This window comes from Triticum aestivum, chromosome 5B (assembly GCF_018294505.1).
Source record: "Triticum aestivum cultivar Chinese Spring chromosome 5B, IWGSC CS RefSeq v2.1, whole genome shotgun sequence".
Taxonomy (NCBI): domain Eukaryota; kingdom Viridiplantae; phylum Streptophyta; class Magnoliopsida; order Poales; family Poaceae; genus Triticum; species Triticum aestivum.
Window position 1 is genome coordinate 639,546,830 of NC_057807.1, and position 72,089 is coordinate 639,618,918.

A 72,089-nucleotide genomic window follows, 5' to 3' on the forward strand; every position below is an offset into this window, starting at 1 on the left:
GACCTTGTGAAACCTGTTTCTACATACTTAGCTATCTGCAACCTCAATTGCTTTCAATGTTTAGATCAGGCGGTTTAACTTAGTATAGGAAAAGTTAATAAAGCGGTATATACCATTAGTCCCCTTGTTGAACTGCCAGAACTCTTTAGCCATATGATGCCACTTCATAAAAATCCGGTTTAAGTATACTGCCTCCGGTTTAGCATTGTTCATACCAGCGCCTTCTTTTATCCAACGTGTTCTTGAACCGGAATCACCTATTTCTTGTAGATCTCACCATGGCCAAACAAGTATATGAGTGCAACTGGGTTCCTTCTCGTGTCACAGAAACTCAGTTGGATGATTTAGTCTCGATCGGCGCTTTAGACAGCAAAGAGACTATCCACTGGAGGGTTCCTGGTGATGAATGTCCTCCCACACCTCAAGAGGGAGAGGTTGTGATCTTTGCGGATCACTTAGCCCGGGGCTTCAAACCGCCCGGCTCTAAATTTTACCGGGATGTGTTAGCCAATTTCCAACTCCGCCCGCAAGATATTGGCCCCAATTCTGTTACCAACTTATGTCACTTCCAAGTGCTCTGTGAGGTATACCTTCAAGAGAAACCCACAGTTGAATTGTTCAGAGACTACTTCCACTTAAACCGCCGTACAGAATTCACTGATGGTCCCAATACCGAATTGGGCGGTATGGCAATTCAGAAAAGGAAAGAAATCACTTATCCCCATGCCAGACTACACAGTCACCCCAAGGAGTGGAATGCAACATGGTTTTACTGCAAAGATACTTCCCCTAATAATGAAAATCCTTTGCCTGGCTTTCGTCCGGAGCGGCTCAGCAATACACACCCCTTCCCACAAAGGTTAAGTGCCAAGGAGAGGAGTAAATACGCTTCGCAATTATCCAAGCTCCGAGCCTTCATGGCCAACGGTTTAACAGGAGTAGATCTCGCACACTGTTGGATATCATGGAGCATACTGCCTCTCAGCCGGCGCTCCGGTTTGATGTGCAAGTATACTGGCAGCGTTGATGACCCACTCCGACACACCAACATCCAGCTCTCCGATGATGAAGTCACAGAGGCTGTGAAGAAAATGCTGAATGAACCGAAGCACCTCTGCGCTCAAACCGGCCTGCCCCCTTTCCGTGCTACCAACAAACCGCCAGTTGTAAGATTTTGATTGTACTTTTTATTGAACCTGTTATTGCTATCTCTGTCTGACATCAATTGATGCTTACCCAGGGTGATAATCCGTTTTGGAGCAAGAAGCTTCCACAAGACAAACCAGAGAAAGCAGAACGGCCAATCCGGCCAAAGACCAAGGTCATCAAGAAGCCTGCTAAAAAGAGGAAAACCACTACTTCATCTGACCCGGCTGTTGATGATGATGTGGGTAACTCGGACCCTGAGGTAGAACTCGATTCACTAGGCTTACTTTTTACACGCCTTATTGATGATGATACTTGTCAGTACGACGCTAAAGCCAGTAATGCTGATGTCGCTGAGGTAATTATTCTCTCTTCCAATTCAGATCCTTTGCCCTTGCCAAAATTTTGCCAGGCAAACCGGAAAGTTAAATTTTCTCATCCTCTTGCTTATTTGGATCCCAAATTTCTTATGAACACTCAGCAACATGAAGCTCGCCGCACAACCCGGCACAGCGGCCAGGTAGTTACCTCCGCCGGTTTACCAAACAGTCCGGTTCGAAAACGCCGCTCCGAGGTCTCCGACCTTTTTATTAATTTATGTCCTAAAGCGGGTGTCACAACCCTAGAATATTGTTTGTAAATAGTTCCATCTTCATCCAGGCATCATATTTAAATTTCTGAAACATGAATTGAGGATTGTTGAAGCCTCAAAACTTTAATTAAAAGCAGGGCAAAAGAACCCTGGAAATTGCATTCAGTGTTTCCAAAATGGCCTTAATAATGTTGGTTATATTTGGCAAAGGTTTTTGCACCAAACCAAAAATAACGAGCATTTTGAGGAATATTTTGGGCACTGAATTTAAATCATTATTTTATTTGCATTTGGAATTATATTCATAACTTGTATAGAATATATTTCCAAATACCCTGAAACATTTTATGTGCTTTTGGAAAAGTCCATCAAGCAACATAAAAATATTCAGAGGAGTTACTGGCATTGTTTGAATTATTTTAAAATTCAAACAGTGGCAAAACAAATCTAACAAAATAAAACAGAACAGAAATAATAGAAAGAGAGAGAAGGACTACCTGGCGCTCACCTGGTAGCCGACCTGGCCCAGCAGCACGGCCCAGCCCATCTCCACTCCCCCCCCCCCTGTCGTCTTCCTCTGCCAGTAGGCAGAGGCGAGGTGTGGCGCGCGCCCGAGAGGCCTCGGCCACCTCCTGCTTCCCCTGGCCACCTCCTGCTTCCTCTCGTCGCCCTGGACCCCGTCCGCAACGCCATGCACCCTCCCAGGCCTCGCACTCTCCCCGTGCCTTCTCCCCCCTTCTCTGGCTCCCTCTCTCTTCCACCGAGCGGAGCCCCGTCGCCACCGACGCCGTTCGCCGCAGCCACAACCACCGCCTCGTCTCCCCGACGCCTCCCAAAGCTCTGCCTCGACCTACTCTTCCTCCCCACTGCTCCAAGCAACACCAGGAGCCTTGCAGTGACGCCATTGCCGCCATCTTCACCGACGGGCATCGAAGATCGCCGGCCCGATTCGCCATCTCCGTCGCCTCCCCGAGCACGCCGACCCTCTCTTCGAACTCACCGTGAGCCCCTGAGCATTTCCCCTCTGCCCCCCTGCTTGCTCCCGCCCTCTAGCCGTAGCCCCGAGGTCACCCGAGGCCGCCGTCCGCCATGGCCGGCAAGCCCGCGTTCCCGAGCCTCTCCTGTTCGCACCAGGGGCACTGACACGCTCCTGGCGCCTCCAGGAGGATGCCTCTCCACTCCGTTTGCTCGCTCGAGCGCTGCAGCCGCGTCCCTGCCCCAGCCCGAACTCCGGCCACCGCGGAAGTGCTCGCCGCCGTCGTCTCCGGCCACCGCGGAAGTGCTCGCCGCCGTCGTCTCCGGCCACCCCCCGGCCCCTCGTGCAGCCAGCTAGGTGCGGCCGTGTACGGGCTACCTTCTGGTGGCCTTCGCGCGTCCAGCCGCCGCCCGTAGCGCAACCCCGGTGAACATCCGCCGCGTCTCGGGTCGCCGCCGGCCGAACTCCGGTGGCCAGTGACATGGCGCTGTCATTAGCCACTAATGACGCACTAACCAACCCCCTAGGCCACTGACAGTGGGCCCCACCCCTGGTCAAACCCCAGTCAGCGCTAGGTTTGACCAGGATTAGGTCCTGTGTCACTGACGTGTGGCCCCCACACGTCAGGTTTGACCCGAGCCAGCCCAGTTGACCCTGCTGACGTCACAGTGACGTGGTGCTGACGCCATAATTCATTTCTGGATTTATTATTATTCAGGAAATTTCAGAAAATGCCCTAAACTTCAATAAATCATAGAAAATTAACCGTAACTCCAAATTAAATAATTTATATATGAAAAATTATCAGAAAAATTCAAGGAATCCATCTGTACCACTTTCATGCATGTTAGAACAACTTATAGCTGTTGTTTGCACAAATCAATTAAATGGCATTTGAATAATCACATATGTAGTTTAAATTTGAATCTTGTATTCAAACCAACTTCATTTAATCTGTTGCTAGATGCATTAGCCCAAAACACATTCATATTGCCATGTCATAGCATGCATCATATTGTGCATTGCATTGATCGTGTTTCTTCTGTGTTTGCCGGTGTTGTTCTCCCTCGGTAGACGTTGTACCGACGATGTGATCGTTGACACTGATGAAGACTCAATGTTATCTTCAGAAGTGCCAGGAAAGCAAAACCCCCTTGTTCATTCCGATAAAATCCCACTCTCTCGCTCCTGCTCTCTTTTACTGCATTAGGACAACACCGATTCATCTGTTACTTGCTGCGGTAGCTGAACCCCTTTATCCTTTGCATGACCTGTCATTGCCACAGTAAATAGATGAAACCCACTAGCATGAGTAGGAGTTGTTTGAGCCCTGCTGTGCCTACTCATTCATGCTTGTTTGTCATGCCTGCTACTGCTTAGAGTTGAGTCAGGTCTGATTCATCGGGGATGAATCAGAGGTGTGTGAACATGTCCTACTGTTAAGAGCTAAGTGTGTGAACACGATTCGGTAAAGGTAGCGGTGAGAGGCCATGTAGGAGTACATGGTGGGTTGTCTCATTGCAGCCGTCCTCAGGACTGAGTTCTGTGTTTGTGATCCATGATTCAGCTACTACCATGCATTGGGCCCGAAACCAATGGACCCTCTCGGCTTCTTAATCACCCTTGTCCTCTGTCCAGGAGTTGCAAGTAGTTTCTGGTGTTTGTAGTATGCTGGAGGCCGTGCGCAGCGCTGACCGGAGGGGTGGGCTGTGATGCGGTAGGCACGTGGCCGGGTAAACCGGGCGCCCGTTTGGTGTCACGGAACCCTGTTCACATCGTTTGGGGCTGTGAGCGAAACTCCGGCCGGATCTCCTCATGGATGGAACCCGAATAGGTGATAAACCTGGACTAGAGACTTGAGTGTTTAGGCAGGCCGTGGCCGACACCCACGTCGGGCTTCCGCTTGAAGGTTGTCGAGTACATGTCGTGTAAACGGCGGTAAGTGGTGAGAGCGTGTGTGAAGAAGTACACCCCTGCAGGGTTAATATGATCTATTCGAATAGCCGTGTCCGCGGAAAAGGACTTCTGGGTTGCTTATATCAGTTCATAGACAAGCGAAAGTGGATACTCTAAAATACGCAAGATAAGCGTGAGTGCTATGGATGGCGTTCTCATAGGGAGACGGGAGCGGTTCCATAGTGGTGTATTGGTTGGTGAACATGTGGACTCGTGTGCGCCACCTCAAAAGAGTTACTTGTAGTCGTAGTTTAGGTTAGCCACCGAGTCAAAGCTGGCTTGCTGCAGTTAAACTCCACCATCCCCCTTGTTGATAATGGTGCATATGTAGCTAGTTCTGATGTAAGTCTTGCTGGGTACATTTGTACTCACGTTTGCCTATTTTATGTTTTGTAGAGAGACGTCAGTCTCGCTAGTAGTTCCACGTGGGCTTCGACGTTTAGCTTGTTACCTCAGCTATGATCTTGTGCCTCGGCAGGATTTGGTAGATAGTCAGGCTTCTCAGCCTTTTTCATTTATAGATGTCTGTACTCAGACATGATAGCTTTCGCTTGTGCTTTGATTTGTATGCTCTGAATGTTGGGTCATGAGACCCATGTTTGTAATATCTCGCTCCTCGGAGCCTATTGATAAATTACTTGAGTCATAGAGTCATGTTGTGATGCCATGTTGTATTTGCACATATCGAGCATATTGTGTGTATGTTATTGAAATGCTTGGTATGTGTGGGATCTGACCATCTAGTTGTTTATCTTTAGTAGCCTCTCTTACCTGGAAATGTCTCCTAGTGTTTCCATCGAGCCATGGTAGCTCGCTACTGCTCCGGAACACTTAGGCTGGCCGGCATGTGTCCTTCTTCGTTCCTGTGTTTGTCCCTTCGGGGAAATGTCATGCGATGAATACCGGAGTCCTGTTAGCCTGCTACAGCCCGGTTCACCGGAGTCCTGCTAGCCCAGTGCTACAGCCTGGATTCACTCGCTGATGACCGACACGTTCGATGCTGGGTCATGGATGCCTGTCCCTGTAAGTCTGTGCCACTTTGGGTTTACGACTAGCCATGTCAGCCCGGGCTCCTTATCATATGGATGCTAGCGACACTGTCATATACGTGTGCCAAAAGGCGCAAACGGTCCCGGGCTAAGGTAAGGCGACACCCGTGGGAATACCGTGCGTGAGGCCGCAAAGTGATATGAGGTGTTACATGCTAGATCGATGTGGCATTGAGTCGGGGTCCTGACAGCGGGTTTCATCCATCAACCTCTTAATCCGTCTGACTCCGATTATCAGGTTACTTCTCATTCTTCTTCTGGTGAATCGTCGGCCACTCAGCCGCCACCACTGAAAATGGTTCTTGGGTAAGCTAGACTGAACATATGCTTCTGGTATACCACGTTATAACTTATGTTGTTTCTTGACTCTTTGTTTCTCTTTCAGGGCTAAACCTAAACCGAGCAAGAAAGCCCGCCTGGATAAAGCGGCCGAGGAAGACACTGCCCCTGAACAGGATAAAACACCAGATCTTGAAGCGTTCGTTCCTGAGGATATTCCCAATGATCCTCCTTTGCAAGATGATGCCATTACTGATAAAAGGCCTATCGATACCTCAGTCCCTGTTGACCAGCCTGCCAGCTCCGTCCGGATTGATAGATCCCGCAGTCCTTCAAAGCCTGCCGATAAACCGACCGCGCCAACACAAACCGGCGAGTCCAAGGATGATGACGTTGTAATTACCGGCGTAGGTCGCTTTGAACCAGGGAATCCTGTCGCTTTGGCCAAGCATACTATGGAAGAAGATTTTTCTGCCATGAACAAAGGCAAATGGGATGTTGATCTGGAAACATATGCTGCTCTGAGTGCCCGAGATCTTCATTCTGGTTACTTGAACCGGCTATATACTAGTCGTGACTGTGAAGCTGGCATGGTAAAGATGATGAGAGATAAATTTGAGGTAACTTCCTTGTGCTTCTTCTTTCTTTAATTACTGCCACTGTATTAATCCTCCTAGCCCCCAAGGGCCGGTTTGTAACCTTCTTCAAGCCGGGACTTGAATATAGTCCTCAATACTTTGAAATCCATCAATGTAGCCCCCAAGGGCCGGTTCAACTTAGTATAATTAAACCGGGACTCCAATAAATATTCTAACATCAGAACATAACTAAGCAAATAGCCATTAGCCCCCAAGTGCCAAGTTGAATAAATGTATTGAGCTTGGGACTTTGCGATTTAGTAATAGGTGAAAACTAAAGGTGCATTAGCCCCCAAGTATCAAGCTTATAACTTGTTATGTGGTTGGTACTTCAAATTCTTGTACCGTTTGTTGAAAGCCAAGCATTGTCTTTATGCAGGCTGAAGTGAGGATCAAAGAGGACCGGATTACTGATCTGCAGGAAATTTTGAAAACCCAACAAGCTGAAACCGACAAGGCAAGGGAAGAAATAACCAGCGCTTTGAGCATCACAGAACAGCTGAAGGAGGACTTCAAGAAGGAGCGGACTGATTAGGCCACTGAGAAGGCCGATTTAATAAAAAGAGCTGAAAACGCTGAAGCTGCCCTTAAACCGGTGGTAGATGAGCTGACCGCCGTAAAGCGGCAAGTACATTCTATGACCGCTGCTATCTTTGGTAAGCTCCTTTTGGTTTCCTGGACAACTCTGGCCTTCTTATAATAGATCCAGTTTGTGATCTTTCCTGTATTGTTGCAGGTACATGCATTGGTCACTTAGGGTTAGATGTTCGGAAGAAGTTGAAGGCTGCCTACACTTTAATTGAACAGCTGTATACCGGAGCGCAACGGATCATCACCACTGCATCTCATAACAATCCGGCACCCACTTTAATCCAAGACACTCTTAATAGTTTGTCAATGCTTCCTGCTTGGATTGAAGAACTGAAAAAATCTGCTGCTCGAACCGGAGCCATTAATGCCTTGATCCGGGCAAAAGCATGGGTGCCGGATTTTGATCCTGTTGAAGCAGCTCAAGGCTACCCCAGCTTGAAAGAAGATGGCTCAGAGTTCAATGAAGATGATTTGAGGGCGATAAACCATGCAGTACGCCCTCTGGCTTGTCAATTGGCTGAAGAGGCAGACTTGTCGCATTATCAAGCTCAGTACAATGATGAGAACAAACGAGTGCCTGCACCAACTCCTGAAGCGGAGAATCTGATTCCTCCAATCCGTAAGCATACTTACGCTCCTGATATTGAACCGTCTTCTCTGATCCATGAAGAAGCTGTCTTTCAAGCTTTAATGGGAATCGACTGGACCACTGTTGATTTCCAGCCAATGGATAGAGATGAGGAAGCTGAAGCGGCGCGGGACGACCCACAACCGTCAGACCGGTTTGATGAACAGACTTGAACCGGAAGCCGGTTTAAATAGCTGCTTTATCATGATCCGCCGGAACAACAATGATCTTATTTGGGCACCATGTTGCCATGTAATAGGATAGTCAATACTTTTGCCTTAAATATGCCTTCGTGCATAAGTACTGATGTTTTGCTTGAAATCCTCAATTTATATTTCCTGCAATCAGAAAATCTTGAACTGCGGTGGCGGTTATACCGCCAACCGGTTTATAACCTTGATATATATATATATATCAATGTATTTAAAACATATAATCAAATATGCGATACAAAATACCTGCCATCGCTGGGCATGAAGTTGGCTTAGCCAGGCTTGAAACGGAGTATTTATAAACCATTACCATCAAAGGTGAGAAAACAACTCCCATGTAAACCGTGCTGGGTCATTATGAGCCCCCCTGCTACTTCATGATGTTAACAGGAAAGTTAAACCGTTCATATTTCTCCGGAATACAAATGAACCGATTTCCGTCAGCTGAACCGGTAAAAAAAAGTGTTGTTGGTTTAAAGGAAACACAACAAAAATTGAAGAATAGTCATAAAAGAAATATGGCAGCAAAGGCAATGATAAAAACCGTTTGCAAAAACATGCTTTACTGAGCTGATCAGATGGTGTTACCACGGTCGAACAGGACCAAGCCCCCAATAGGAGTGACAATGGTTCAAGTTAGCCAGGTCCCCAAATGAAACCGTGGCATTTATGCCGATCAAAAGGCGTGGCAATGGTTCGGGTTCGACCAAGCCCCCAAGTGATTTTGTGGCCTTAGGCCGATCAAGAGGCGTGACTGGTTCAGACTTGACCATGTCCCCAAGTGATCTGGTGGCTTTCGCCTATCAAAAGGTGTCGCATTGGTTCGGACACGACCAAGGCCCCAAGTGATATCACAAAGCTTTTTTGAAAAGCAAATTTCAAGGGGTAAACTGAAGGCCGCTTTAAAACAGAACCACTCCATGTAACCACGCATGATATGAAAGGACAGAGACCCCGCTTTAGTTGAGGCTCCGGTTTTATTATATCAGTGATAATATATACAGTGTCATAATATGTACATAGATAGAGCCGATGGCTCAAGTGTAGTAAGGCCGAAGATGAGCTATATTCCACGGCCTGTTGGTCTCCTCCTCTGATGTGCGTGAGTCTTTATGCTCTCGAATATCAATCAGATAGTACGACCCGTTGTGCAGATTCTTGCTGACCACGAAAGGTCCCTCCCAAGGTGGGGATAACTTGTGCATATCCGTCTGATCTTGGATGAGCCGAAGCACCAAATCTCCTTCTTGAAAAGTTCTGGTTCTGACCCGGCGACTGTGATAGCGACGAAGATCTTGTTGATAAATCACCGAGCAGGCAGCCGCTATGTCACGCTCCTCATCTAATAGGTCCAAAGCATCTTGTCGTGCTATCTCATTGTCCGCTTCAACATAAGCCGTCACACGAGGCGAATCGTGCCGGATATCACTAGGGAGAACCGCCTTTGCTCTGTAGACCATAAAAAACGGTGTGTATCCTGTAGATCGGTTGGGCGTAGTGTTGACACTCCATAGCACAGATGGTAGCTCTTCAACCCAACATCCCGGTGTTCTCTGTAATGGAACCATAAGCCGAGGTTTGATGCCTCGGAAGATCTCTTGATTAGCTCGTTCTGCTTGCCCATTGGACTGGGGGTGAGCGACTGACGATACGTCAAGTCGGATGTGCTCACATTCACAGAATTCCTTCATAACGCCCTTGGATAAATTGGTACCATTGTCCGTAATGATGCTGTGTGGAAAACCAAACCGGAAAATCACCTTTTTAATGAACTGCACTGCTGTAGCTGCATCACACTTACTAACAGGCTCCGCTTCAACCCACTTGGTAAATTTATCGACTGCCACCAAAAGGTGGGTTTTCTTATCCTTGGACCTTTTAAAAGGTCCGACCATATCCAGCCCCCATGTTGCAAACAGCCAAGTAATTGGAATCATCCTCAATTCTTGAGCCGGCACATGAGCACGCCTTGAAAATTTCTGACAGCCATCACATCGTTTAACCAAGTCCTCCGCATCAGCATGAGCTGTCAACCAGTAGAAACCGTGACGAAATGCCTTAGCTACCAGAGACTTTGAACCAGCATGGTGACCACAATCCCCTTCATGGATTTTGCGTAAAATTTCACAACCTTCCTCAGGAGAGACGCAGCGTTGAAACCTTATGCATTTAGTATCACGAAGAAGATGCAGTAAGAAGCACTCAACTAGTTTCTTTCGTGGGATGAATACGGTGTGAGCGGAGACATAAGATTTGCACGAATAAGGGAAGAGGAGTACCTCTTTTTGCTGGCAGTGTTGTGTCCTCCTTCCATTTTTCTGATGATCTTCTTGTTGTTCGCCAGAAACCAGAAGTTGTGGAGGACGGTGCAGCCTTGGCAAACCCATGGCCAAGTTGTTGAGTGTGGTGCGGTGGCCGTCTGTCGGCGGCGGGGAAGCAGATCCGAGGCGGCGAACGACAGCGTAGCGGGAACAGTTCCGGTGCGGTGGACGGTTGCGACAGTGGAGCCACAGCAGTGAGGTGCACGACGGCATGGTCGGAGTGGTTCTAGTATGGCGCACGTCAGTGTCGGTGTCGTGGAGGCAGCTTTGCCTCGGCTTCAGCTGCTAAGTCCTTGAGGGCGTTGTGGTTGCGGTTGCGTTGGACGACAACGTCGGGGTACCGGCTCCAGCGTGATGGAGGAGGGCGGCGGTGGATTGGCCGCTATGGGGTGGAGGACGGAGGAGGTTGGGGTTTTGCGGCTGGTGGAGAGGGTGTTTTCGCGCCCACGGAGTATGAATGGGGAAACGGAGGGAGGCCGGGAACTAAGGGGGAACAATGTCTCGGTTTGAGACGCGCTTATTTGAAATTTGGGGAAAGTTACAAACTTTGCCCCCATCTAAAATTTCAGACATATTGCGGGTTGGGGGTAGGACAGTCATGTCAGGTGTCCCAAATGTGGGCGGGATAGATTTCGGCCGAGCGCATGGGTGTTTAGGCGCCCATGGCGTATGAATGCTTCTCGGATGCGGTTGAGACTGGCGTCTTGGTGAAGTTACAAACCTACCCCGGTTTAGACCTTTGGACATCGGGCCGATAGGCTACACGGGCCAGAGTCAGGACAGTAATTTCCTACCACCAAAAAATTAGTCTCACGCGGTTTCGAGTGACCAGAGGCCTATTTTGCGCTTCGTTCAATATTTGGGAGCAGAAGCATTAACGTTTTCGGTTCTCTTGAATTGAACTTTCAGGATTTGTCAAACTTCACAAATCTTTACTCTTGAAAATCCTAAAGCTATGATTATTTTGGAATGGAGGGGGTACATTTGAATGTACATTGTACAGGAGTATATATTAAAAAATATGCAACTTACCTCAGTTCATGCATGGTTCCAGATATGATCTCCTTGGTTGCAAAAAAAAGAGTTAGATATGCGTATGAATATATATAGCATGTTCAAACTCACAACAAAGATTGATGCCCCCTTTTACATCTGATTTACAAATACCATTATCTCGGGTTCAAATAGATGAATGCACTTCCTATGAATTCGAATCTTTGAAACCCCCTTTATGTTGAATTCGACATGTATTTTATTTCGTAGCTAGCAATTTGGGATGTATCCATGCAAGTGACAAATCTATAAAGTGCTTCACACTAACAACATGGAGTGCACTAATTAATGTTTATATATGAATTGCAAAAGCATCCATTGCCTGTATTTCAAACCGCTCTCACTCTATGGATCAATAATATGAAATAAACACATGCACATGCTTGAATTCAATAGAGTATGGGTGTCTGATAGACCGATTTTCGTCCATACGCAATTTTGCAAAATTCATGATCTCATCCAAAAATAATAATGCCATTTATATTTTAATTTAATGCGTAGAACCGCCTTTTACACGTAGATGCACTATGCCTCGCCCCGTTCTCACAAACACATTATCTATCTCTCTATCTAACGCATAAGTGCACACACTTCATATGCATCGGCATTTCTCTTTCACACATGCTCACAATCTCTCTCAGGGTGTCGGGGTGTCTCATGCACATGCTCTCTCTGTTTCTCTCTCTCTCTCTTTCTGACTACCATGTACCACTCTTTTCGCTAATCTCAGTTGGAAAACACTATTTCTCTCACATGCATATATACATATGCACGGTCTCTACTAGCCCTCAATAGGCACATATATGTGCCTACATGTCTCCCGCACGCACATTATCTTTAGTCCTCTCTCACACACATTCCCCCCCCCCCCCGACACACCTCTCTCTTAGTAGTTGGCAGATATGATTTCATCATATCATTCGGTAGGATATCCCTGGCTGTTAGGCTGGATGGTAATACGAGGCAAGGTTTTACCCTAGTTCGGATCGGACCCTTGCAGTTGAAGAAAGAGCCTACTCCTGGTACTATATATTAGTGATAGGGGTGTGTACAAAGTACACGTGAATACCAGGCATTGTGCGTGTGTGTATACTATCGACGAACTAGCCCCCAAGCTTGTATAACATACTAAGGGCCTAGGGTTACAAATCATATATAGTCGGCTTATCACCAGTGGGGATAGTGTCCTCCGCGACTCTAGTAGCTTCGTGTTGTACGCCGAGTCCTCCACATGGGTCTTTGTATAACACGTCTCGGTCCAACCTATATGTGGCGCAGGATGGAACCAACCCATGAGTATTCATGTTGACCCACCACAACTAGAAATGATGTGCCCACCACACCACACATGCAATCGGCCACTAAGAAAATAAGCATATACAATAGTACAACGGTATCTAGCTCACGACACGTCTCCATATTTTTTTGATGACACTGACGCACTTTGCATTTGATGCGTGCTCCGTATTTTGTTGACGACACTTACAGTCATTGTATTTTAAGCGAAAGCATGATATGGTCACTGGACTTCAGAATAAGCTCATCACGGTCACCACATACATTTTGTCGTGCTAACCAACATGTGGTTGGATGGTTAGAAGACAGTGGCTTCTCGATCCCACCAAGGTTAAAGTCTCGGTGCTCGCATTTATCTTGTGTTAATTTCAGTGTTTTCTGGCGATGTACGTTCAGTGGGAGGAGACGTTCCACTCGACTACGAGGCACCTATGGTGACTTCGTAAAATCTCAAGATCATATATGATGGCCCACTCTCTCGAAGGTGCTCATAGGGGTAGGGTTCGTGTGTGTGCGCTTATAGCGGTGAGTGCTTGCGCGTATATATGAGCCCTTGCGTTTGTACCATGTTAAACAAATACATGTCATGATTATACAGTCACTGGCTCACCCGTACAACTCCGTGTTTTGTTGATGACACAATCAATTGACCAGCCAAACGTTCCACGCAGCGCAACTAGTGTTGCACCATCAGGGCGCGTAACCGTGGGGACCTGTCAGCCCGTATATGAAAGAAAGAAATGGTAGTTTGAGTATGTACTGTGTTAATAAAATAGGAGTACATTTTAGGGTGATCATACGATCACTGGCTCACCATACAGCTCCGTAATTTGTTGATAACATGATCAATTGACCAGTCAAACGGTCCACATTCAGCAGCGCACATTACCATAGGGCCCACCCTTCAGCGCGTATATGAAGGACAGAAATGGTAATAAACTAGTGGTCGATGGGTATTCGAAGTCGTGAGACCTCTGGTTGGCAGTCACCGGCGGTTGGGGGGGGCTTTCATTGGGCGGTGGGGTGGGGATCCCCGAAGAAAAAGCTCGGCGCGGGGGGGGGGGGCTAGAGGGATGGCCAGTGGGGAGTAGTTTCGGGGAGGGCGGGCCGGCTGCGGGCGGCGGGGGCTGGCGGTTCGGCCGGTGGTGGCTGGCGGTTCAGGGGGGTGGAGTTTGATGATAAACTAGAGGCCCTTGATTTCGTATCCAACGGCTGGAAAATCTAATGACCAGAGATGAAAAAGTCAGTCGACTGACGTGTAGCCTCACCCCGCACGTACACATGCACGCACGCAAGACATGCACGCATGTAGGCGTGCAACACTGACACATACACATAACGTACACACGCATGCATGCTGGCGTGCAACACTGACACGTGCACATGCACTCACGAACACACACACGTACGCACCCATGCATGCAACACTGAAACGCACCCTTGCACGCATGCAACACTCGCACGCTTGCATGCACACATCACACGATGCAAGACACACGCTCAACCTATACGTGCATGCACCCTTTGTTAAGGACATGAATTGTTATGGGTATTAATCAATCTTATCTGTGATAAGCAGAACATTGATGTTTGCAGCGGTATTTATGAATCACAATGTATCGAACGGGCTATGAACATAGTTGGCTTAACTACATGAAAAAGATGATGTCACACTCAATGAACAATCATTGGTTTATGAAATGCCCGCTTCTGACCACCCTGGCCCACCAAAGGTTCCTCTGTTGTGCGCTGCCTGCGTTGGGTCACTGACATGCAGGCCATGCGCCCAAAGAGCCCACACGTCAGTGGAAGAACAACACGGTGGCCTAGGTCAGAGTCAAGGGCGTCACTCGCGGCACGCCCAGCTGAACACGCCTCCGTGCCGCATTCAAACGCCTCCATGAAACCCGCCCGTGTGGAAGCCGAGAAACCCACTCTGGACACACGACCGTTCATGACTGGGCCGGTGTTAAACACAACGCCGGACGAGTTCCTCCCATCCGCCGTCTATTTAATCTCCAATTTAAACGAGGCCAAACGCCGGCCAAGAATCGCACACCTCCGCCGCTCCCCTATCTCCTCCTCCATTTTGTCCTCTCTTACAATGGCTTACGAAGAGTAGTTATTCCGCATCTAAGCCGGCTGGGTAGCCCGCCAGATACGAGCTATGCAGCTCACTGATCCACCTCCCTCTCCTCGTCCGACGGAGCCAGTTGCCGCCCCAAGTTGGCGCGCGGTTCAGCAACTTGCCGCTCCAGGCCAGCTCGACGAGGAGCGGCGCATGGGCGCCGTTGCTGCCGTCCACGCTGCTGCCTCGTACCGCGTCTCCCATTTCTGTGGTCGAGACTCCCATGCCGGCGGGCACGCCATGCAAGCAGCAACAGAAGCCGGGTGCACGGAGAGCGACGAGTCGATGGCCAGCGCCTCCGTGTCCGCCGCCATCATCGAGGAGAAGTAGAACACGGGAGGCCGCCGCCGCTTGGGTCCCATGAAGGCTACCGCGGAGGCGACGCCGACGTACACAACAGGTGTCTTGCCGGATCCTTTTGTTGCGAGGACCTTCGTCGACCCCGCATGGGCTCCACGGAAGAGGGGAATGTTAGGATGAACTCGAGCCGGTTCCGGCCATGGCGAAGTAGTGGCCGGTGATGAACTCGAACCTGTGCCGGCCACCATCATCTTCGGCACCAGCCAATGATATTAGTTGGGCAGTGGGGAAGCAAGCCGTCCTTTGCGCTGAAGCATATACCTCCGGGGCTCCCGGCAGTCCGGAATCATGCTGCCGGACATGAGGAACACAAATCGATCGGCGGGCGACCATTTAGGACAGGTATTATATACTTGTGCTGTCCAGAACTAGCACCGCGTAGTTCATTTGAATGTAATGAAATTCGTCATGTTTGTGTGAAAATCCGGTATTTTATATGATTTCCGTCATTGTTTATATGAAATATCAGTTTGTCTATGTGTTTGCATGAATTTCGTCCGGTTGGTTGAGTTGCTGTCATAATGTGTGCGGCTACGGTTGGATGGCGTAATTTGCGAGTCGTCGGTCGGTCTGCGGGCGGCTCGGGTGGCGTTGTGGGATAGAAAAACATAGCTCGTGCGAGCTCGTCTCCAACGTGCGCGCTAGAGGATGCATGACAACATGAGAACCCGAGCCATTCCCCGTTCATCGATGGCAAAGGCACTGGTGGACAAAAGGGTCGCCAATATTTTGGCTACCCCAAGCAAGATCCAAACAGCCCCTCCCAACAGATTCAAATCCCTCTTTCGCCGCGGAATTTTGCCATGTGTTGTTTTCATGGACTAGCAAGATGCCCGTGCATTGCACGGAACATCAAGATGCATTTTTTTACAAACTCCCGCATGCATGCAAGGGATAATTAATGTCCTCCTTTGCTAGTACCACGAGGCAAACACCATTAATATTGCATCGATTAGTGTTAGTGGCCTTGTATATCTGCAAATTGTAATTTTGATAGTGGCCCCTTGTATATAAAAATGGAGGGAGAAATATGAGAGATAAGGAGAGGAGGAGTGGGGCGTGGTGGTGACTGGTGTTCGGACTGGGCGGAGGCATGCGGATGGACGGCGCATTATGTCTAGGTTTGTATCTCTCTCTCACACACCCACGTAGGTGGGGGACATGCACGAAGAGAAGAGGTGCACGCACGGCGCACGTACTCCCGTCTCTTTTCCAACCACACCCGTGCGGGTACACGGTGGAGCTCATTTCTGTACGAAAAAGGCAGCCCACATGGTAATTTGGCACGTGTACTGGTTGTCCACTTGGTGGAGGGAGGATCTTCTACCACGGGTGAACAAACAAATTGTGACTTGACGCGTTATGTTAAATTAAAAAAAGAGGCAAACCATGTGGGGCCTACCTTAGAGGCAAGGCTCTATACACTGGAGTACTTTTGATGTGTCCCGTCAACTCGCAGAATGAGGATAAGCTTGCTTAGTATGCCGTCTCCCCCGCCCACGGGAGCGGTGGCTCACAGGATGAGGTGAAGCTTACTACTACTGTACGCCTTTACGCCCGCTCCCTCGCCCACGCGCGTGATGGCTCGCAGCACGAGGAGGAAATTTTACTACTCCCTCTGTTTACTCCTCGTCCCTACTACGTACTTTGGTTAGTACTCCCTCCATTTACTTATACAAGGCCACTATAAAAAAATACATTTTGCATCTATACAAGGCCACAAATAGTAATCAAGACAAAAGATACTACTCCCTCCTTTCCAGTTTATGGCTCAATTTCAAAATCTCTCCAACCAAGGTAGATGGTGAGTGGTCGAATTAATTTCGTAGTTTGCACAAGTATAGTACGCTCGTTTTTCTCAAGAAGTTATGTTTACCGAGGCATTAATTAGAATGAATGCATGAATGACCACTAAATTTCCATGAACTTGTACATGCATTGGTTAGTTTCCTCTTGACACTGCTTGCGTCGGGTGATCTAACGCACCTCGAAATCCAACATGTAATGGTATTACTACTAGTATAGTAGAACGCTGTCAGGACCCCGACTCAATGTCACATCGATCTAGCCGGTAACACCTCATATCACTTTGCGGCCTCACGCACGGTATCCCCACGGGTGTCGCCTTACCTTTGCCCGGGACCGTTTGCGCATTTTGGCTCACGTATAAGATAGTGTCGCTAGCATCCATATGATAAAGAGCCCGGGCTGACATGGCTAGTCGTAAACCCAAAGTGGCACAGACTTACAGGGACAGGCATCCATGACCCAGCATCGAATGTGTCGGTCATCAGCAAGTGGGTCCGGGCTGTAGCACTGGGCTAGCAGGACTCCGGTAAACCGGGCTGTAGCGGCTAACAGGACTCCGGTACTCAATGCGTGACATTTCCCCGAAGGGACAGACACAGGAACGAAGAAGGACACATGCCGGCCAGCCTAAGTGTTCCAGAGCAGTAGCAAGCTACCGTGGCTCAGCGGTAACACTAGGAGACATTTCCCGGTAAGAGAGGCTACTAAAGATAAACAACTAGGTAGTCAGATCCCACACATACCAAGCATTTCAATAACATACACACAATATGCTCGATATGTGCAATACAACATGGCATCACAAAATGACTCTACGACTCAAGTAGTCTATTCAATAGGCTCCGAGGAGCGAGATATTACAACAGGGGTCTCATGACCCAACACTCAGAGCATACAAGTCAAAACACAAGCGGAAACTATCATGTCTGAGTACAGACCACTATAAATGAAAAAGGCTGAGAAGCCTGACTATATATCAGATCCTGCCGAGGGCACAAGATCGTAGCTGAGGTAACAAGCTAAACGTCGAAGACCACGCGGAAATACTAGTGAGACTGAAGTCTCTCTGCAAAAACATAAAATAGGCAAACGTGAGTACAAATGTACCCAGCAAGACTTACATCAGAACTATCTACATATGCATCATTATCAACAAAGGGATGGTGGGGGTTAACTGCAGCAAGCCAGCTTTGACTCGGTGGCTATCCTAAACTACGACTGCAATGTAACTCTTTGAGGTGGCGCACACGAGTCCACATATTCACCATATCAATACACCACTATGGAACCGCTCCCGTCTCCCTACGAGAACGCCATCCATAGCACTCACGCTTATCTTGCGTATTTTAGGGTATCCACTTTCACTTGTCTATGAACTGATATAAGCAACCCAGAAGTCCTTTCCGGTGGACACGGCTATTCGAATAGATTAGGTTAACCCTGCAGGGGTGTACTTCTTCACACACGCTCTCACCACTTACCGCCGTTTACACGACATGTACTCGGCAATCTTCAAGCGGAAGCCCAACGTGGGTGTCGGCCACGACCTACCTAATCACCTAAGTCTCTAGTCCAGGTTTATCGCCTATTCGGGTTCCATCCATGAGGAGATCCGGCCGGAGTTTCGCTCACAGCCCCAAACGATGTGTACAGGGTTCCGTGACACCAAACGGGCGCCCGGTTTACCCGGCCACGTGCCTACCGCATCACAGCCCACCCCTACGGTCAGCGCTGCGTACGGCCTCCAGCATACTACAAACACCAGAAACTACTTGCAACTCCTGGACAGAGGACAAGGGTGATCAAGAAGCCGAGAGGGTCCATTGGTTTCGGGCCCAATGCGTGGTAGTAGCTGAATCATGGATCACAAACGCAGAACTCAGTTCCTGAGGACGGCTGCAATGAGACAACCCACCATGTACTCCTACATGGCCTCTCACCGCTACCTTTACCAAATCGTGTTCACACACTTAGCTCACACATAGTAGGACATGTTCACACGCCTCTGATTCATCCCCGATGAATCAGTCCTGACTCAACTCTAAGCAGTAGCAGGCATGACAAACAAACATGAATGAGTAGGCACATCAGGGCTCAAACAACTCCTACTCATGCTAGTGGGTTTCATCTAATTACTGTGGAATGACAGGTCATGCAAAGGATAAAGGGGTTCAGCTACCGCAGCAAGTAACAAATATGTCGTTGTTGTCCTAATGCAGTAAAAGAGAGCAGGAGCGAGAGAGTGGGATTTTATCGGAATGAACAAGGGGGTTTTGCTTGCCTGGCACTTCTGAAGATAATATAGCTCTTCATCGGTGTCATCGATCACATCGGCGGTACACGTCTATCGAGAGGGGACAATTACCGGCAAATACAGAAAAACACGATCAATGCAATGCACAATATGATGCATGATCATGACATGGCAAAATGGATGTGTTTTGGGCTAATGCAACTAGCAACAGATTAAATGAAGTTGGTTTGAATATAAGATTCAAATTCAACTCCATATGTGATTATTCAAATGCCATTTAATTGATTTGTGCTACACAGCAGCTATAAGTTGTTCTAACATGCATGAAAATGGTACAGATGGATTCCTTGAATTTTTCTGATAATTTTTCATATATAATTTATTTAATTTGGAGTTACGGTTAATTTTCTATGATTTATTGAAGTTTTAGTTATTTTCTGGAATTTCAGAATTAAGTTAAATCCAGAAAATGAGTTATGACATCAGTACTGCGTCATGCTTGCATCAGCAAGTCAACAGGGCTGCCCCGGGTCAAACCTGACGTGTGGGGTCCACACGTCAGTGACATAGGGACTAATCCCGCGTTGACCCGGGCTGGTTAGCTTTGACTAAGCCCTGGGGCCCACTTGTCAGCGTCAGTAGGTGGGGGGGTTAGTGACTAATTAACTACGCCACGTCGACTTCGCCGGAGTTCGGCCGGCGACAACCAAATCAACGGCGGAGGCTCGCCGGAGTTGAGCTACAGGCAATGGATGGGCGCGCGAAGGCCACCAGGAGGTAGCCCGTGCTCTTCCGCGTCCAACGGAGCAGGAAGGAGCGGACGGGGTGCGCTCTAGTCGCCGGAGTCGAGCTCGCGGCGGCGGCCGGAGCTCGGGCACCGACGGTTAGGCGCTACGGCGCGTTTCACGAAGAACTGGTGGGATCTGCGGCTTCCTGAGGAAACGCTGAGCACGCCTACGTGCTCTGGTGCGACGTGCGGGGGTTGCAACCGCGGCGGCGACATGGCCGACGGCGGGGAGCGCTCGGCTCCGGTGGGTGATGCGGCTAGGGGGCGAATTAGGCAACAAGGCATGGGGGAAACGATGCAGCGGCTCACCGCGGTTCTTCTGGTGCTGCTGGCGAGGCAGGGGAGGCACGGGGTCCGGCGAATCGACGGCGGGGATCACCGGCACCCGAGGTCGGAAACGGCGGCGTTGGAGATGCAGCAGAGCTTCTGGCGCCGCGTGACTCGGTGGAGAGGACGACGACGTCGTGGCGGAGCTCGGAAGCGCGTCGGAGAGGAGAGGGGGTGGCTGTGGTCGCGGCAACGGCGAACGGCGGCGATGGGCGTGTTCGGTGGCGAGAGAGAGGGGTCCAGGGGAGAGGATGAGGGCGAGGGAGAGCGAGAGGGGCCCGGGGGGGTGCGTGGCGATGCCAGGAGAGTCCAGGGCGAAGCGGCAAGCAGGAGGTGGCCGTCGGTGGCCGTGCGCGTGCTGGCGCGCCATGGGCACACGCCCTCCTGCCCACTGGCAGGAGGTTGAAGACAGTAGGAGTGAGGAGGAGGTGGGCTGGGCCTAGCTGGGCCGGTTCCAGTGGCCTGCACAGGTAAGCTTTGCTCTTTTTATTATTTACTGTTTTCTATTTTCTGTAGTATGTTTTGATTTAATTTAGCAACTAAATTATTTAAATAAATTCTGTAGATTTTTATGTGGCTTGCTAAAATATATACAAAGCCACTCACAAACCTCCAGAATTATTGGAGTCATATTTAATATATATTTAAATATAAATCCAAAGCAAATAGTTATTGGATTAATTCAAATGGCCAAAATAATTATCTCTGTGACTCCAAAAATATTGGTTTAAGTTTTACCTCTTACCAATATTTCCATGGAATAACAGGAACATTTTCTTGGACACATTTGAGAAGATTTAATTGTTGGTTATTTTTAGAGGTTTCTGAGGCTTTGAAAATTCCTCAATTCAAATTTCATTTGAATTTAAACATGATGCAGCAAGAGGTCTAGCCTAGTGCATTACCAGAAGCTAGGGATGTGACAACTCACCCCCACTAAACAAGAATCTCGTCTCGAGATTCAAGCGTAGGGTAAGGTGAAGGGGAAACGCAACTAGTATAATCTTCACGATCCAGGGTGCACTTCAGTTGAACGTTGATTCATTCACCATCATTGTCTTGATGTCTTGCTCTGAGAAATCCTGCGAACATGACATGGAGGGAAGAAGGAGACTCTAGAAGGTCGATCTTCTTGAAGATCGAACAACTCACGGAATGAGACATAGGACCATCTCTCGGGTTGAGACACGAGATACACATCAAGAGGGGTGGAAAGAAACGGATGACGAAGGTTCACTAGGTAGACAATAATTCCACACTTAAGAAGGTGGTAAACGATTGTCAACGTAGCGAGGAGTTGAATTGCCATGATACCACAACGAGACACCTTCGGAACCGTGACTCGTAGAGATATCCCCTTAAGTGGCAAAAAGAATTACCTTTGATATAGAGATCGTTAAGACTCTCTATATCAGCCTAAGGCAAATCACAGCAATCGATTGGCGGGGGTCGGTAGAATGGCATACTCGGACTTGGATGATGTGGATTACCTTGTTGAAGACAACGTAATGGATGATTTTTGCTTATCACCGGAAATGGAAGGGACCCATGGTAGAATAGCACATTGGCGGTGCAAGCTGGGAACAAAATGCAAATGCTGGGAATGATTCTAGTAACTGGGGGAAGAACCCAACAAAGAGAGTGAATTCACTGTTGGAGTGGTTATAGCATAACCGAGGAAATCTGGGGCAATCCCAGCTAGTGCCGATGATAAGACGTAGCGCTTGTGCGTGCTCTCAAGAACTTGAGCATTTCCACAATCATCAAGGTTTTACCAACATCCGTGTCAAGGATCCTGGCAACACAACTTGCTACCATGATGAATGATGATGGAGGATGCAGATGCAAAGGAAGATAACACTTCTCAGATTTCATCTTAGCGAAGCCAAGGAACAAAATCTGGATGATCGACCGAGAGACATTTAGCACTCCGCTTCTAATGTTCTCCTTGATGTGCTAGTGTAACCCATTTATAGAAACGGTCTGGTATCTAGAACATCAAGTAAAGGTCGGACTTCGGGAGCACAAGAATCCATAAGGAACAACTAGGGAGGTAAATCCTACGAAATCCTTATGGGGAGGTGGGTGGCCAACTTCATCAAACAAGATACTATAATAATAGGTCTACCGGATGGGTGTGTTGGCCACGACATCCACCTTACCGGTTATCGAGGGACCAATATTATAGTTCTTGGGAAATGTTCCAACCATCATATCTGCCCTGGGATTCAGATCTGGTTGGTGTCAGGATATTCCAGACTCATCGAGTCTTAGGAAGAAAAATGAAAGTTTGCAACACAAATCGACGAGATGACGTTGCGAGATTCTCGGGGAATGAACTACGATAGCAAGCTCCAAAACATGAGCTGGTTCTGCTACAAACATGTGAACACGTTGTCCCAGACAAGCATGCCCTCATGGTAGTCTTACAATAAAACACTACCGAGTTCAGGAGGGGAACCATCATCGAGGATATCAAAATCCTTGCATAAGGTATACTCTTAAGAAGGAACTTCTTCTCCTTGAACAAATCAATCAGTGGCTTGGTGTGCTAGGGATACATATAGATTGAAGGTTGCAAGTCTTCAAACCACAGAATTCTTTCGCACATGTGCATGACTGACTTGCGATGATTCCAGAGGAAGCAACATTGACTTTCTCGAGTCCACGGCGGCAACTTGCATCAAATGCACATGAACTAGAGGAAGTCACTTCTTTCATCAAACAAATACTTCATGAGCTACAATGAAGAAAATGCTTTCAAAGTTTCCAACACTAGCTTAATGTTCAACAAAATCATGGAGGAGATAAGGATGTTGTCAATGGGCTCAACAACAATTCATCTAGGTTTCCTTTTAAAAAGAATTCCATAGTTAAGTGAACACGGTGATAGCCTTGGTCAGACCAAAGATGTAATGGTGTATGCTCGAGGGATCAACCACGAATAAGACAACATTACGAGCATCGTTGGTACTGATTTGATTTGACGATAGCCCACACTCAAATCAAAGGATTGATAAGACAATAAGTCCAGCAACTGATCACAAGGACCAATCGATGAAGATATCATCTTTCTTCAACACACACTACACAAGAATATCCCTTTGGAACGAACTAAGTCAGGCAAGCTTTTATCTTCCAACTCTCCAAGTTGTTGTCTAGCTTAACCAACTAGCTCAGGGATATCTAACACCGATTCTTGGAGAGAAGGTGGTTCACAAGAAAACAACTTGATCACGAACTCAACATAGCGGTCAGGTGACAACCCGGTAACACCTCCAAGAAGATATTTGGAAAGTCACGAACCACCGGTATGTTACTAAGCTCGAGAACAATCTTGCTTTTGAGGGCAAGACGATATGATCAAATGAGTGAGGACTTGACAAGATCCTAACTCATCAATCGAAGGGTGCACCGAAATAAGGACTAGGTAGCACGATCAGTCTTAGAAGGATGATTGGAAAACCAACATACTAAGAATGAAATTATTATCCTTTAACTACCAAGCAACAGAGTTGCTAGCAGTATTGATTTCACACATCACAATTCATTTGTCGGTATTCCGGTTGCCTCAACACGAAGACCGAGGAATGACAAAGGATGGCGAGAAGTATCACTATGTCAAGAATTCACAAAAGGTGGTGCAATTCTCATGAAATTCCTGTCATAAAGAAGGTAATACTTCAGGGTAGAACAGAACCAAAAGCTGGATTGGCATTTGATCTGCGGAATACAACTACTTTGACCCAATCCTAGATATGGATGAGGTACTGGAGTTTGTTTCTCCAAGTCATTCAGGACAGAATGGCTTGACGGACCACAAGAGTAATAGGCATCGATGAACGAATGCACACATAATCTTGACTATCAATTGATAGACGAGGGTCAGAAGACAACTAAAGAGGGACAACTCAAGGAACACACGATTTTCTGAGTTGTGGGTGCATGGTTTAGCATGTCGAACGAATTCCACATATTTCTTCCGGATAACCCATACAGAAAGGTAGAACTGGCAGAGTCACAATATAGAATCGAGAACCCATCGAGAGCACTCTGATTGTGATCTTTCGATCAGCGAGGAACATCTGCCATAAGCGGTTCATAGTATTTGGAAGAAAGGAATACCACGAACATCGAGGACTAATGCAAAGGTTGCTAATAACCTTAAGGAACGAGCAAAACTATCAACATGAAGCAAGTAGGGTGAATCTCGGGTTCAAAACCCAGGGATAGAATACCTACTACTAAGTAGCATCACGGGATGCTTCCGAGAATAAAGGCCAGAATCTTCACACTAAGACACAAATCATGGCTAGACCACTAGATGATCCCCTAAGCACTTAGGGTCATAATAATAATTCCAACATATATGTCGAGGCAATAATAGCCTCAACACACCGATTAGTGTGGTTAATCTGGCCCATGGGAACATCGGAAACAGAAGGAAGGGATTTGCAAATGCATCGGACTATTTAGAAACCTGGGATGACTCGGACAGCATAACGGCTGTAAATGCTCAGAAAAGATTTGAGACATTCACAAAAAATGGTGGCATAACCACTCAGAAGCACAATATCAAGGTCTCGAGATCAACAATTAACATATGGAAGTAGTAGGAACTGAATTGAGACTTAATCCAACAATCTTATAAGTCTACGGATTAGTAACACGTGATCCTAATAGAAAGAAGAGATAGCCTAGTTCTTAATCCCCGCAGGAAAGATAAGATAACTCAGATCAGAAGGGCATGAGGTATAAGGAGTAAAAAGAGCCTTACATTCCATCCCACAATCAATTCTCTTATATAACTAAAGAATTTTCTAGACTCAACTTCGACCAGTTTGGCTTGGTAATCCTACAGGCAGTCAAGCTCTAATACCAACGCTGTCAGGAACCCGACTCAATGTCACATCGATCTAGCCGGTAACACCTCATATCACTTTGCGGCCTCATGCACGGTATCCCCACGGGTGTCGCCTTACCTTTGCCCGGGACCGTTTGCGCATTTTGGCTCACGTATAAGATAGTGTCGCTAGCATCCATATGATAAAGAGCCCGGGCTGACATGGCTAGTCGTAAACCCAAAGTGGCACAGACTTACAGGGACAGGCATCCATGACCCAGCATCGAACGTGTCGGTCATCAGCAAGTGGGTCCGGGCTGTAGCACTGGGCTAGCAGGACTCCGGTAAACCGGGCTGTAGCGGCTAATAGGACTCCGGTACTCAATGCGTGACATTTCCCCGAAGGGACAGACACAGGAACGAAGAAGGACACATGCCGGCCAGCCTAAGTGTTCCAGAGTAGTAGCAAGCTACCGTGGCTCAGCGGTAACACTAGGAGACATTTCCCGGTAAGAGAGGCTACTAAAGATAAACAACTAGGTAGTCAGATCCCACACATACCAAGCATTTCAATAACATACACACAATATGCTCGATATGTGCAATACAACATGGCATCACAAAATGACTCTACGACTCAAGTAGTCTATTCAATAGGCTCCGAGGAGCGAGATATTACAACAGGGGTCTCATGACCCAACACTCAGAGCATACAAGTCAAAACACAAGCGGAAACTATCATGTCTGAGTACAGACCACTATAAATGAAAAAGGCTGAGAAGCCTGACTATATATCAGATCCTGCCGAGGGCACAAGATCGTAGCTGAGGTAACAAGCTAAACGTCGAAGACCACGCGGAAATACTAGTGAGACTGAAGTCTCTCTGCAAAAACATAAAATAGGCAAACGTGAGTACAAATGTACCCAGCAAGACTTACATCAGAACTATCTACATATGCATCATTATCAACAAAGGGATGGTGGGGGTTAACTGCAGCAAGCCAGCTTTGACTCGGTGGCTATCCTAAACTACGACTGCAATGTAACTCTTTGAGGTGGCGCACACGAGTCCACATATTCACCATATCAATACACCACTATGGAACCGCTCCCGTCTCCCTACGAGAACGCCATCCATAGCACTCACGCTTATCTTGCGTATTTTAGGGTATCCACTTTCACTTGTCTATGAACTGATATAAGCAACCCAGAAGTCCTTTTCCGTGGACACGGCTATTCGAATAGATTAGGTTAACCCTGCAAGGGTGTACTTCTTCACACACGCTCTCACCACTTACCGCCGTTTACACGACATGTACTCGGCAACCTTCAAGTGGAAGCCCAACGTGGGTGTCGGCCACGACCTACCTAATCACCTAAGTCTCTAGTCCAGGTTTATCGCCTATTCGGGTTCCATCCATGAGGAGATCCGGCCGGAGTTTCGCTCACAGCCCCAAACGATGTGTACAGGGTTCCGTGACACCAAACGGGCGCCCAGTTTACCCGGCCACGTGCCTACCGCATCACAGCCCACCCCTACGGTCAGCGCTGCGTACGGCCTCCAGCATACTACAAACACCAGAAACTACTTGCAACTCCTGGACAGAGGACAAGGGTGATCAAGAAGCCGAGAGGGTCCATTGGTTTCGGGCCCAATGCGTGGTAGTAGCTGAATCATGGATCACAAACGCAGAACTCAGTTCCTGAGGACGGCTGCAATGAGACAACCAACCATGTACTCCTACATGGCCTCTCACCGCTACCTTTACCAAATCGTGTTCACACACTTAGCTCACACATAGTAGGACATGTTCACACGCCTCTGATTCATCCCCGATGAATCAGTCCTGACTCAACTCTAAGCAGTAGCAGGCATGACAAACAAACATGAATGAGTAGGCACATCAGGGCTCAAACAACTCCTACTCATGCTAGTGGGTTTCATCTAATTACTGTGGAATGACAGGTCATGCAAAGGATAAAGGGGTTCAGCTACCGCAGCAAGTAACAAATATGTCGTTGTTGTCCTAATGCAGTAAAAGAGAGCAGGAGCGAGAGAGTGGGATTTTATCGGAATGAACAAGGGGGTTTTGCTTGCCTGGCACTTCTGAAGATAATATAGCTCTTCATCGGTGTCATCGATCACATCGGCGGTACACGTCTATCGAGAGGGGACAATTACCGGCAAATACAGAAAAACACGATCAATGCAATGCACAATATGATGCATGATCATGACATGGCAAAATGGATGTGTTTTGGGCTAATGCAACTAGCAACAGATTAAATGAAGTTGGTTCGAATATAAGATTCAAATTCAACTCCATATGTGATTATTCAAATGCCATTTAATTGATTTGTGCTACACAGCAGCTATAAGTTGTTCTAACATGCATGAAAATGGTACAGATGGATTCCTTGAATTTTTCTGATAATTTTTCATATATAATTTATTTAATTTGGAGTTACGGTTAATTTTCTATGATTTATTGAAGTTTTAGTTATTTTCTGGAATTTCAGAATTAAGTTAAATCCAGAAAATGAGTTATGACATCAGCACTGCGTCATGCTTGCATCAGCAAGTCAACAGGGCTGCCCCGGGTCAAACCTGACGTGTGGGGTCCACACGTCAGTGACACAGGGACTAATCCCGCGTTGACCCGGGCTGGTTAGCTTTGACTAAGCCCTGGGGCCCACTTGTCAGCGTCAGTAGGTGGGGGGGTTAGTGACTAATTAACTACGCCACGTCGACTTCGCCGGAGTTCGGCCGGCGACAACCAAATCAACGGCGGAGGCTCGCCGGAGTTGAGCTACAGGCAATGGATGGGCGCGCGAAGGCCACCAGGAGGTAGCCCGTGCTCTTCCGCGTCCAACGGAGCAGGAAGGAGCGGACGGGGTGCGCTCTACTCGCCGGAGTCGAGCTCGCGGCGGCGGCCGGAGCTCGGGCACCGACGGTTAGGCGCTACGGCGCGTTTCACGAAGAACTGGTGGGATCTGCGGCTTCCTGAGGAAACGCTGAGCACGCCTACGTGCTCTGGTGCGACGTGCGGGGGTTGCAACCGCGGCGGCGACATGGCCGGCGGCGGGGAGCGCTCGGCTCCGGTGGGTGATGCGGCTAGGGGGCGAATTAGGCAACAAGGCATGGGGGAAACGATGCAGCGGCTCACCGCGGTTCTTCTGGTGCTGCTGGCGAGGCAGGGGAGGCACGGGGTCCGGCGAATCGATGGCGGGGATCACCGGCACCCGAGGTCGGAAACGGCGGCGTTGGAGATGCAGCAGAGCTTCTGGCGCCGCGTGACTCGGTGGAGAGGACGACGACGTCGTGGCGGAGCTCGGAAGCGCGTCGGAGTGGAGAGGGGGTGGCTGTGGTCGCGGCAACGGCGAACGGCGGCGATGGGCGTGTTCGGTGGCGAGAGAGAGGGGTCCAGGGGAGAGGATGAGGGCGAGGGAGAGCGAGAGGGGCCCGGGGGGGTGCGTGGCGATGCCAGGAGAGTCCAGGGCGAAGCGGCAAGCAGGAGGTGGCCGTCGGTGGCCGTGCGCGTGCTGGCGCGCCATGGGCACACGCCCTCCTGCCCACTGGCAGGAGGTTGAAGACAGTAGGAGTGAGGAGGAGGTGGGCTGGGCCTAGCTGGGCCGGTTCCAGTGGCCTGCACAGGTAAGCTTTGCTCTTTTTATTATTTACTGTTTTCTATTTTCTGTAGTTTGTTTTGATTTAATTTAGCAACTAAATTATTTAAATAAATTCTGTAGATTTTTATGTGGCTTGCTAAAATATATACAAAGCCACTCACAAACCTCCAGAATTATTGGAGTCATATTTAATATATATTTAAATATAAATCCAAAGCAAATAGTTATTGGATTAATTCAAATGGCCAAAATAATTATCTCTGTGACTCCAACAATATTGGTTTAAGTTTTACCTCTTACCAATATTTCCATGGAATAACAGGAACATTTTCTTGGACACATTTGAGAAGATTTAATTGTTGGTTATTTTTAGAGGTTTCTGAGGCTTTGAAAATTCCTCAATTCAAATTTCATTTGAATTTAAACATGATGCAGCAAGAGGTCTAGCCTAGTGCATTACCAGAAGCTAGGGATGTGACAACTGAGACTTATGAAACAGAAAACGAATGATTTTTAGATGAGCCCTATAAACCCTAGTGGGTACGTACTCCGTAAAAAAAGATTTTTCCAAAACTAAGTCGCTCCCTTTCATGAATTCTGTAGTATACTCCTCCGTCAATGCTCCCTTTGATGAATTCTGTACTTCCTGTCGCCGACATGTGGGACATATAACAACCGGGTCGACGTGTCAAGCACCAAATAACAGTGCAGAACAACAGGGGGACGCACCCCACTCGTACCGGCCCAGTAGTAGTAATGAGCAATGAGACGTCAAATCACAATGCCGCACCTTCCCAGACGGACGAAGCAACCATTATTTCACACTTCGGTTCGCCATCATCTCAAACCATGTACTAGTATTGCTTCTGCCTCAAGAGGGACACGCGCATCGCCTTGGTACATCATGACACGTGGCACCGCATGACAGGCCATGCTCCCCCACCGATCGCTCGGTAAAATCACCTCATTTTTACTATACTTCCTCCATATCGGTTTACTACATGGCATGCACGTCATTGTAGGTTGAGAATTTAACTGGCTATATATGTGATGGACAGTACTCTAGCCTTTTAAAAAATGTATACTTTTGTACAGTAGTACTATGATGGATTGCGCCATGGAGCAAAAGTTGAAATTTTAAAAAAAGGTGGTACATATAGAGAGCGCTGGTCGCCAAATTATGCATATAGTACTATTAAAAAAGCTAGTACGTGCTTAATTGGGGTGCTAAATTCTATTAAAGAAATACTAGTAGTATGTACATTCTGAAGAGTTAAAGTAACGAGAAGAAACATAACATAGTTCTGCTGGGGGCTCAGCACAACACACCCCTCAAATTAAACTAAGCACACCTGAAATTAATCTATGCAACTAATCCGGTAGACACTGCATTAGAAGTTTAGAACCACCATGAGCAACGACACTGCCACCTTACTCGGAGTCCTCGCCCACGTCCTCGACTTCGTCCTTGTCCCTCTTCCTCTTGGCTGATACTTCTTTGCTTGAACCGCCAACTTGGCTGTTTCTATTCATCCAACCCTTGTAGATATTGAAACAAAGGTAGCCGTCCATTGCAGCGTAGTGGATGTGGTCTATATCTAGTACATTCCACTGCCATGCATGACGATGAAACGTGTAATGAGGTTTCTCCAGTTTATGGTACGAAGGATGAACCATGGCTCCTGCCAGGGTCAGCATTGAAGGCTGACGAGAGGGCACCGGCCGATTCTTCTGGAGGTCGAAGGGGTTGCCTACAACGAGGCCTATCCGACCCAGGACTTCTTTGTTGTTCTTAAAGTCTACAGTAACGAATTTCACTGTTTTGTCCTTGAGGAAGTTCTTAAAATCCTGGCACTCAACATCGGCATGGCATATGTGGTAGACCAAGCAAATGTTATGTACACAAACCTGGATCACAGCGGGCTTCTTCCTCTCTTCGTCCTTTAGATCCTTCTCTCGTCCCAGGACTGTGGTGTACTCAACATCTAGCCCAGCGACCCACTCATCATAAGAGTTTTCGAACATGCGTCTGAAGCGACAAAGGCATCCTTTCACCGTCGCGGAAGAACGGGTGTAGATGACGTCGAACTCATCATTGGTGATGGTTCTAACCTTGTACTCACCACCGGTCGGGGAGATTTGGGACGCCATGGATTTGGGAGGAGGGTTAGGATTAGTGGAACTGCCGTAATGTGAATGGACGGGACGACTAGGAGCGAACCACCATAGTATTAAAGGACGTGCGGGGACGAGTAGGAGCGAACTGCCAGCGTGCGAACGACAGGGTAGTGGCTTTCCATTCTCCCATGATACGGGCTTCCGAGAGCCCCTGGATCTGAGATTGAATGGTTGCATGGCGTGATTCTAGACCTATGGGTGAATATCCTATCCTGGAGGGTTATTCTGCAAATTTTCAGCAACTTAGCATGCGACCGCTTGATCTCAGATCCAAGGGCTGCCAGCAGCCCGTATCATGGTCGCGCCTACCACGACCGTCGTGTCGCTCGCGCAGTCGCGCCCTTGGAGATTTAACACGGTGTGTTAGGCTATCTAATGTTGGCATGTCATACATAGTCATCACTTAGTCACTCATACTACAACAAGGTTAGCTATATGGTTGGCTATAAGTGTATTTTTTACTCCTCTCTATCTCTTTCTTCGTACTCCCTCCGTCCCATAATATAAGAACGTTTTTGACACTAATGTAGTGCCAAAAACGTTCTTATATTATGGGACACAGGGAGTACTAGTATTTATTGCATTTGCCAAGGAGTGACCTCTTCCAATGAAATGGTGTTGCTAAGTTTGCTTCATTTAATTAGCTATAGACTCAAAATTGTATTTTCACCTAGGTACACGTGCTTAGCACCATTTCTTCCTTGGGTTACCAAACTAGTCTCTCTCTTCTTGATTAACTTGCCACATCAGACTTTATGCCTATGTGGCAAGCTTAAGCACCTGTAGGAGCAAGTAAGTACAATAGTGCGCTTTACATGGCATTTTTGCATATGTGGAGGAAAGAGAGGCAAGGAAAAAGTGGAGAAGTGGGCTCTCAGGCTAGTCATAGTAGGAGTAACTTAGCTAGTAACATAGTGCACTCCAAGAAATTTTTGCTTATGTGGCAAGTATTTAATGTGAGGTGGTAACATAATATGTTACTGTAACATAGCGCTTCCCAAGACAAGATGAGTCTACGAGCTAATAAATGAAGCCATCTATGACACTACTATCATGTTACTTTGCATTATGAAGGTAGTAACTTAGACTAGTGTCATGCATATGACACTAGTCTAAGTTACTCCCCACTATGACCAGCCTCATGCAAGAGCCAGCCTCTACTACATGGTGGAGCATTGGGAGAGGCACCTGTATGGAGGTGGTCAGGAATCAGGAGACTCACGCCGGTCATAGCGCCGCGGTTAAAATGATAATGGCAAGTCAAATCACGGGGCCCCACCTGTCCAGCAGTAACTCGCTGTCAAATCACACAGCCCTACGTTTGCAGCAGCCTACTCCCTCGTCTTCTCGCGTCTCTGTCAAACTGACTAGGCGGGAGTGCCCCGCCTACCGCGCAGGAAAAGCCCCGCCCTCAACTTTTAAATACAACTACTCCCTCCGTCTAGGTGAGTAAGTCATCTTACGGAAACCAAATAATCCCAAAATACTAAGGTGCGGTGCATTAACATCTACCTCGTTTCTTGTTTCTTCAAATATCAAACAATAAGAATCCAATGATATACTTTTTGTGACATAGTAACTCATATTTAGTTAGTCAAATGGATGACCTAGAACTACGTGCAGGCCCTATAAACCGAGACACCTACAAATAAAAAACCGAGACGGAGAGGGTAGTTCAGCACGTATCTTTTTAGATCAATATAGTCGGGATTCACCAAGGAGCAAAACCAAGTGGTAGGCTGCTCCTGTCGTGTTGGCGTAGCAACTCAAGCAGGGTCAGTCCGCACACGAAACAGCGACACACTTAACAGGACCCCTTTGGCAGACATGTGGCTCATCCACCATCTTGTTCCACGTGCGATGCACCAAATTACAGTTCGGAGCAGCGGTTGGAATTGGAGGCACCCCGGTCGTAGCCCTCAGTAGTAGAAAATGAGCGATGAGGGTCAAATCACAAAGCCCACCTTTCCCGCATTAAGCTGGACGGACGAAGCAACCATCATTTCCCTCTAGGGCGCAAGAGCATAAAGAAAAGAGAAAACAATGATGCGTGCGGCAGCTACCTAGGGCACCCTACGGTAGGGGTCTCCACTACAGATCCTTTTTTTAAAGCGCCTCCACTACAAATTGGCTTGTCCCTCGTCCTCTTGAAGAAAACCGATGATGAGTGTGGCGGTAGGGTTTGTAGGAGTACTACAGCGTGCGGGGCCACGTCGTAGTAAACGGGTTCGAGTCGACACCTTAAATATGTGTGGGCCGCTTGGTTTTACGGGAACGAGGCAGCATTTTGGGTTCGGGGACTAGTGGAGATATAGTACGTACAAAAAATTGTGGACGTAGGTTCGACCAAAAGGCAATGATGCATGGGCCCTGCATTTTGATATACCCGGGGCCGCGTGAAATTTGCTACTCTACTCAAAACTAGTAAGGTACACATGTATCGAACGCATGAGATTTCAAAACCAAATTATGAATAAATACACACTATAGCATGTAAAGCTTTGAGTCATATATGCATGATGTAGATGTTCGTTTAGTTCTTATAGTTCATCTCATTCAAAATCAATTAGTTTTATAGAAATGTTAACATGGGGTTGTGCATTGTAAATCATAAAGTAAAAAACAAATAATGACAATTCATTTAGAAAAAATAATCAATTATGATATAGAAGATTCTAGAACAAAGGAGAAGTGCTTGTGTTTTGAGGTTTGTGCATTATGCTTAAGTTCAACCATGGAGTCTTCTAAATTGTACATGTGGCAGATCTGGTGGAATGTTGATGATATCCAACGGTCGGTAGTGCTCGGATTTTCCCATCTCTGCACTGTCGGGTTAGCTTCATCGAGCGACCATCTTTCAAAGTTATTGGCACACTATATAGTTCTTGTGCCATAGTTGCATGTTTTGGAAAAAAGCTACTAGTGGGTTGTACTATCTATTTAGGAATAGAAGATGTATACATGTGTAACGCCCCGGATTCGATGCGCCAGGTGTCTGCCAGTTATTCGCCGTCGCTGCCATGTCATTTGCTTGCGTGTTGCATATTGTCATGTCATCATGTGCATTTCATTTTGCATACGTGTTCATCTCTTGCATCCGAGCATTTTCCCCGTTGTCCGTTTCGCGATCCGGCACTCCTATGTCATCCGGCGTCCCCTTCTCGCCTCTCTTCGTGAGTGGGTGTTAAACTTTCTCGGAATAGCCAGAGGTTTGCCAAGCGGCCTTGGTATAGCACCGGTAGACCGCCTGTCAAGTTTCGTGCCATTTCGAGGTCGTTTGGTACTCCAACGGTTAACTGGGTAACCGTAAAAGCCTCTTTCTCCTTGCAACCCAACACCCCTCCAAAGTGGCCCAAAACCCATCCAAACCTCCTCCATGCTCTCGGTCATTCGATCACGATCGTGTGGGCGAAAACCGTGCCTCATTTGGACTCTCCTAGCTCCCTCTACCTATAAATAGGTGCCACCCCCGAAATTCGCGGATGAAACCCCCCCCCCACAAAACCCTAGCTTCTTCCTCCTCCCGCAGCCGGACACGTCCGAACCGGGCCGGACATGTCCGCCCGTCCCCGCGCCGGCGCCCGCCGCCGTCCGCCGCCGACCAGGCGCCGCGCCGCCGCCTGGCGTCCCTCGCCGCCTCCCGCCCGGTGGCCGCGCTGCCCGGCCGCGCCCCGCGCCGGCCACCGGAGGTCCTCCGCCGCCCGCGCTCGTCCCTCGCGCCGCGCCCCGCCGCCGCCGGTCGCCGCCGGCCGCTGCCTCCATCCCAGCTGGCCCCGTCGCCCGCACCTCCCCGTACTCCCCGGCCGGACCCCGCCGTGCCTCGCCGGCCCCGCCCCTCCGCGACCCCGCCGCGCCTCGCCGGCCTCGCGCCGCCGCTGGCCCCGCCGCCCCGACCTTGCCGCTGCTTCGCCTCGGTTTCCGCGTGCTCGCCGGAGCCGGATCCACCCCTGGTGGGACGAGATCCACCAGTACCACCAACCAAATGCATGCCCCCGTCCCGGATCCCTCCGTCCCGCACCGTCCCGTCCACATTTTCGCGGGGTAATTTTCTGCTAAGTCCCCGGTTTATTTTGACATTATCATGCCATGTTCATCGCATCATATCTCTGCATCCGTAGCTCCGTTTTATGCGTGTAATATGTCAAATTGTTCGTCTCGACGAGTACTTCATTTCATTCCATTGCATCATGTTCATTTGAGTTCATCTTGATGCCTGAATCATCGTTGCAAGAGTGCATGTTGCTGTTAATCTGCTGAAACTGTTATAACATTCTCATTTGTCATTTTTGCCATGATTGATGTGTGCATCTTATGAACTTGAGCCCTACATATGTTTTGAACTATGCCATGCCATCTTTACAGGGGTGTATGCCATGTATTTTCGTGATCAATGTGGTGACTAGAACAAGCATGCAAACTAGGCTTCATAATGTTGCTGATTTCAGTCCCTGTTCTGCTGTTATTTTGATGCCATGTAAACATGATGCTACAGAGAGATCCATGCTTATTTTGAGATAATTCAGTAAGGATTTTTTGTACACATGGTTATGATCTATCCATCCATGCCCCTGGTTGCATTTATAGCTTGCTGTAGATTGTTCATATCTTGCTCCAAACTTGCTAAATGATGTTGCTGTCAGCCTGTTAACATGAAGTTCAGTTTTGCCAGGTGTTTTCCTAGTGATCCATGCAACCTATGAATTTGTTCTTGCCATGATTAGCTTCCCAAGCATGCCTTCTTACTGTTGGTTGCCTTGCCATGCTCTGTGGTGAGTGGTTCAAGCTCACCAACATGCCTACATATCGTTGTTCCTGCCATGTATGAATCTGTCATATAACTTGCCATGTTTACATGGGTTCCATCATATTTTCTGATCCTTTTTGGCTCATGATAAGTAAGGGACTTTTGTTCTATGCAATTAGTACATTCATGCCATGCCTTTGTTTGCCATGATAAGTTCATGTAGCTTGTTGTTTGATAGCTCTAAACATTGCAACCTGATGTTATTTTTGCTAAAGTCTGAAACTGTTATTATTTGCAATCTTGCCATGTGTGTTTGAGCATGTTCTAGTGATTTCTGGAGATAGCTCAGTGTTCATGTTTTTGTTATGCTTTACCTGTACATCATGTCCATGCCTTTTGTTTCCATATTGAGGTGCTGTAGCATATTGTTTTGATGCTTGCAATATGCCTACTTGCTGTTCTGGACAGATTGTTGCTATAACTTGTAGAGTGTATGTGTTGCACCGTTGCTCCATTTTGAGTGTCCTCTATATGAATCTTGCTTGATTTTGCATGTAGTTTCATATTATCATGTTGCATCCTTGTTTTGGAGTGTTTGCTTGATGTTTGGGTGCATTTTGCATCAATGCCATGTTTAACTTGTTTTGCTCATATCTTCTAGGCCGTAGCTCCGAATTAAATGAACTTTATATGTAACTTGACTAGAATCTTGTGTAGATCATCTTGGTGCATCTTAACTTGCTGTTTAACAACTTGAACATAATGTTTATTCAGATCTGGACCAACTTCGAAATTTGCATATGAGGACTTACCGGAATTGTTATATGTTGTTTCCGGCCTCATTTAAACTTGCTTTGATGTGTTGCTCTTGTATGCATCATCTCTTGCCATGAGTAGCTTCATGTAGCCTTGTCATGCATCATGCTTGGTTGTGCATCTTGTCTTGCCTATGTGTGGTGTGTTTACTATGTTGTGTGCTTCTTCTCGATAGTTCCCGTTTCGTTGCGATCGTGAGGATTCGTTCGTCTACGCTTGGCTCGTCTTCGTGGCTTCATCCGTTCGTCTTCTTCATGGACTCGTTCTTCTTCCTTGCGGGATCTCAGGCAAGATGACCGCTACCCTGGATCTCACTACTATCATTGCTATGCTAGTTACTTCGTTCTATCGCTATGCTGCCTTACCTATCTTTTGCTCATCAATCCTCCCAAATTGCCACGAACCTCTAAACTTTGACACCCTTCCTAGCAAAGCATTGCTTGGCTATGTTACCGCTTTGCTCAGCCCCTCTAATAGCGTTGTTAGTTGCAGGTGAAGTTGAAGATTGCTCCATGGTGGACAGGATTATGTTGGGATATCACAATATCTCTTATTTAATTAATGCATCTATATACTTGGTAAAGGGTGGAAGACTCGGCCTTATGCCTGGTGTTTTGTTCCACTCTTGCCGCCCTAGTTTCCGTCATACCGGTGTTATGTTCCCGGATTTTGCGTTCCTTACGCGGTTGGGTGATTTATGGGACCCCCTTGACAGTTCGCTTTGAATAAAACTCCTCCAGCAAGGCCCAACCTTGGTTTTACCATTTGCCTCACCACCACCTATTCTTTTCCCTTGGGAGTCGCTCTCTCGAGGGTCATCTTTATTTTAGCCCCCCCGGGCCAGTGCTTGTCTAAGTGTTGGTCCGAACCGAGCAACCTGCGGGGCCACCTCGGGGCAACTTGAGGGTTGGTTTTACTCGTAGCTTGACTTATCCGGTGTTGCCCTGAGAATGAGATATGTGCAGCTCCTATCGGGATTGTTGGCGCATCGGGCGGCTTTGCTGGTCTTGTTTTACCATTGTCGAAATGTCTTGTAAACCGGGATTCCGAGTCTGATCGGGTCTTCCTAGGAGAAGGAATATCCTTCATTGATCGCGAGAGCTTATCATGGGCTAAGTTGGGACACCCCTGCAGGGTTTAAACTTTCGAAAGCCGTGGCCGCGGTTATGTGGCAGATGGGAATTTGTTAATGTTCGGTTGTAGACAACTTGACACCAGATCCGAATTAAAACGCATCAACCGCGTGTGTGGCTGTGATGGTCTCTTCTCGGCGGAGTCCGGGAAGTGAACACGGTTTCTGGGTTATGTTTGACGTAAGTAGGAGTTCAGGATCACCTCTTGATCATTGCTAGCTTCACGACCATTCCTTTGCTTCTCTTCTCACTCTCATTTGCGTATGTTAGCCACCATATATGCTTAGTCGCTGCTGCAACCTCACCACTTTACCCCTTACTTACCCATTTAAGCTTTGCTAGTCTTGATACCCATGGTAATGGGATTGCTGAGTCCTCGTGGCTCACAGATTACTACAACAACAGTTGCAGGTACAGGTTTTGCGATGATCATGACGCGAGAGCGATGTTGCTTGTTTTGGAGTTCTTCTTCTGCTTCTTCTTCAATCAGGGGATAGGTTCCTGGTCGGCAGCCTGGGCTAGCAGGGTGGATGTCGTTAGAGTTTCTGTTTGTGTTTCATCCGTAGTCGGATGGTGCTCTGATGTATTGTGATGTTGTATTCGTGTGGCATTGTATGCCCCTTGTATGTATCCCCATCTATTATGTAATGTAGATGTAATGATATCCACCTTGCAAAAGCGTTTCAATATGCGGGTCTATCCTTGGTGGGACCTTCGAGTTCCTTTTGGATAGGGTCGCATATTGGGCGTGACAACATGGAAGTTGTAGGGAAAGAGATGACATGGAGCATCTCAATTCCTATAAGTAGGGATTAGAAAAGAGATGTCATTTGGTTCACATCATAGGAATTTTTCTATTGAATCTAGAGATGACATGTATCTCAATTCCTATGAGGAGGGATTAGAAAAGACATGTAATTTGGTTCATATCATAGGAACTTTTCTATTGAATATACGCTAATGTTTATTTTCCTTTGAAATTAAGAGAGTATAGGAATCCATTCATATGAACCAAGTGGCTCTAAAGCTATAGAAATGATAACATGTTTATTTCCTTTGAAATGTGGAGTATATGAATCTATTCCTATGAACCAATTGGCTCTAAAGGAAAAAATCCTATAAAAATCATATCATATAGAGTTCCTATGATATTCCTCGACACTAAAGGATGGTTGAAATTGCTGCGGGCGACACGATGGTCTTTCTTTGTAGACTCCTCACCCATCTTTATAGTTACCTCTCAGAGATGAATGAAATGATATATACAGGGTATTCTACATGTGCAATTTGGTACACGAAAACTCGGTAAAAGTTTGCGAGGTTTGAATTTTCAATAAAGCTATATGCAATGCATTTCAGAACGGAGGGAGCATACGACAGTTGCTAACACTCACGTGGAAGATTTGTGTGTAGGAGGAGTGGCTGTTCTGTTAAATGACATGGTAAAACTGACACTGTCGGATGCCGATCTAACGGTTCTTACGGCATTCGTCAGGAAAAGGCTTGTGGCGAATGTTTGTTGGATAATGATTTACGGACACATGCATTGCATTAATACGTGCCCCCTCTCTCTCACGCACACGCACCCTCACGAGTCACGACTCTCCCAAGTCCTCTCGTAGACTCGCACGTCGCACCCACCATCTATCTGTAGGTAGACGTCACGCACATATGTGCTCTTCACACCCTACCCTCAGAACTTCTAAAAAACAAAAGACGTAGCGCACATTTTATTTTAGCTCACACGTCACACACTTATACTATTACTCTTGCGGTGAACGTTCTTTGGGCATAGTATATTGTACTCTCACGAAGAGAAGCAGTGCACGCACGCACTAGTTCACTCAGACCCACTCGTGGGTACACGTTGGAGCGCATTTTTTTGAAGCTGGTACAACCAAATCACTCCACTATATATAAAAGCAGGAGCCTTGGCGCTTGCTTTACTAGGGTCCCTCTCGTTCACTCTCTCATGCTCTCCAGATCTAAGCAAGACATAGGTGGCCACACTCTCTCCCTTAGCTCATGGCTGGTCACAAATCCGTCCGGACAACCTCGACCGGGGCACGGGTCTAGGTGCATCGTTCACGTTGTCGGCAGCGGCGAGGGAGGAGACCAACGGCTGCCCGTGCGTCCTGATCGGCGGCCATGCCGTTCTCTCCGATAGAGCAACGGCTCGGGAGGGCCTCCGACCCCTTCTTCCTCCCTGCGGTATTGTGGCCAAGATGTGGCCTCCCGACGCCGTCTTTGCCACATGCCGATGACCCTCAGGTATATATTCCTTGGAAACCTGCCTTGCTCTACTGCCCCAGCTCTTCCCCCTTTGCGTGGATCCTTTTCTACTTCCGTCTGCTGTTCCAAAGCCACATAGACTTCTACTATTCTTAAAAGTAAAGCTAGTTCATACAGTCGACTCAAAGCGTTGGTTCAAACAGGGAAGAAAGTGGGAAAGCTATAGCATGAATCTAGGACTTGGTTCTAAGAGGAAACGGGGGAAAGTAGTACTATCTGTCACTGTTTAAATAACCGTATTTCGTATTTGTGCAAACAGGGATGTCTGTCTCCATATCGTTTTGGGGTGTCTGTCTCCGTATCGTTTCTATCCGCGCAATCAAAAGCACATACCTCGGTTTTGTACAACTGCGCAAAATGAGATGGCTATCCCTCGTTGCCATCGTCTAACCTTCCGTCTTCAAGGTATCCCTACATTGGTAGTAACTAAGGTAGAATGACCAACGCAATCTAAAAGAAGTTGATTCGTACGTTTTACTTCTTGATTGCAGTGCAGGGACGAGCGAAAACAACTGCATCCTAGTCCGGAATGCATTATCTACCAGTTCATCCATGGACCGAGGACTAGCTGGCACGGCTGCACGGCAGTTTTTTGGACAGGTGCGCGGACAAGAGGCATTGTGGTTTGCTTATTTCTGCAAATAGCGGTGCTTAAATTTAGTGGAATGCACAATAATTTCACCTGGTCAGTACACTGCATGGTTCAGTTCAGCATTCCAGCTGAGACCACAATTATAATTGGTTATTCTGGAATGAGAGAACCTAACCCTGGATGGTGGCAACAAGAAAAAACCAGAGTGAACTCCAGGAAATTTAAGCCTGCCGGGAGGCCCTTTGCTCATAGAAGCCTTGCTTTTTTTCCTGATTTGTAAACCTTCTCACAACTTTGTCTTTTGCTGTGAACTAGTATATGTTTGTTATGTTCTATGAATCATTGAGATGTATAAAATTGCTTAACTTATGCTTTTCAAGTTTTTTATGAAGACGAGTTTAATGTGAGTGTTCCACATGAGCGCTGGACTAGCGTGTGAACGTTTGGAATTTATGACATTGTGGCCTCAGTTAACTGCATGAACCACTGTAACAAGATAGATAGTTGCTTATATGTCAGACAGCAGATTGTTGATTGTTAGCTGGTCGATAGCCTAGTGTTGAAGCGAGCTGAGCCAATGTGCCGTGTTTACAAGTACTTATGTATACGTCGGCGCACGGTTCTCGAACGAATGCTCTATTTCATCAAAACACACATTGCTCGTATGATAAACCGTGACAACTTATGTCTTACCATACCATATTCATGAAAAAACTAGTGATGACGCATCTGTTTTGGCAACAATTATGATGGTTCTCACATGATTCACGGGCACACAAAAGTAGTAGCAGTTCCCATAGACGGATTCAAACAGAGTACTAGCCACAAAGGGGTCGATAATAGGCAAGGTTCGGATAATTAGACACAATCCAAACTACTATTAAACACTAGCTGGGGCAACTATTTCATGCCTCGATCTAATTTGGGTTGGACAGAAGACAGACCTTGCCATGAACATCATCGAGGACGTCCCGCAGCAGCTCAATCCTATGAACCTTCATGAAGACAACCTTGTGGCCTTGCCACTGATAAACTTGTTTGTGGAGGCATGCCACGTCATCTTCCTGCATAAGCTTGACAATAACAGTATGCCTCACAAATGAAGGAGTAGCTTTGAACTTCTTATGCTTCAGTACACCCTGGACAACACGCATGACAACAGTGAGGCTGGAATACAACTCTTCATTGGTATAACCGCAAATGGCTTCCAGGATCCAACAGCCTAAGAACTCTATTTTCCCAGTGCGTATATTCAGGTCGTCTGCCTCATAGCGAGTGACATGTACAACCACACAATCCTTGTCTGCATCAGGGCTCTAATTGAAACAGAAACAAATTCTGAATTACTTTTCAGTATAAGAAACACAAGTTATTTAAACCACTATATATAGCATGGCATCGAAGCTAATAAAATTTACATACTTCCTTTTCTAAAAAACTCACCACATACTTAGATGTAAAACCACAATCGAGATTGGCAAAGAAGGAAATCACCTTGGGCAGCTCAGCGGGGCGGGAGGGGGGGGGGGTGGGACACATCCTCGAAGGGGGAAAACTGCTCCTGCAGTGCCACGGGGGCTGTAACCTCAAACGGGGCGTTGACCATCTCAGTAGTGGCCGTGAGCGTATCTGGGGTCAGCTCGGTGGTTGCCTCCATCTTCTTGGAGCTCTCTGTCTTGTGGGGATCAGCCTCCCGTGTCTGCTCCAATATTGGCAAATCTTTGCCTGGTTCTCCTTGGTCCATCATGAAACTGATGAATACTAGGAGACCACTAAAAGGAAAACACAATCGCAATGACAATGAAGCAAAAAAGAGAGTGAGGATCGGTTACTGCTTTGCAAAAGTTCTTTTTTTCTCTGAACGAAAATATACCGACATCACGGATCCGCTTACCTTCCCTTCGTTGGGAGAGAAGAATAGTGGGAGATGCGAGTGTTGCCTTTCTTGAAGACGGTGAGGGAGAAGGGGATTCAGCGAAGAGTGAAATGATGGTTGCTTCGTTCGTCAAAATTAGACTGCGGGGAGGTGGGGTTTTGTGATACGACGGCTCGTTACTGCCGCGCTACGACCGGGGTGACTCTCTGCCTGCATACTGCCTTCTAATTTGGTGGATGGCATTTGGGCCTGTGCGCTGCATGGCCCGCATGTCGGTGACCAAAGTATAACGACATTCAGTAGAGGGAGACGTTTCAATGACCTAGGAGGAACCAGAAGCGGTAGAGTGTCTCCACTGTACTAGTAGTAATTGTTTTTCTGGGTAGCTGTAGAGTGTCTCCACTGTACTAGTAGTAATTGTTTCTCTAGGCCCAAGACAAAATAGCCCACCCACACTAGTAAATAGTAAAATCAATTCAAAAGCCCATATATTTACTGAATGAGAGGCGCTACCCACACCCAGCACACCCCCCCCCCCCCAAAACATGGGTGCTCTTCTTCCTCCTCGCTCCCACCCACCTCACGTCAGCTCGCTCCACTCCTACCCCCAAATTACTCACCTCACTCCTACAGAAAACCCCAGCTCCCCTTCTTCCTCACTCCTATAGAAAACCCCCAACTCCCCTTCTTCTTCGCTCGCACTACAACTAGGCTCGTCATTCGTTACTCTGCTCAAATCCGTGAGCGCGATGCGACGCCCTCGAGGAAAATGGAGTCGGCTGATCCCGGCGCCAAGAAGATGAGGCTCCCGCCAGCAGCGACGCCTGTTGTAGATCCCGCACCCGGCGGCGCGGGGAGAAGCGGCGACCCCGCCGCCACAGGATCCCAGGAACCGTAGAATCTCGGGTGGACTACATCAGCGATCTCCTGGACGCCATCCTTGGGGAGATCATCTCGATTCTCCCCACCAATTATTACTGCCGCACCCAAGTCCTCTCAATTCGGTGGCGGCCTCTATGGCGCGCCGTGCTCCTTAATTTTGACTGTCATCAGCTATCTCTGTTCAATGATTTTTAAATCCCCAGAGCCGTCATCTCGTCCCACCAGGGCTCCGTTCAAAGCCTCTGCATGCCGTCATGCTACCTGAGCAAGAATACCATGCCCTGCATGATGGACGCCTGGCTGAAATCCCCTGAATTCATAGAACTACAGTTGCTTGAGTTCTACGATTCCCCTGGAAATCACATACCACATACCGAACGCCATGAAGTTGTGCCCTCAGCACCAATGTCCATCTCGCGGTTTTCCTCCTCTCTCCACATCGCCACCTTTGCGCTGTGCTACCTACCAGACAATCTGGTACTAAGCCTTCGACTTCCATTTCGCAAGAAACTTTCACTTGTGCGGGTTCGTATATTGGAGGCCTCATTGCACAACATCATCCACTCCAGTTGCCCTGCGCTGGAGTGCTTGGTGCTTGTTTTCACAGTTAGAATCGATTGTCTCCAAATAAAGTCGACTAACCTTGTAAGAATTGGAATTTCTTTTGACAGAAGGCAGCTCATCATCCAAGATGCCCCTTCACTTCAAAGGTTGATCCTTGATTCTAGTTATTCACCATTGCAAATAATCGTCCTCTCTGCGCCTAAACTGGAGAACTTGGGTGTAATACATGATCTCTGTGCTCATTTCAATATGGTGTTTGGCTCCACAGTTCTTCAGGTACTTTATATTATCATCTACACTTGTAACCATAAGCTGCATTTTAAATTTCTGCGCATAATTTATATATCATCTTGGAGTACACATTTTGTACTAATATTATGTTCTATGCTCAATGAAGAGTTTCTCCATGGATGGCCTATCAATGGTGCTGGATTCTGTCAAGATCTTATATATCCAAATGAATAGTTTTGATCTGAACAAGATTATTGGCTTGCTGCAATGCTTTCCATGTCTGGAGAAGTTGTATATAAAGGTGATAATTTCACGCACATTGGAAGCCCGCATATAGTGTACTAGAATTAACCGTTCAGCTGTTGCTCTTTCGACACTCTTCTTTTAGACCTTAACTGTTTTCAATCTTCATGTCTATTTAGGCAACAGGACGGGGTAAGAAAGTTATAACCAATCGGTGGATTCGTAAGCATCGGGATTTTCTCACTTCTCATGAGATTCGATTGAAGACAATAACGCTAGAACGATATGTAGCCAACCGTGCAAACACAAGATTTGTCACATTCTTCCTGCTGAATGCGAGGTTACTATTGTCCATCAGGCTTAAGTTTATCAGCAGCATGGTTTTGACGGATGGGTATGTCGAAGAGCAAAAAAAGGAGTTTCAGGTGGGCAAAAGAGCTTCTGAACGTGTCGGGCTTCTATTTACAACATATTGTGGTCATAATCCAGTAAATTTTATGACCCAGGATGTTCATTCTATGGACCTGACCGATCCATTTGACTGTGACTGCCGAAAACAGTGCTGGAGTTAGATGTTGTTGCCCTTTTCAATCTGGGTTTTTTTGTAAACCTGATGAACAATTAACCCTCGTGCTTTTGTACAGTTTGTAAGCTGGAGTTAGATGTTCCTGCCCTTTTCAACTCGGCTGTGACTGTCATATTTTCTTTGAAACAAGGCAAATGGCTTGCCATTCGTTTAATTTAGAGTGAAATATTGTAACAAATCCCAACCAAGGGAAATAACATCACTCTCGCCGGCTGCTTGAGCTCACTGTGCATTACAGAAGCCAAGTGATTAGCCCCCACCAGCACCCACAAACTTATTTCGAACTAGCACATCAAATGGGCTGTAAATTTTCATAGGAAAGGCTGCATGACCGTGACAGATTTGGATTCTGACATTTGGGACCCGCGAGGAAATAGCCTATCCAAGGTGGTGTCGACTTACTAGCCAGTCAACAAACGATTCTGCCTACCAGCCGTTGGATTGACATCCAACATCTGTCGTGTATCTTCTATCTCTTGTCTTCTTCTTCCTCCAGCTGCCCAAACCAAACCACCCCGTCGGCTCCGCCTGCTCCCGCCTCCCATGGCTGGCTACGCCCCCGCCGCCCTACCGTACGTACCCTCCAACGTTGGCCAGTCCCTCCCTCTATTCCCCCACACATCCTGTTATTCTCCGGCGACATCAGCCCCAACACGCACCCGCGCCCGAACCAGTCAACCCTTGTACCCCCCTCCGCCTGCGACTGGACTGGCGCATCTTCAACGGCTCCTGTTTGTTCCGTCCGAGGCCTCATCATCGTCCTCCGCCTTGTGGCCTTGGTTCACTCGTCGTGCGCGGTACGCCGCCCTCTGGCATTGTCAATGGCGTCAACAACCGAGAGGAACAAGGAGATGACTGTACATGGAGAGGATGACAGTAGGGACCCACCAGCGTCATGGCAGTACCCAAGCAAGTGCCTCTATAGTACAAGCCCAAAAATATGGTTCCTCCTAATGGTTGGACATCTGGGGCTCACGCCATTGTCAATGTAGTCAATAAACGAGAGAATTACACTACGAGCGGCTGACACCAGGGACCCAGCAAGTCGCGCAGTTTTTTTTGAGGAACAAGCAGTTGTTATTTATACTAGTTTTAGCGACGGATCAGGGTAACAACGGGGCTGTGCGGGGGTTGTGGCCCATCTAGCCAGGGTTTTATTTATGTTTACCACATCATGAGCCCAATTGTGTTTTTTTCTTGCTGAAAATGGCTAGCCTAGTTCTATTTTTTTAAGAAATACCCAAACAAGGCCTACTTGCTTTATCGGCCCTCCTGGGCTGCAAATCTTTCAAGACAAGGAGAGTTTCATTCGGTTTGCCCAGAAATGGGCTGTACATTTTTAAAACACATCAGACCGGGAACTAGTTTCAATTTTTTTTCATTACAAGATCTTAAATTCCATTGACTTTTATGCGTTGATAATTATTTGGATTTTATATCTATATAAATTATTTTTGAAAATAGTTTGAATGTGAATCGATATTTCTGGATTACAAACAATTGACCGCACCGAAATATGCAAAATTTCTTATACTTTTTAACCATGGCCACAATATGGGGTGTAATGCTAACAAAAATAAGATGGGCTCCAAAAAAATCTTAAGAATTAGCAAATGGGCTGTACATTATTCCAAATAATGGCAGATGGGCTGTATGCTGTTTTCCACAGATTTGAGGCTGACTTGTGCGCCTACTACAGGTTGACGCGTATGCTTTCATAAAAAAAGGTTGACGCACACGCGACGCCCTGTCAACTTAGTCAACACATGAGACCAGTGACTGTTGGATGTCCATCCAACGGCTGCTGTGCTTCTTCAATCTCTGCTCTTCATGCTCCAGCCGCTCAAACAAGCACCGCCGGGACTGCCGGCTCCCTCCTCCTGCAACCGGCTATGCTGCCGTGCAGGCCTCACGTCCCCACCGTACTCCCATCGCGGGCCTAGCCATCCCTCTACTCACCCACACATGTTGTTATTCTCCGGCGACAGCAGACGAACCAGTAAACCCTCATACTCCTCCGCATGGGAAACAACTGCCGAGTATTCCCAGGCTCTGTGTTGTTCCCTTCCTAGGCCTCGCCGTCGTCCATCGCCCTGGTGCTCTCGGCATGGCCTGGTAAACATGGTCAATGAATGACATCCATCGGAAGTGGACTGTACGTGGAGAGGTTGACAACTAGGTCCACGGCCGCATGCAAGGAAATGCCTCCTTATTACGCCCAAAATAATGATTCCTCCACCTGACAGCTAGGACCCACAGGAAGGGCCTATGTATTTCACGAAAAAATGTTCCCCCCGCTGACAGCTCGGACCCACCAGTTATATATTCGCACGCAAGGAAGGGCCTCCTTATTACGCCCAAAAAAATGAATACCCCCTGCTAGCTGGGACCCACCATATTGTTGGGCTGACTTGTGGGCCTACTAAGTTGACGGGGACGGAGGGCTTTGTCAACTTAGTCAATACTCCAGTGACCGTATGATGTCCATCCAACGGCCATAGTGCTTCTTCAACCTCTGGTCTTCTTGCTCCAGCCGCCCAAAGTAGCGCCGGTTGTGCCGCCTGCTCCTGCCTCCCGTGGCCGGTTGTGCTACCGCGGAGGCCTCACCGCCCCTACACTACTCCCACCACTGGCCAGACCATCCCTCCACTCACCCACACCCCCAATTATTCTGCGGTGACGGCAGCCTCACACCGCAGCTAAACCAGTGAACACTCGTACTCCTCTCCACGTGGGCATCCACTGCCGCGTCTTGCCCGGCTTCGCGTCGTCCCCTTCCTAGGCCTCGCCGTCGTCCACCGCCGTGGTGCTCTCGGTGCGGCGTGGTCAATGTGGTCAACGACCAACTTCCATCGGAAGAGTACTGTACGTGGAGAGGCTGACAGTTGGGTCCACGGCAGCCGCAAGGAAGTGACTCCTTATTACATGGAAAATAATTATTCCTCCACCTGATAGCGGGGACCCACTGGATGGGCCACCAGTATTTTGCGAAAAAAATCGTTTCCCCCTGACTGCTGGGACCCACCAGACAGGCCACCGTATTTCAAAAAAAAAACGTTCCCCGCGCTGTTAGCTCGGACCCACTGGAAGTGCCTCCTTATTACGCACAAAAATGAATACTCCCCCGGCTAGCTGGGACCCACCTTGGTGGGAGGCTGACTTGTGGGCCTACTAAGTTGACGGGGACGAAGGGCTTTGTCAACTTAGTCAATATGAACGATTCTAGCTCCAGTGACCGTACGATGTCCATCCAACGGTTGTAGTGCTTCTTCAACCTCTGGTCTTCTTGCTCCAGCCACCCAAAGCAGCGCCGGTCGTGCCGCATGCTCCTGCCTCCCGTGGCCGGCTGTGCTACCGCAGAGGCCTCACCACCCCTACTATTCCCACTGCTGGCCAGGCCCTGCGGCGACAGCAGCCTCACACCGCAGCCGAACCAGTGAACCCTTTTACTCCTCTCCGCGCGGGCTTCCACTGCCATGTCTTCCCCGGCTTCGCGTCGTCCCCTTCCTAGGCTTCACCGTCGTCCACCGCTGTGGTGCTATCCGTGCGGCGTGGTCAACGTGGTCAAGGAACGACTTCCATCGGAAGAGTACTGTACATGGAGAGGCTGACAGCTGGGTCCATGGCCACAGCCCAGTTTTTTGTGAATTGCCAAGTAAGTCGCTTTGTCAGGCCTGTTGGGATGCAAATCTTTCAAGACGAGGAGAGCTTTCATTCGGCTGGCCGAGAAAAAGGCCCATCAGTAATGAGAAATGGGTTGTACATTTTTAAAACACATCAAACCGGCAATTAGTCTGAAATATCTTTTTTTATTTCAAGATTTTAAATTACATTATGTTTTATGCGTGGAGAATTTTTTGGATTTTATATTGATATACATTTATTTTTAAAATCAGTTTGAATGTGAGTTGAAATTTCAGGATTAAAAATAGTTCGGACCGCACCGAAATATGCAAAATTTCGTATAATTTTTTAACCCTGGCCACAATATGGGCTATAATGCTAACAAAAAGAATATGGGCTCCAAAAAAATCCTTAAGAATTAGCAAATGGGCTGTAAATTATTAGAAATAATGGCAGATGGGCTGTATGCTGTTTTCCACAGATTTGAGGCTTTCCTAAAAAAAGGTTGACGCACAAGCAGTGACTGTTGGATGTCCATCCAACGGCCGTCGTGCTTCTTCAATCTCTGCTCTTCCTGCTCCAGCCGCTCAAACAAGCGCCGACGGGACTGCCTGCTCCCTCCTCCCCACGGCCGGCTGTGCTGCTGCGCAGGCCTCACCGCCCCACCATACTCCCATCGCTGGCCTAGCCATCCCTCTACTCACCCACACCTGTCTCCGGCAACGACAGACGAACCAGTAAACCCTCGTACAGTCGTACTCCCCTCCGTGTGGGAAACAACTGCCGAGTCTTCCCTGCCTCCGTGTCGTCCCCTTCCTAGGCCTCGTCGTCGTCCACCGCCATGGTGCTCTCGGCGCGGCGTGGTTAATGTGGTCAACGACCGACTTCCATCGGAAGAGTACTGTGCGTGGAGACGCTAACAGCTGGGTCCACGGCCGCAACAAGGAAGTGCCTCCTTATTACGCGCAAAAATAATTATTCCTCCACCTGACAGCGAGGACCCACTGGACGGGCCACCGTATTTTGCGAAAAAACGTTTCCCCCCTGACTGTTGGGACCCACCAGCTACACCTTCGCACGCAAGGAAGTGCGTCCGGGCAAAAAAAAAACGATTCGCCCCCCTGACTGCTGGGACCTACCAGCTATATCTTCGCACGCTAGGAAGTGCGTCCGGGCAAAAAAACGATACGCCCCTGACTACTAGGACCCACCAGCTACATCTTCACACGCAAGAAAGTGCCTGACAGTCGGGACCCACCTGGTCGAAGCGTACGTAGAGTTGTCATTCTGGTCGAACGTGTGCGTGCATACTGGTCGATGTAGAGGCGCGCACGTGTCGTAGTAGAGGCACGCACATGTCGTCGTAGAGGCACGCACGTAGCATGTACACGTACGTACAGCGGCCAGGGTGCAAGAAAGAAAATACGGCCACGTACATACATATGGCAGGGTCTCGAATGCCTACTCGTGCATACGTACATGGCTGGGTCGGAACGGAGAAACAACGTCGTCGTTGTGTTCATGGGGAGGCAATGGAATGTGTCATGTTCATGGGAAGGCAACGGAATGCGTCGTGTTCATGGGGAGGCAACGAAATGCATCGTGTTCATCGGGAGGCAACGGAACGCGTGGGAGCCAACCGGCTGGGTCAGAATGGAATGCGTCGTCATGTTTATCGGGAGGGCTTGCACGGAACAGGCAATGGAAATGAGGCCTGGCGTACCACAGAATGGAGGAAACTGACCTCCTACGTTTGAAACGGGGGTCCTGTTCATCGGGAGGGGTGTGGCGTACCGCAAAACGGATGAAACGGACCTCCTATGGTCGAAACGGGGGTCTTGTTGATTGGGAGGGGTGTGACGTACCGCAAAACAGACGAAACGGACTTGTGTTGGAGAGTAATGGTCGAAACGGGGGTCCTGTTCATCGGGAGGGGTGTGGCGTACCGCAAAACGGGACTCCACGGGATACTGTTCATCTCCACCGTCGACCTCCTCCAGCCTCCACGGACTACCGTCGACCTCCTCCAGCCTCCACGGGCTCCTGTTCATCCAGCCTCCACCGCGCGCTACTCCACCGGCTACTATTCAACCACCCCTCCACTGTCTACTGTTCATCCAGCCCTCCACACCATGGGGTCCTGTTCAACCACCCCTCCACCGTCTACTGTTCATCCAACCGTCCACACCACGGGGTCCTGTTCATCCAGAGGCAACGCCACCACTCACTGTTCATCCACCCACCCCCCACCCCCCGCAACGCTCACTTTTCATCCAATCGATCGGCTTCAGTTAGCAGCAGTAGCGAAGGAATCGCTCGATCGGGTTTAGTTAACAGCCATCGATCGATCGCTCGGGTTCAGTAATGCGTAGCCTGCAGTGCAATCGCTCGGGTTCAGTTAGAGCCCAACGCCTCGCTCGGGTTCAGTTAGAGCCAATGCCTCGCACACACGCGCGTACCTATACGAGAGAAACGCGCATCACTCGGCCCCCGACCTCCCACCATAACCGGCAACTCCCCAAAATTTTCCTCCCCCTCGCTTCTACCACGGTTTTTTCCATCATGGACGGCCCAACGAATGTCTTGCAGCTGCATCTCCGGCCTGCCCAGGATGAAAAGCCCATTTTCTGTCATGATTTTTTGTCATAGAAGTAGGAGCCCACCACATCTATGATGATACCGGGTTTTGTCACAATTATCATCATAGAAGTGTCATATGTATGACAGGAAAAAAATTCATTCGGTCCAAAATGTCACGGATGTGTCTTTTTTTGTAGTGTATTGGTTTCGGGGATATAGGGGAAGAGGGAGAGGGGGTAGCTAGAAGGAGATTGTTAAGTGTGAGTGTGTGTTTTACCCATCCAGGCAGAAATTATGTGCACACAAGAAGAGAACGATTCGATGTGGCGTTAGGGTTGAGGGTATTTAACTACGTATGGATACATAGAGACCTTGAACGTGCATGTGTGAGAGGTATACATGTATACGTGGGATGTGTGTGTGTGTGCGCGCACATGATCGAGATAAAAGAAAGAAGACATAAGTCATAAGATCATTGACATGGGAGAGACGGATCGGTATGACAATATGCATGCACGTGAGAGTGCAGGGAAGAAGGCTCGCCAATTGAGCATGTGTTTTTTGTCTTTAAGAGATAGTGGAGTGGGATGGAAGATGCATCTATGGCGAGTAGAGGGAGTGAGACACAACGATTGTGCAAAGGAGATCAACCTATAAATGCATGTATGGAGAGACATATATAGTGTGGGTGATAGGAAGCAAGAGTGCGTGCGAGAAAGAAATGTTGACGAAGAAACTATAGATAGATACAGAGATGGGGAAGCTAGCTAGAGGGACATCGGCTAGTTTGAGTGTTGGAGATGACCGCCGGGTGGTTCAGAGGGTGACGTTATGTGTGTGAGAGAAAGATAAAAAGAGGGCACTTGACTGCATGTAGAGAGAAACATATGTAGTGTGCGTGATAGGAAGGAAGAGTGAGGGTGAGAAAGAAGGTTGATGGAGAAACAGATAAACAGAAAGATAAAGATGCTAGCTAGTGTGCGTTAGAGATAAGAGTCGAGTGGATCAAAAGGCTGAGTTATGTGTGTGGGTGTGAGAGAGATAGAGAGAAGGTGCATGTGAGTCACATACAAACAAATATCAGAGACAAATGTTATCCCGAGAGACGGAGTTTTTTGTCTGCGATAGAGAAAGATATTTCACAACGAGAGTGATATCTAGAGAGACATATGAGGGAACGCAAGAAATCTCTAGGGAGAGAGAGTGTGTATGAGTGACATACAAGAGAATGGTGGAGAGATATGAGACCCTGGGACACAGAGTTTGTGTTTGTGTGTGAGAAAGAGATATTTAAGAGGAAGAGTCATAGCTTCTCATACCTAAGGAAGGAAAGACATCTCTGTGTGAGAGGGGGTGTGCGAGTGGCACACAGGAGAATAGTAGAGAGAAATGAGACCCCAGCAGACGAAGTTTGTGTTTTTGTGAGAGAAAGAGATTTCACATGGAGAATCATAGTTAGAGACACATAGCAGGGAGCGAGATATACTTAGAGGGAGATAGAGTGATGAAGGTCGAGGGAGAGAGTACTGTCAGTGTGTTACGAAGATAAAAGATCATTGTCAACATACAGGTAGCATGAGAGATACCTAAGAGACGATTAACGCGTATAGGTCTAGAGAGATACTCCTATATAAGCATGAGCGATAGCTATATGAGATGAATATCTGGATTAAAGGGGATTCAAATATTTAAGCTGGAGATCACGACATAGATAATATCATAACGCAAATTGGTGTATCAAACATGCATATTAATTTGAATTTTGGGACACGTGTAATGTTATATAGTTTATCAATATTAGTGATCCATAGATTCTTTAATTAGAGACAATGCTTGGTTTATTTGCAATTAATGTCTAAACGGGATTACACTATATGTTGCGTGTGTGAAACACATTATACATGTTTGAGAAGTAAAAAAACCCGCATGAAACACACATTAATTGGAGACAGTTAGCGAGGAATGCATACATTCAACATAAAGTGGTTTCAAATATTTGAAAATCCAAATTAAGATGGATACAACCTTATGAATCTGAGATCATGCCATCTGTTAACCATATTTATGTATAAAGGGTGTTGTTCTTTTGAAAGTATAGATAAAAAAATGATGTATATTGAATTTTATTCCAATCGAAAATGGATCCTGCCCGAACAAAAATAGAATACAAACGAGAATCGAATTGAGTTGGTGTGGTAAACATGCACTCTGCAAAAATTTGAACGACGCAGTAACCGCCCAAAACCAAAATCTGCGAGATGGAAATTACTGCCTATCCCTGCCACGCAAAGCCTATCGGCTCGATTTCTATAGGTTTCGATAGGGGTAGGTTTGTAATTTCACTCAAACGTGACATAAACGCCTCTCACCCGGATTCATACACGGTGGGCGCCAAAACACAATGTCTCCTCGGCCGAAATCGACTTCCTCCCCGATTCATACACGGTGGCCGCCAAAAACAAACTCTCGTCGGCAAATATTCGATGTATGCGAGATTACTGTCCTATCCCCAAGCGACTAATATTGCTGTGATGTAGGAAATTTGAAACGGGGGCTAAGTTTGTAAATTTCCTCGCATTTGAGACAACCGCGCCCTGAAGACATGGTTCCCCCCTTCCTCTCTCCCTCCATTTCCCCATTCGTACTCCATGGGCGCCAAAACACCCTCTCCACCCCAGCCTCCTCCGCCCGCCACCCCATCCACCACCGTCCTCCTCCATCATGCCAGAGCTGATACCCCGATGCCGGACCGGGATCCTTGCATCCCGTCCTCTCGCTTCATCCCCGCCATCGTCCACCTTCTCAGTGCTGCTCCTATGACCGTCCTGTCCACCGCACCCCGCCGCCACCGTCTACCCTCCTAGATCTGCTTCCACGCCACCGACAACCATCACTACCGCAGCACCATCAAATTCTCAGCAGATGCATACACGGCGCCGCACCAGAAGGGTACTCTTTTGTATCTGCTCAACTTATTTATCGCAGCAAGAAAATAGATCGCCGCTGCTTTACTCTGATTTCTTGTCCATCACTTACTTGCTAGTTGAAAGCAAACATTGGTTGCGAAGTTGCCTTTGTCCGGTTTGCATCTTCAGATCTGCCATGGCACGCTCAACACTATACTCGTAAAGCTTATGGTTTTCCCCTTTTATATTCCACACTAGTTAAATGGCAGTAGACTAAATTTCAAAATTGGGTCAGTCAATTTTTTAGAGCTCGTCGGAGTTCGCTGGTGCGAAGGAAGGGGCTTGGGTGGGGATTGTGGTTGTGGGGGGCGGTGGTGGGGCCTCGCCAAACAAAGAAAACTCAACATGGGTGGAGGCGGGGGTGGAGGGTGGGGTGGTGGAGGAACACAGGCGGTGGGGGCCGGTGGTTCGGCCGGCGGCCCGTGCGGTGTTCTGTATGGGAAGAATCAGAGACGAGGAAGAAGAAGGGTTAGGAGACGTAGGATCTTCATCCAACCGCCTGAAATGGTCGACTGACCCAAATGACAAAAGTCACGCTACTTGCATGCAGACATGCCTTTATATTCAGTACCATCATCGTACCTGCTTAGCACCGCTCCTGAATCCATCAAGCTAAACAACGTGCCACTCATAATTCCAAACTTGTTGCTCAAATACGAATCTGATATGATGCTGATATTACTAAAACAAATAACGTTTAATTGGTTAGCTAATGTTTCTACTTTACTTTCGAAAATCACGTGCACCACATATAGAGAGACAGCAGGGAGTTGCATTCTTAATGCACTCTGGTTCATCATGTGTGAGCACTGCACAACGAACATTTTATTATCCAAAATCTGCTTGGTCTTCTTTAGCATGTTCCTCTTTCGTTCTTCTTTAATAAGTACTCTCTCTGTTCCTAAATACAAGTCTTTGTATAGATTCCACCATGGACTACATATGGAGCAAAATGAGTGAATCTACACTCTAAAATGTATTTGTATACATCTATATGTTATCCATAGTGGAAATCTCTACAAAGACTTTTATTTTGGAACAAAGGGAGTATGACAGTAGTACAATATGTTCATTGTAGTGAAGATGAGCAGGAATATTTGCAGTGTAGAGGTCTATACGGTCGTTCATGATGGACACTTTGAACTCTTTGGGACTCTTTGATTCGTAGCATTTTGTAAACATAGGAATAGGATTTGTAGTGGCCTGCCCACTTGAATCCTATAAGAATAGCAAGGAAATGTGGGGAGCTATGTCGCCTTTGAGAGTTACACTGATATTAACAGTACCACACCTTCAGTTGAAGAGAGCTGGTATCCGATGTCTTTCTTGCCGTACCAGCAATACTAGCACATATATTCTAGCAAGTTCCACTTTGCTGATTTTACTCTGATGCTTATGGTTTTCCCGTTATATCTACACTATGATCTGTGTAGCTGCTTTGTGTCGCACTAGCAGCAGTCCATTCTTGAAGCTAAACACACCAATCATAAGTCCAAAGCTTACTTCTTCAAATATGAATTGTGATATGTTACTGATATTAGTTAATAGACACACATTTAATTGGTCAGGTAATGCTCCCAATTGATTTTCCATATGCATGTGGCCACATATACAGAGACAGCATGGAATTGCATTTCTTTGGGCGCTCTGATTCATCATGAGTGGGCAACCAACATTGTATGCCATGAAGCAGAACCTCAAGAATATGCTTCCTCTTCTGTTCTTTAACATGTTCCTCTTTTGTTATTCTGTATTTAGTACGTACACTATGTTCCTTGTTAGGAAGGGGAGCAGGGACATCTGCAGTCAACAGCTGATAGAGCTGGCAAGTACGTGATCGATAGGCTTTCAATTAGTAGCGGCAATACAACACCGTATTTTCCAGCCAGTTTCACTTTCCCGATTTATATATCCTGGTTATGGTGTACCCCTTTTATGTACACTACGATCTGCCTAGTTGATGTGTGCTCTTGTTATCATGGTTTGGCAATAAAATCTCTATACAGTATATTATGAACCTATCATCTGCCAACTATCCTTACTTCTGGAGCCTATATTTTTGTGTACTGGTGCCAGATTATATTAATGCACGCACCACATTATAGCACACATGAGCTCTCTCGTCAGTGATAGCACACAAGGGTTTACAGTGGCCCCCCTATATTTGAATATCCTCTGCATTACAAAGATAATCTCACTAGTATTTATGTTTTCATGGTTCTCTGATATTATACGTAATTACAGTGAATATCAGAATCCGCGCATTAGAAGAATATTGTGGAACACCGCAATGACTTACAAAATTGGCACCAAGGCATTAAGTGCCATTATGGATGCAATGAAACTCATACGCTCCCCACCTATAGATTCTTGTTCAGAATATGATCCCAATGACTACTCTAACCTCGAGGAGTCAAAGGCAGATGGCCTGTCCTGTTCAACCATCAAGGTGCATGTTCTAATTAGGCAAGGTTTTGTTGTTTGCGCGTATCTTGCATATGTTGTCTTGCTTTTCTTCTACTTTCTTGCACCACCATCTGCTTAGTTTACTCATCATATATGTTGAGATGCAATGTCCATCCATTATCAATACATATTCCATCTGTCATCATACCATATTTTTTCACTCAAATGATGTTTTTGTGCATCAGACATAAAAAAGGAAGAGGGTGATTGCCGAACCTGAAGGAGCACCAGCAAAGTCCTTGAAAAACATGGTGGTGCCAGAGAAATCAGACAACACCCCACTTATATTGACTATACAATTAGCGATACAAAACGTAGGACAGACTCCAGGAGACTGTACCCATACTTCACTGGCCACAACACTAGCCCCACCAAACAGGACCTGCACTCCACCAAAAGGTATGCCGATTTTAGTTGCCATATCACCAACCGTACCATAGAAAAATCCCACTCCAGCAAAAAGTACAACAAGTCCACCGGCCGAAGCCTATCCCAACTGTAGAGACGGCCAATTCCTGCAGATTGGAACCGCATTCCAGTTATTCCCAGTTTAAAAGACAATGCTTTCAATGCTGTTAGGGACTACGTGCATATATTCTCATCATGGGAAGGTTATAGTGAAGACAAACACCATTTTCACATCTTCCTGTCCTACTTACGTGTAAGTGCTATTATTCATGGTGAATATTTTCCTGTTTTCTGCTAATTGAACACATCAATCATTTACATTACATTGTTGTAAGTAGGCGAGGGTCAATCTGGATAGTCATGACGAGCAAAGCTTGCTTGCGCTTTTCAAGGAAGCATTGCAGCAGTATCGGTGTTACCTGAGGAATCACACTTTGATGGCAAGTCTATAAATGAATTTTTGGTGAAGTCTCCTATGCTAAATTTAGAAGACATTGAATGGAAAAACCTTGTTATGCACTGGTATCGTTCCTAGGTTGAGGTACTGTCTATGATATCACATGACAATCTGAACTTCTACTTTTGCGCATGTGCCTTATGAATCTTTTTTGTAGAAATCTGCTCGAAGAAGAATTCCGGTTGAAAAGAACGACAGGATATCGCAAATATGTTGCCCGCTGCTTTGCTCTTGTTAGTACCTGTTGTCCTGTATCACTGTACTTGCATACATACCTGGTTCATTATGTGACAGCAGTATGCATGATAGCTTGCTTATCAATTGTTCGATCCAAATTATCCGATCTGTATGAATGGTTACATTATTCTGAACATATCCAATGCCAATGAAATTTTTTAGCTCTGCATTGTTCTTGTAAGTACATGTTGTCCTTTATTAGTGTACTTATATTGACAGGTAGTTGTTCATGTACCATCACTCTACAGCTTATTTTTGTTTGCCCTCCATTTTCTACACATCAGATCTATATTTACTCTTACCATAAGGTTGGATAACACTGATGGTACTGAAGAAGTTTAGCTCTGCATTGCTCTTGGTTGTACCTTTTGCCTGTATCGCTGTACTTACATTTATAGCTACTTGGTTATGTAACATCACTCTTCATCTTATCTTTAATATTCTCCATTTTTCTTATATTATCACATCTATATTTACTCTTAACACAATGTAGAATAAAGGCTATGCTAATGAAGAAGATTCTATGGTAAACTTCTTGAATTGCCCCCCCATCAACATGGACAAGGGCTTTATAGAGCCTGTCTTCACCAATAATGTAAGTTTGTCCTTCTCAAGCCTTCAAACTTTGTTGTGTATATCTGGTTACGCATGAATGCAACAACTGTTTATTTTTGGTGTTTGCATCAAACTGCATGTTTAAAGTTTATTATGTAGTTCATAAACAAAAGTTTGTCCTTGTCAATTTAAGTTTTCAGTTGTACAACCAAGTTCGTTCTTCATACCATGTAAATTAAACTATACAGAGCAAGTGATCTTCTTTTGCACTTCATGTATGCTTCTGTTCTTGATCTGTAATCCAGTGGTGTGGTGAACCTACCCACTACAGCACAATGTCATATTCTGCAATGTCTTAACTATGAACAATGTCAAATCATTCTACTATTATTTAAACTATCTCTTTATTTGCCAATCCGAAATGGGATAAATTGACAGCACACTAACCATTGATACTTATGAGTTCTTGATCTGTAATCCAGTGGTGTCGTGAAGCTGCCAACTCCTTCACAATGTCATTTCCTGCCATGTCTTGACCTGAACAATACCATATTGTGTTAATGCTATTTTAAACTGTGTCACTTTATTCATCAATAGGAAATGTGATGAATTGTCAGCACTGATACTTATATGTGCAAATCCTGTCATCTGTCTGCTTGTTTATCTTTTAGAGTGAGGAAGATATAAGTGTCAAACAAGCACAGTCTCATCAGCTTGCTCAGCTTCTTGCGCTGCAGCTCCCGAGCAGGGCTAACCTTTCTTGAAATCTATTGAAGTGTTGTTGGTTTTATATATTATTTTGTCGGCGTGTTTATTTGCACTGGTGGCGATCTTTGATGCCCAGTATATGTAATCTGCTATCTGGTTGTGCTTTATTATCATAGTGGCGACCTTTGATGCCCAGTGGATGTAATATGCCATAATTTCTTTATTGTATAGTCTAGGTTTTTTCTTATTCACGATGGTGGAGTTATTTTATTGTATATATATCCTGTCTTCACAGTAAACCGGCCAAACCGTGAAATTACGATACATAATCGGGCCATCATGCAAATCACTATATATGATCGGCATCATGGGCCCAGTCATCTTGGTCCATTAATAGGCCTAAATGTAAACTGGCCCACTAGTAGATTCAGGCCTTTAATAGGCCGAGTAAACCGCTGATACGTCTCCAATGTATCTATAATTTTTTATTGTTACATGCTATTATGTTACCCGTTTTCGATGTTTATGGGCTTTACTTTACACATTTATATCATTTTTGGGACTGACCTACTAACCGGAGGCCCAGCCCGTATTGCTATTTTTTTGCCTATTTAAGTATTTCAAAGAAAAGGAATATCAAACGGAGTCCAAACGGAATGAAACCTTCGGGAGCGTGATTTTTGGAACGAACGTGATCCAGAGGACTTGGAGTGCAAGTCAAGAAGCAGTCAAGGCGGCCACGAGGGTAGAGGGCGCGCCCACCCCTACAGGGCGCCCCCCTATCTCGTGGGCCCCTCAGGCAGCCACCGACCTACTTTTTCCTCCTATATATACCTACGTACCCCGAGAACATCCAGGGAGCCAACGAAAAACTATTTCCATTGCTGTAACCTTCCGTATCCGCGAGATCCCACCTTGGAGCCTTTGTCGGTGCTCCATCGGAGGGGGAATCGACCATGGAGGGCTTCTACATCAAAATCATAGCCCCTCCGATGAGTTGTGAGTAGTTTACCATAGACCTTCAGGTCCATAGTCATTAGCTAGATGGCTTCTTCTCTCTTTTTGGATCTCAATACCATGTTCTCCCTGATCTTCTTGGAGATCTATTCGATGTAACTCTTTTTCCAGTGTGTTTGTCGAGATCGGATGAATTGTGGGTTTGTGATCAAGTTTGTCTATGAGAAATATTTGAATCTCCTCTGAATTCTTTTATGTATGATTGAGTTATCGTTGCAAGTCTCTTCGAATTATCAGTTTGGTTTGGCCTACTAGATTGATCTTTTTTTGCAATGGGAGAAGTGCTTAGCTTTGGGTTCAATCTTGCGGTGTCCTTTCCTAGTGACAGCAGGGGCAGCAAGGCACGTATTGTATTGTTGCCATCGAGGATAAAAAGATGGGGTTTATATCATATTGCATGAGTTTATCCCTCTACATCATGTCATCTTTCTTAATGCGTTACTCTGTTCTTATGAACTTACTACTCTAGATGCATGTTGGATAGGGATCGATGTGTGGAGTAATAGTAGTAGATGCAGGCAGGAGTCGGTCTACTTGTCATGGACGTGATGCCTATATACATGATCATGCCTAGATAATCTCATAATTATTCGCTTTTCTATCAATTGCTCGACAGTAGTTTGTTCACCCACCGTAATACTTATGCTATCTTGAGAGAAGCCACTAGTGAAACCTATGGCCCCCGGGTCTATCTTTTATCATATAATCTTTCAATCTACTTTTATTTCCATCTTTACTTTTCCAATCTATATTCTAAAATACCAAAAATATATTTATCTTATCATACTATCTCTATCAGATCTCACTTTCGCAAGTGGCCGTGAAGGGATTGACAACCCCTTTATTGCGTTGGTTGCAAGTTCTTTGTTTGTTTGTGTAGGTGCGTGGGACTTTTGAAGAGCCTCCTACTGGATTGATACCTTGGTTCTCAAAAACCGAGGGAAATACTTATGCTACTATTGCTGCATCACCCTTTCCTCTTCAAGGAAAACCAACGCAAGATCAAGACGTAGCAAGAAGGATTTCTGGCGCCGTTGCCGGGGAGGTCTTCGCTCAAGTCAAGACATACCAAGTACCCATCACAGACTCATCTCCCTCGCATTTACATTATTTGCCATTTGCCTCTTGTTTTCCTCTCCCCCACTTCACCCTTGCCGTTTTATTCGCCCTCTCTTTCCCAATCTTCTCTCTCTTTCGCTTGCCTTTTTGTTCGCTTGTGTGTTGGATTACTTGTCGCCATGGCACAAGATAATACCAAATTGTGTGATTTTTCCAATACCAATACTAATGATTTCCTTAGTACTCCGATTGCTCCTCTCAATGATGTTGAGTCTTGTGAAATCAATACTGCTTTGCTGAATCTTGTTATGTAAGATCAATTCGCCGGCCTTCCTAGTGAAGATACCGCTACCCATCTAAACAACTTTGTTGATTTGTGTGATATGCAAAAGTAGGAAGATACGGATAATGATATTGTTAGATTGAAGTTATTTCCGTTTTCACTTAGAGATCATGCTGAAGTTTGGTTTTTTTCTTTGCCTAAAAATAGTATTGATTCTTGGAAAAAGTGCAAAGATGCTTTTATCTCTAAATATTTTCCTCCTGCTAAGATCATCACTCTTAGGAACGATATTATGAATTTTAAACAACTTGATCATGAACATGTTACCCAATCTTGGGAAAGAATGAAATTGATGGTTCGCAATTGCCCTACTCATGGTTTGAATTTATGGATGATCATACAAAAAATTTATGCCGGATTGAACTTTGCTTCTAGAAATCTTTTAGATTCGGCCGCGGGAGGCACGTTTATGGAAATTACTTTAGGAGATGCTACAAAACTCCTTGATAATATTATGGCTAATTATTCTGAATGGCACACCGAAAGATCTACTAGTAAAAAACTGCATGCTATAGAAGAAATTAATGTTTTGAGTGGAAAGATGGATGAACTTATGAAATTGTTTGCTACTAAGAGTGCTCCTCTTGATCCTAATGATATGCCTTTGTCTACTTTGATTGAGAATAATAATGAATCTATGGATGTGAATTTTGTTGGTACGAATAGTTTTGGAAACAATGCTTATAGAGGAAACTTTAATCCTAGACCATTCCCTAGTAATTCCTCTAATAATTATGGAAATTCCTGCAATAATTCTTATGGTAATTTTAATAAGAAGCCCTCTGATTTTGAGAGTAGTGTAAAAGAATTTATGATCTCTTAAAAGAATTTTAATGCCTTGCTTGAAGAAAAAATGCTCAAAGTTGATGATTTGGCTAGGAACGTTGATAGACTTTCGCTTGATGTTGATTCTGTGAAACTTAGATCTACTCCTCCTAAGCATGATATCAATGAGTCTCTCAAGGATATGAGAATTTCCATTGACGAGTGCATGGAAAGAACCTCTAGATTGTGTGCTAAGAAAGATTGCTTTATAAAGGCGTGTTATTCTAGTTTCAGTGAAAATAATGATGAAGATCTTAAAGTTATTGATGTGTCCCCTATTAGATCTTTGTTTTGCAATATGAATCTTAATAATGATGGGACTGGAGATGAGTTAACTTTAGTTAAAAGGCATCCCAATAATTCAGAGTTTTTAGATCTTGATGCTAAATTTGGTAAAAGTGGGATTGGAGAGGTCAAGACTTTAAATAGCATTGAACCCACTATCTTGGATTTAAAGGAATTTTATTATGATAATTGTTCTTTAGAAGGTTGTATTTCCTTGTTGCAATCCGTTGTGAATTCTCCTCATGCTTATAATCAAAATAAAGCTTTTACCAAACATATTGTTGATGCCTTGATGCAATCTTTTGATGAAAAACTTAATTTGGAAGTTTCTATACCTAGAAAACTTAATGATGAGTGGGAACATACTATAAATATTAAAATTAAAGATCATGAGTGTTATGCTTTGTGTGATTTGGGTGCTAGTGTTTCCACGATTCTGAAAACTTTATGTGATATTCTAGGTTTCCATGATCTTGATGATTGCTCTTTGAATTTGCACCTTGCGGATTCCACCATTAAAAAGCCAATGGGAAGGATCAATGATGTTCTCATTGTTGCAAATAGAAATTTGGTGCCCGTAGATTTTATCGTTCTTGATATAGATTGCCATATTTCTTGCCCTATTATTCTTGGTAGACCTTTCCTTAGAATGATCGGCATGATTATTGATATGAAGGAAGGGAATATTAGATTCCAATTTCCATTAAGGAAAGGCATGGAGCACTTTCCAAAAAATAAAGTCAAATTACCTTATGAATCTATCTTGCGAGCTACTTATGAATTGAGTGCCAAAGACGGCACTACTTAGATCTAACTTCGCTTTTATGCATAGCTAGGGGCGTTAAACGATAGCGCTAGTTGGGAGGCAACCCAATTTTATTTGTGTTTTTTTGTTTTTGGTTCTCTTTAGTAATAAATTTTGCATCTACCTTCTGTTTAGATGTATTTTTATGTTTTAATTAGTGTTTGTGCCAAGTAGAACCTATAGGATAACCTATGGTGATAGTTAATTTGATTCTGCTAAAAAATAGAAACTTTGCGCACATGAAATTAGTTTTGTTAAATCACAAAAACGTCCTTTTGCATTGATTATTTTTGCTGTAGATCAATAAACAAATTTTCCAGGACTTCCTATTTTGGTAGGATTTTTAGAGTTCCATAAGTATTCGAGGGTTACAGATTTCTACAGACTGTTCTGTTTTTGATAGATTCTGTTTTTCGTGTGTTATTTGCTTATTTTGATGCATCTATGGCTAGTATTAAGTGGTATGAACCATAGAGAACTTGAAATACAGTAGGTTTAACACCAATATAAATAAATAATGAGTTCATTACAGTACCTTATGTGGTGGTTTTGCTTTCTTTCACTAACGGAGCTTATGAGATTTCCTGTTGAGTTTTGTGTTGTGAAGTTTTCAAGTTTTGGGTAAAGATTTGATGGACTATGGAATAAGGAGTGGCAAAAGCCTAAGCTTGGGGATGCCCATGGCACTCCAAGATATTCAAGAATAGCCAAAATCCTAAGCTTGGGTATGCCCCCGGAAGGCATCCCCTCTTTTGTCTTTGTTTATCGGTAACTTTACTTGGAGCTATATTTTTATTCGCCACATGATATGTGTTTTGCTTGGAGCGTCTCGTATGATATTAGTATTTGGTTTTTAGTTTTCCACAATCATCCTTTCTGTACACACCTTTTGGGACAAGCCTACTTGATTGGAATTTATTAGAATACTCTATGTGCTTCAATTATCTTTTGAGCTAGATAGTTTTTGCTCTAGTGCTTCACTTATATCTTTTAGAGCACGGTGGTGGCTTAATTTTGTAGAAATTATTAATCTCTCATGCTTCACTTATATTATTTTGGGAGTCTCTTATAACAGCATGGTATTTGCTATGGTTATAAAATTGGTCATAGAATGGTGGGCATCCAAGTTGGGTATAATAAAAATTATCATAGGAAGTGAATTGGATGCTATGATCAATTTGATACTTGATAATTGTTTTGAGATATGGAGGTAGTGATATTAAAGTCATGCTAGTTGGGTGATTATGAATTTAAAGAATGCTTGTGTTGAAGTTAGCAATTCCCATAGCATGCATGTATGCTTAAAGTCGTCTAACAAATTTGAAACATGAGGTGTTCTTAGATTGTGCATCCTTATGAGTGGCGGTCGGGGACGAGCGATGGTCTTTTCCTACCAATCTATCCCTCTACGAGCATGCACGTAGTGCTTTGTTTTTGATGACTTGTAGATTTTTGCAATAAGTATATGAGTTCTTTTGACTAATGTTGAGTCCATGGATTATACACACTTTTACCTTTCCATCATTGCTGGCCTCTTCGGTACCGTGTATTGCCCTTTCTCACCTTGACAGTTGGTGCAAACTTTGCCAGTGCATCCAAACCCCATGATATGATATGCTCTATCACACATAAACCTCCTTATAACTTCCTCAAAACAGCCACCATACCTACCTATTATGGCATTTCCATAGCCATTCCGAGATATATTGCCATGCAACTTTCCACCATTCCGTTTATCATCATGACACACATTACTATTGTCATATTGCCATTGCATGATCATGTAGTTGACATCGTATTTGTGGCAAGGCCACTTTGCATAATACATGTCACTCTTGATTCATTGCCCATCCCGGTACACCGCCGGAGGCATTCATATAGAGTCATATCTTGTTCTAGTTTTGAGTTGTAATTCATGAGTTTTAAATCAATAAAAGTGTGATGATCATCATTATTAGAGCATTGTCCCCAAAAAATAAAAAAAAGGAAAGGCCAAAGAAAAAAAAAGAAAAAAAGAAAGGCCAAAAAAGGCCCCAAAAAAGGGGGGCAATGTTACTATCTATTTTCCACACTTGTGCTTCAAAGTAGCACCATGTTCTTCATATAGAGAGTCTCATATGTTATCACTTTGATATACTAGTGGGAATTTTTCATTATAGAACTTGGCTTGTATATTCCTACGATGGGCTTCCTCAAAATGCCCTAGGTCTTCGTGAGCAAGCAAGTTGGATGCACACCCACTAGTTTTATTTTGTTGAGCTTTCATTCATTTATAGCTCTAGTGCATCCGTTGCATGGCAATCCCTACTCCTCATGTTGACATCAATTGATGGGCATCTCCATAGCCCATTGATTATCCTTGTCAATGTGAGACTTTCTCCTTTTTGTCTTCTCCACACAATCCCCATCATCATATTCTATTCCACCCATAGTGCTATATTCATGGCTCACGCTCATGTATTGCGTGAAAGTTGAAAAGGTTAGAGATTATTTAAGTACGAAACAATTTCTTGGCTTGTCATCGGGGGTGTATAGTTCGGGAGCATTTTTGTGTGATGAAAATGAAACATAGCCTAACTATATGATTTTTGTAGGGATGAACTTTCTTTAGCCATGTTATTTTGAGAAGACATGATTGCTTTGATTAGTATGCTTGAAGTATTACTATTTCTTATGTCAATATGAACTTTTATTTTGAATCATTTGGATCTGAACATTCATGCCACAATAAAGAAAATTACATTGAGAATTATGCTAGGTAGCATTCCACATCAAAAATTCTGTTTTTGTCATTTACCTACTCGAGGACCAGCAGGAATTAAGCTTGGCAATGCTTGATACGTCTCCACCGTATCTATAATTTTTTATTGTTCCATGCTATTATATTACCCGTTTTGGATGTTTATGGGCTTTACTTTACATATTTATATCATTTTTGGACTAACCTACTAACGGGAGGCCCAGCCTGTATTGCTGTTTTTTTGCCTATTTCAGTATTTCGAAGAAAAGGAATATCAAATGGAGTCCAAACGGAATGAAACATTCGGGAGCGTGATTTTTGGAATGAACGTGATCCAGAGGACTTGGAGTGCAAGTCAAGAAGCAGTCGAGGCGGCCACGGGGGTGGAGGGCACGCCCACCCCTACAGGGCACGCCCCCTATCTCGTGGGCCCCTCGGGCGGCCACCGACCTACTTTTTCCTCCTATATATACCCACGTACCCCGAGAACATCCAGGGAGCCAATGAAAAACTATTTCCACCGCCGTAACCTTCTGTATCCGTGAGATCCCATCTTGGAGCCTTCGCCGGCGCTCCGACGGAGGGGGAATCGACCACGGAGGGCTTCTACATCAACACCATAGCCCCTCCGATGAGTTGTGAGTAGTTTACCATAGACCTTTGGGTCCATAGTTATTAGCTAGATGGCTTCTTCTCTCTTTTTGGATCTCAATACCATGTTCTCCTCGATCTTCTTGGAGATCTATTCGATGTAACTCTTTTTGTGGTGTGTTTGTCGAGATCCGATGAATTGTGGGTTTATGATCAAGTTTATCTATGAGAAATATTTGAATCTCCTCTGAATTCTTTTATGTATGATTGAGTTATCTTTGCAAGTCTCTTTGAATTATCAGTTTGGATTGGCCTACTAGATTGATATTTCTTGCAATGGGAGAAGTGCTTAGCTTTGGGTTCAATCTTGCAGTGTCATTTCCCAGTGACAGCAGGGGCAGCAAGGCACGTATTGTATTGTTGCCATCGAGGATAAAAAGATGGAATTTATGTCATATTGCATGAGTTTATCCCTCTACATCATGTCATCTTTCTCAATGTGTTACTCTATTATTATGAACTTAATACTCTAGACGCATGTTGGATAGTGGTCGATGTGTGGAGTAATAGTAGTAGATGCAGGCAGGAGTCGGTCTACTTGTCATAGACGTGATGCCTATATACATGATCATGCCTAGATAATCTCATAATTATTCGCTTTTCTATCAATTGCTCGACAGTAATTTGTTCACCCACTGTAATACTTATGCTATCTTGAGAGAAGCCACTAGTGAAACCTATGGCCCCCGGGTCTATCTTTTATCATATAATCTTTCAATCTACTTTTATTTGCATCTTTACTTTTCCAATCTATATTATAAAATACCAAAAATATATTTATCTTATCATACTATCTCTATCAGATCTCACTTTTGCAAGTGGCCGTGAAGGGATTGACAACCCCTTTATTGCGTTGGTTGCGAGTTCTTTGTTTGTTTGTGTAGGTGCATGGGACTTTTGAGGAGCCTCCTACTGGATTGATACCTTGGTTCTCAAAAACTGAGGGAAATACTTACGCTACCATTACTGCATCACCCTTTCCTCTTCAAGGAAAACTAACGCAAGCTCAAGACGTAGCAACCGCCAGCCCTATTTTCGCAAGAAAACTCAATGGGCTTTTAGGAGAATAAAAAGTAGGTTGGGCCTGAAACCTACCGAACAACTCACAGGCCGGCAGGAGGCTGAAATAGACCCCGGCCCATGATTGTGTCAATCACATCACGGGCCGTTAACAGGCCAAAATTTTCTCCGTCTTTGTTTGGACCAATCAGATTATCGGCTGTGAGCAGGCCAAATGCAAACAGGGCCGTAGTTAGGCCTAACTATATGACGGGCTTTTAACAAGCCGAAATAAATATAGGGCCAAAATGAACGGGCCTTTAACATGCCGAACCTAATATCAGGTCGAATTACTAAATGAGCCTTTAGCAAGTAGGCCCAAAAGCATAGCGTCTAGTTTACGGGCCGAATCTGATATGGGCCGTAATTTAGCCCAAAGCCTCTTAAAGGGTCGGATCTGATCTGGGCCATAATTTGGCCCAGAACATGGTAGGCTTTTAACAGGCCGGATCTCATATGGGCGTTTATTTGGCCCGGGACGTGGAAGGCTGTTAATGGACCGGATCAAATATGGGCGACATTTGGCCCAAAACATGGCAACCTATTAATGGGCCGGCCCAGTAGTTTCCTCAAAATCTTGTGGGCCTTTAGCTGAGCCGGCCCATTATTGTTGGCGAAATCTCATGGGCCTTTAGCTGGGCCGGCCCATTATGGTCCACAAAATCTTGTGGGCCTTTAGCTGGGGCGGCCCATTATGGTCCGCAAAATCTTGTGGGCCTTTAGTTGGGCCAGCCCATTTAATCTTTATGGTCCACTTTTGGGTCGGTCCACGTGTCAACATATCATAGGCGCATCTCGCCCATTGGATGAGTGACACCTGTGCCACCGCAGAGCTGACACGTGGTTCCGTCGGCCAATGAGAATTTTACACGTGGAAAATCGGCATTGGTCGTGGCTGTTAGCGGGTTATTGATACGGCTCCAACGTATCTATAATTTTTGATTGTTCCATGCTATTATATTATGCATTTAGGATGTTTTATATGCATTTATATGCTATTTTATATGATTTTTGGGACTAGCCTATTAACCTAGAGCCCAGTGCCAGTTTTTGTTTTTTCCCTTGTTTTTGAGTTTTACAAAAAAGGAATACCAAACGAAGTCCAATTGACGTGCCAATATTTGACGATTTTTTATGGACCAAAAGATGCTCCTGGAGTAAAAGAGTTGGGCCAGAAGAGCTCCGAGCCATCCACGAGGGTGGAGGGCGAGCCCTACCCCCCTGGGCGCGCCCCCTGCCTCGTGGTCGACTCAGAGACCCCTTGACGTGAGACCGATGCTAAAAATTCCTATAAATACCCAAACCTCCAGAAAATAACCTAGATCAGGAGTTCCGCCGCTGCAAGCCTATGTAGCCACCAAAAACCAATTGGGACCCAATTCCAGCACCCTGCCGGAGGGGGGATCCCTCACCGGTGGCCATCTTCATCATGCTGGCGCTCTCTGTTGGAGAACGTTGCAGAAAATAAAAAATTTCTATGCTTCACCAAGATCAATCTATGGAGTCATCTAGCAACGAGAGAGAGGATAGCATCTACATACCCTTGTAGATCATGCACAGAAGCGTTCAAGAGAACTGGGTTGAGGGAGTCGTACTCGTCATGATCCAAATCACCGATGATCCTAGTGCTGAACGTACAGCACCTCCGCGTTCAACACACGTACGGTTGGGAAGATGTCTCCTCCTTCTTGATCCAGCAAGGGGGAAGGAGAGGTTGATTGAGATCCAGCAGCACGACGGCGTGGTGGTGGAAGCAGCAGCGATCTCGGCAGGGCTTCGTCAAGCTCAGTGAGAGGGAGAGGTGGTACGTGGGAAGAGGTTGGCACCAGGGACTAGGGTGCAGCTGCCCTCCCTCCCCCCTCTTTATATAGGGGGCCTAGGGGGTGCGCCGGCCCCTAGAGATCCGATCTCAAGGGGAGGGGGCGGGCTAGGGGGGACTTGCCCCCCAAGTCAAGTGGGGCGCCCCCCCACCCCTAGGGTGCCCAACCCTAGGCGCAGGGGAGGCCCAAGGGGGGCGCACCAGGCCACCAGGGGCTGGTTACCCTCCCACTTCAGCCCATGGGGCCCTCCAGGATAGGTGGCCCCACACGGTGGACCCCCGGGACCCTTCCGGTGCTCCCAGTCGATACCGGTGACCCCCGAAACTTTCCCGGTGGCCGAAACTGGACTTCCTATATACAATTCTTCACCTCCGGACCATTCCGGAACTCCTTGCGACGTTCGGGATCTTATCCGGCACTCCGAACAACTTTCGGGTTACTGCATACTAATATCTCTACAACCCTAGTGTCACCGAACCTTAAGTGTGTAGACCCTACGGGTTCGGGAGAAACGCAGACATGACCGAGACGACTCTCCGGTCAATAACCAACAGCAGGATCTGGATACCCATGTTGGCTCCCACATGCTCCTCGATGATCTCATCGGATGAACCACGATGTTGAGGATTCAAGTAATCCCGTATACAATTCCCTTTGTCAATCGGTACGTTACTTGCCCGAGATTCGATCGTCGGTTCCCAATACCTCATTCAATCTCGTTACCGGCAAGTCACTTTACTCGTACCGTAATGCATGATCCCGTGACCAAACACTTTGTCACATTGAGCTCATTATGATGATGCATTACCGAGTGGGCCCAGAGATACCTCTCCGTCATACGGAGTGACAAATCCCAGTCTCGATCTGTGTCAACCCAACAGATACTTTCGGGGATACCCGTAGTATACCTTTATAGTCACCCAGTTACGTTGTGACGTTTGGTACACCCAAAGCACTCCTACGACATCCGGGAGTTACACGATCTCATGGTCTAAGGAAATGATACTTGACATTGGAAAAGCTCTAGCAAACGAACTACAAGATCTTGTGCTATGCTTAGGATTGGGTCTTGTCCATCACATCATTCTCCTATTGATGTGATCCCATTATCAACGACATCCAATGTCCATAGTCAGGAAACCATGAATATCTGTTGATCAACGAGCTAGTCAACTAGAGGCTCACTAGGGACATGTTGTGGTCTATGTATTCACACGTGTATTACGATTTCTGGATAACACAATTATAGCATGAATAATAGACAATTATCATGAACAAGGAAATATAATAATAATCATTTTATTATTGTCTCTAGGGCATATTTCCAACAGTCTCCCACTTGCACTAGAGTCAATAATCTAGTTACATTGTGATGAATCGAACACCCATAGAGTTCTGGTCTTGATCATGTTTTGCTCGCGGAAGAGGTTTAGTCAACGGATCTGCAATATTCAGATCCGTATGCACTTTGCAAATATCTATGTCTCCATCTTGAACATTTTCACGAATGGAGTTGAAGCGACGCTTGATGTGCTTGGTCTTCTTGTGAAACCTGGGCTCCTTGGCAAGGGCAATAGCTCCAGTGTTGTCACAGAAGAGAGTGATCGGCCCCGATGCATTGGGTATGACTCCTGGGTCGGTGATCAACTCCTTCATCCAGATTGCTTTGTGCGCTGCCTCTAAGGCTGCCATGTACTCTGCTTCACATGTAGATCCAGCCACGACACTTTGCTTGCAACTGCACCAGCTTACTGCCCCTCCATTCAAAATATACACGTATCCGGTTTGTGACTTAGAGTCATCCAGATCTGTGTCGAAGCTAGCATCGACGTAACCCTTTACAGCGAGCTCTTCGTCACCTCCATATACGAGAAACATATCCTTATTCCTTTTTAGGTACTTCAGGATGTTCTTGACTGCTGTCTAGTGTTCCATAACGGGATTACTTTGGTACCTTCCTACCAAACTTACGGCAAGGTTTACATCAGGTCTGGTACACAGCATGGCATACATAATAGACCCTATAGCTGAGGCATAGGGGATGACACTCATCTTTTCTCTATCTTTTGTCGTGGTCGGGCATTGAGCCGAGCTCAATTTCACACCTTGCAACATAGGCAAGAACCCCTTCTTGGACTGATCCATATTGAACTTCTTCAATATCTTATCAAGGTATGTGCTTTGTGAAAGACCTATGAGGCGTCTCGATCTATCCCTATAGATCTTGATGCCTAATATGTAAGCAACTTCTCCAAGGTCCTTCATTGAAAAACACTTATTTAAGTAGGCCTTAATGATGTCCAAAAGTTCTATATCATTTCCCATCAAAAGTATGTCATCTACATATAATATGAGAAATGCTACAGAGCTCCCACTCACTTTCTTGTAAATGCAGGCTTCTCCATAAGTCTGCATAAACCCAAACGCTTTGACCATCTCATCAAAGAGAATGTTCCAACTCTGAGATGCTT